Consider the following 72,089-nt stretch of genomic DNA (forward strand, 5'->3'; position numbering starts at 1 on the left):
TAGTGAATCTTCTGACCTACTGTGAGCAATACCACATGAGATACAATGGTACTTCCTTTCATAGAACAAAGTTATAGAATCTAAATCATAAGCATAGTACTAACTTGATTTTAAATAATAACAGTGATTGCTGCTTTTAGCTTATTAACCAAAGAACAGAATAACTAACAAAATAAAAATTGAAAGTCTAAGATAGTAATATTGCCTTAGCAAGAGAGTTTCAACAGCAAATGGGGTGAGGTAAGGGCAGAGGCAGGCAAAATTGCGAAGGTGGAAGTAGGAAGTCCTTGTGATGCAGAGGATATGGGATCAGAAACTAAGCTTGGGATCAAATAGGATTACAGAGATTGTGAACAGTTGGGTTCAGCCTGAAAGACTGGCAGGGAAGGGGGATGGATTCAATGGCAAGGGTATGGAGTTTGTGGCAGGGGTTGAAGATGATGGTTTCAGTCTTCCCAAAGTTTAGTTGGATGAAACTGCAGCTTATCCGAGATTGGATGTCGAACAAGCAGCTTGACGGCATAGAGGGAGTGGATTCTTTTTGGAACAGTGGCAGGGTGCCGGATGAGCTGCTTCCTGAAAGTTATGGTGGCTTAAATCTTTGTCCTCTGGGAAGGGAGGATGGGCGGAGACTGAAATGTGAAATTTTATGCATATAATGCTTCTGGTGAGCCCCATGGCAACGACCTAATGTATCCTGTGCTGTTTAAAATGAGATCATGTCAGCCTGCAGAGATATTTGCCCACTGAGGAATATCAGATCAAAATCTATATAAGCTGACCCCACACAAATACTTTGAAGGATCTATTCTGCAAAAAAACATTAAGCAGTAGCAACTGTTACTTCACTACAACTGCTTATTAATGCATCGGTAGAAGACTCCACTAATGCTGGAGGACGTGTTGATACGGCTGCCAGTAATGAGAGCCTTCGCATGTCTCTGCAGAGAAGGTGGCTTTTAGCAAAAGACAGGACATCACTACCAAAGGATTTGCTACTATCCAGGAAGCCTCCAAGTTTGGGAAAAGAGCTATAGAGTTACACCGATGGAACCTGAGAGGTGGCAGATGGTGAAGCAGATGGGCAAGTTCCCAGACAGCTCATAGTTCTCTTCCATCACTTCCTGCCAATCCAAGTAATTGTCAGTGTCAACTATAGTGGTGATATTTCTTGGATGATGAAAGTGCTGATATTTGTGGATAAATACACCTTGAGCTCATTCTGTATTTGCTTTTATGATTGATCTCCCATGTCTTCCCAGGAACAATGCAGAATGGAAAACTAGCACAAAATATAAAAACATAGCGAGAGTTTCTATAGGTATATAAAAAGGAAAAGAGTGGCAAAAGTAAATGTTGGTCCCTTAGAGGATGGCCCTATTTAAAAAAAGGAGGCAGACAAAAAGCAGGAAACTATAGACCAGTTAGCCTAACATCTGTGGTTGGGAAAATTTTGGAATCCATTATTAAAGAAGTAGTAGCAAGAAATTTGGAAAAGCATAATTAGGTCAGCATGGATTTATGAAGGGGAAGTCATGTTTGACACATTTGCTGGAATTCTTTGAGGATGTAACGAGCAGGGTGGATAAAGGGGAACCAGTGGATGTGGAGTATTTGGACTTCCAGAAGGCATTTGACAAGGTGCCACATAAAAGGTTACTGCACAAGATAAAAGTTCACGCGGTTGGGGATAATATATTGACATGGATAGAGGATTGCTAATGAACAGAAAACAGAGAGTTGAGATAAATGGTTAATTCTCGGGTTGGCAATCAGTAATTAGTGGAGTGCCATAGGGATCAGTGATGGGACCCCAACTATTTACAATCTATATTAACAACTTGGAAGAAGGGACCGAGTGTAACGTAGCCAAGTTTGCTGACGATACAAAGATGGGAGGAAAAGCAATGTGTGAGGAGGACACACAAAATCTGCAAAAGGACATAGACAGGCTAAGTGAATGGGCAAAAATTTGGCAGATGGAGTATGATGTTGGAAAGTGTGAGGTCATGCACTTTGGCAGAAAAACTCAAAGAGCAAGTTCAATTTAAATGGAGAAAGATTGCAAAGTGCTGCAGTACAGCGGTGTTGTGTATGAATAAAGAGCCTGACCAGATACTGTGAGCTCAAAGTAAAGTGTGACCTTAGTCTTTTATTGCAGGTCTCCAGAGTGCCTCTCCAGCCTGAGGCCTCCTTAAGTACAGGTGTTCCCAATGGATTGTGGGATCCCTTGGGACTCCAGGGGATGAGCCCTCTGGTGGTTACACAAGGTATTTACAGGTTTACATATATAACAACACTGCCGCCACCCGCCCGCCCCCCACCCCCACCCCCAAAGTCAATAGTGTAACTATTTACAAGGTGAATCGATCTGGGGACCTTCTTGCCCTGGTTGATCGTCTCGGTGCAAATGCTGGTTTTGTTGAGTCGTTTGTTGGGCCCTCGCTGGGTTGCTGTGCAGCTGGCCTTGCTGGGCTGCCTGGTGTGGTGAGTCCTGCTGGGCTGCTGCAGGTGATGGGTTCTGCTTCATGGTCAACCGCTGTGCCGGTTGCCACTGCTTTGTGTGTTGGGGGGTCAAAAAAGATAGGGTCTAATGTGGGTTGCTCTGGATAGTCCGTGAATCTGAGTTTGATTTGGTCCAAGTGTTTCCTGTAGATGAGTCCATCTGAAAGTTTGAACCGAAACACCCTGCTCCCCTCTTTGGTCACAACAGTGCTGGGAAGCCACTTGGGACTTTGTCCATAGTTCAACACAAATACAGGATCATTAATTTCAATTTTGCATGACACATTTGCGCTATCATGATATGTACTTTGTTGAAGCCACCTGCTCTCTACCTGTTAGATCAGGATGGACTAACAAGAGCCTTGTCTTAAGTGCACTTTTCATGAGCAGTTCAGCTGGTGGAATCCCAGTGAGCGAGTGGGGTCTCATGCGGTAACTAAGCAGGACTCGGGATAGGCGAGTCTGCAGTGAGCCTTCAGTTACCGCTTCAAGCTCTGCTTGATTGTTTGCACTGCTCGCTCTGCCTGACCATTGGATGCCGGTTTGAACGGGACAGATGTAACATGTTTGATCCCATTGCGAGTCATGAATTCTTTGAACTCGGCACTGGTGAAACACGGCCCGTTGTTGCTCACAAGGACATCAGGCAGGCCGTGTGTGGCAAACATGGCCCGCAGGCTTTCAGTGGTGGCAGCGGATGTGCTTGCCAACATTATCTCACGTTCAACCCATTTGGAGTACGCATCTACAACCACTAGGAACATTTTACCCAAGAACGGGCCTACATAGTCAACATGGACCCTAGAGCACGGTTTGGAGGGCCAAGACCATAAACTTAGTGGCGCCTCCCTGGGTGCATTGCTTAACTGTGACCATGTGTTACATTTGTGCACGCAGAACTCTTAAGTCCGCATCGATACCGGGCCACCACATGTGGGATCTGGCTATCGCTTTCATCATTACAGTGTCTGGGTGAGTACTGTGGAGATCACTGATGAAAGTGTCACTGCCCTTTTTGGGTACCACTACCTGATTACCCCACAAAAGTCAATCTGCCTGTATAGACATTTCATCTTTGTGCCGCTGGTACGGCTTTATCTCTTCCTGCATTTCTAATGGGATACTGGACCAGCTCCCGTGAAGCACACAGTTTTTTTACTACAGACAGTAAGGGGTCCTGGCTCATCCAGGTTCTAATCTGTCGCGCGGTAACGGGTGATTGCTCACTCTCGAATGCTTCCATTACCATAACTAAATATGCGGGCTGTGCCATTTCCACCCCTGAGGTGGGCAATGGCAGCCTACTGAGAGCATAGGCACAGTTTTCTGTGCCTGGCCTATGGCGGATGGCATAGTTGTGTGCGGACAACGTGAGCGCCCATCTCTGAATGCGGGCCGATGCATTCGTATTTATCCCCTTACTTTCAGAAAAGAGGGACATCAGTGGTTTATGGTCAGTTTCCAATTCAAATTTGAGCCCAAACAGATATTGATGCATTTTCTTTACCCCATAAACACACGCTAACGCTTCTTTTTCAATCATGCTGTAGGCTCTCTCAGCCTTAGACAGACTTCTGGATGCATAAGCAACCGGTTGCAATTTCCCAGATTCATTAGCTTGTTGCAATACACAGCTGACACCGTATGGCAACGCATCACATACGAGTATCAAACGCTTACATGGATCATACAACACAAGCAATTTGTTTGAGCATAACAGTTTTCTAGCTTTTACTGTAAAGTCCTTACTCTACAGCATGAAACCACACGAGGCATATTCCAGGGACAAGGCCACTCAGTGACCTTGACTCTTTATTACAGCACTCCAGAAATGATGACCCTGCGTGGGACCTCCCTTTATATACCTGAGTGATCAGGTAAGGAGTGTCTCCCACAAGTTCACCCCCTGTGGTCAAGGTGTGCATCTGTGTTGAGTGTGTACAGTAATACAGTGGTGTTACATTGTAGTTACAAACATGACATCACCTTCCCCCCCCCCCAAAAGTCTTATTGGGATCATAGGTTTAGTCTTTTAGGTGGTCTGCGCTCCCTCGTGGAGCGCCGCAGTAGGAGCTCTGGTTATTGGACACTGACGTGAGTGTCTCACCTGTGGTGATTGCGGCCTGTCCGGGCTGACCTCAGGAACTGTGCATTCCTCTGATTGCTTTTGTTGCACTGGCAATAGTGTGAGCTCCATCTCATGGTCTTCTTCAGGTTCCTCCGTGTCATTGCTGAACCTTTTTTTTTTACTTGGTCCAGATGCTTACGGCATATCTGACCATTGTTGAGTTTTACCACAATGACCCTATTACCTTCTTTGTCAATTACAGTACCCTCGAGCCATTTGGTCCCCATGGCGTGATTGAGGACGAATACAGGATCATTTATTTCTATACATTTCCCCCTCGAATTACGGTCATGGTATTTGTTTTGTGCCTTACACTTGCCCTCAACTATGTCGGTCAGGACCGGGTGGATGAGGGACAACTGAGTTTTCAGTGTCCGTTTCATGAGTAGCTCTGCGGGCGGGACCTATCGGCCAGCAGAAGGCGCGATAAGCGGCATTGTAGAGAAGGTCCTTGAATCCTGAGCATCCCTTGCTTAACGATTTGGACTGCACGTTCCGCCTGGCCATTGGAGGCTGGCTTGAACGGCGCAGTCCTGACGTGGTTGATGCCATTGCCCGACATAAACTTCTGGAATTCATAGTTCGTGAAACATGGGCCATTATCACTAACCAGGATGTCCGGCAAGCCATGGGTTGCGAAGATCGCACATAGGCTTTCCACGGTGGTGGATGACGTGCATGAATTCAGGGTGATGCACTTGATCCATTTCGAGTACACATCTACAATGATAAGGAACATCTTACCCATGAACGGGCCCGCATAGTCAACGTGAATGCGTGACCATGGCTTGGTGGGCCAGGGCCATGGGCTGAGCGGGGCCTCTCTGGGGGCATTGCCCAGCTGGACACATGTCGTGCACCTGCGAACACAGTGTTCCAGGTCTGAGTCAATTCCGGGCCACCAAACATGTGACTGGGCAATGACCTTCATCATCACAATGCCTGGGTGCTCGCTGTGGAGTTCCCTGATGAAGGCCTCCCTGCCCTTCTGGGGCATAACTACCCGGCTGCCCCATAGGTAGGCAGTCAGCTTGGATGGAGAGCTCATCCATCCGTCTGTGGAACAGTCTGACCTCCTCAGGGCATGCTCAGTGTGCGGGCGCCCAATCCCCGGTCAGGACACATTTCTTAATGAGGGATAGGAGGGGATCCCTGTTTGTCCAGATTTTGATCTGGCGGGCTGTGATAGGGGAGCCTGCACTGTCGAAGACATCGACAACCATGACCATCTCAGCGCTTTTCTCAGCTGCCCCCTCGGTGGTGGCCAGTGGGAGCCTGCTGAGCGCGTCAGCGCAATTTTCTGTGCCAGGCCGGTGCCGGATGGAGTAGTCATAGGCCGCTAGCGTGAGAGCCCATTGCTGTATGCGAGCTGATGCGTCGGCATTGACAGCCTTGCTGTCTGACAACAGGGATGTGAGTGAATTATGGTCCGTCTCTAATTCAAACCTCCTACCAAAGAGGTACTGATGCATTTTCTCAACACCATAGACACATGCAAGCGCTTCCTTTTCAACCATTCCATAGCCCCGTTCTGCTTGAGAGAGCGACCTGGAGGCATAAGCCACAGGTTGTAGTTGACCCTCAGCATTACCCTGCTGCAACACGCACCCAACCCCATAGGACGATGCATCACATGTCAGAACAAAACTTTTGCAAGGGTCGTACAGGGTCAACAGCTTGTTTGAACACAGTAGGTTTCACGCCCGATCAAAAGCCCGTTCCTGACAGACCCCCCAAAACCAATCGCAACCCTTACACAGGAGCACGTGTAGCGGCTCCAACAACGTGCTCAAGTTCGGCAGAAAGTTCCCGAAATATTTCAGCAGTCCCAAGAATGAACGCAGCTCCGATGTGTTGCAGGGCCTGGGTGCTCATCGAATCGCCTTTGTTTTGGATTTGGTGGGCCGAATCCCATCAGCAACCATTCTGCCCAGAAACTCAACCTCGGGAGCTAAGAACATGCATTTAGACTTTTTGAGTTGCAGGCCTACCCGGTCCAGCCGACGCAACACCTCCTCCAGGTTGTGGAGATGTTCCTCGATGTCTCGACCCGTGATGAGGATGTCGTCCTGGAATACGATCGTTCCAGGGATGAATTTAAGCAGGCTTTCCATGTTGTGTAGAAAAATCGCGGCCGCTGATCAAATGCTAAACGGGCACCTGTTATACGCAAACAGTCCCTTGTGCGTGGTGATGGTGGTCAGCAGTTTAGATTCGTCGCCAAGTTCCTGGGTCATATAGGCTGAAGTGAGATCCAACTTGGTGAGCAGCTTGCCACCTGCCAGCGTGGCGAAGAGGTCCTCCGCGCTTGGGAGTGTTGGAGCGGATTTTTGGACATATACTTGACTAGTATACGGGACCAAACATTTGTTTTTATTTTCCCCTTTAATGAATTTTGTAAGGGACAATACTGATGCATTATGCTTTATATAAAAAAACACAGTTAGACTTCAAGGTATGCTGGCCTTGAGTTATGGAGATAGGAAAGTGAGATAATGAACGACTGGCGAGATAAGTGCTGGGTATGTTTGTCTATACCGGTGCCAAAAGGCCTGCACTTGTTTATAATGCCCTGTCACAATGCGAGGATGGTTTATATCAAGAGCTCAGCCTTGGATGAAAAGCTTTGTAAACCTTGTAATGCGATGATTAGACTTAAGAACTAGTGCTAAAGCATGTGATGTAAAGTGATGTAATTTGTAAGATAAAAGAACCTCACTGGAGATACCAAATTGAGAAGTGGTTCAGAGACAGGGGTCTCTAACACTTCTCCCAAAGCTTTGTCTCCGATTTAATAAACCTCTCTTTATATATTATACAGTCTCGGAAATATTTTTCCACAACAAAATGGCGTCACGAACAGGATGCTGTCCGATCAGACGTGATCACTTAAGACAGTATCTGGAATCTGGTGTTAGAGACTGAAAAGAGAGGTGTACGGGCACGACGGGATAGTGTATAAGATACGAGTAAGTAGATAGCGGGAAGAGGCTGACTAACCAGTTTGAGTTGTCCCTTTAGTAAATAAGGTCGGTGCGGAAGAGAACTGATCACTCCAACCTAGAGCCGAAAACTCCGGTGGTAAGGAAACACGCTAGCTTTGTTGCGAAGACAAAGGGTCTCCACAGAGTAGTCGTGGCCGTGAGTATTACAGAAACAAAGGGAAACGTCCGAGACTGGCAAACATGGAAGGTAAGGAAGGGAATGTAAAACGCGTGCTGCCGGGGTCATTAATTAATTCCTATCATTAATTGTAACTTGCGTAATTACGTAATGCCATAAAAAAGCTGATAGTGACTATCTTAAGTGACATATGGATCCAGACATAAGCTTTGTTGAATGAAGAGAGACTTTTGTGAATGTCTATTTTGAATGAAGAGAGTACTTGAGTGATTTTGACTGCGATATGAATGAAAGCCTGTTTGGGAAGGTGTGGAGTTGCCTGCCTGTTTTAGCTCCACCCACTTTTTCCAAACCGAGTGAAAAAATTTTTTAACCCTTCGTAGTGTTGTCCTGTATGTGGGAAGTTTAAGAAACTGTGAACCTTATGGTATTACATTTTAAGTTAGAAACGAAGGTGTGGATATATTCGGATGATAAGTTACGGAGCTAGGAAATGCACAAAGGATAGGTTTGTTGAGTAAAAGATAAAAAAATACATGGTCCCGGTAGTAAAAAAAAGAATTTATTTGACACGCTCACTTGTCGAAAGAAAACTTGCAATTGGGTTGAAAGACATAAATTTAGTCTAGGAATGAGATAAAGAATGCCTTTTAAAACGCTCCCATTTTCCTTTGTGTAAAACCTTGACACGAAAGCTTCTAGCTCAGTAAAAAAAAAGAGTTTTAAATTTAGAAATACCTTCAGGGATCAGGTCAAACTCCTGGGCGAGTGGTGAGCTATCTGTGAAGGTGTAAAAGGGACTTTTGAAAAAGGCTAAAACAGTAAGCTTTAGCAGTTTAGAAAAGAAAAAGATAAAGCAGGAAAAGGTCTCTGCCACGGGAACAGGAGGAGGGCAGAAAAGGGGGACTTGCCATAATTGTGGAAAACCGGGCCATTTTGCCAGGGAATGTAAAGGGAAAGGCAGTGAAAAGCAATGTACGTATTGTGGTAAGAAAGGGCACCTGGAAGCGACATGCTATGGTAAAAATGGCTATCCTAATAAGGCAAGGGCCCTGTCAGAACAGGAATACCAGAAGTGGCAGGAGTACAAAGCCACCCGGTGATGTCCGGCGGCCCCTGTACAAAGTAAAAAGGAGGGAAGGATATATGTGTCTGCACTAGTAGGGGGCCGACAGTGTGAGATGCTAGTAGACACGGGAGCCTCAATATCCATTACCAATCCAGATGTATAGCCGCGCTAGATTGCGCAGCTTGGGCAGTAAAAATTAAGCGAGCTTGTGGTGATGACTGGAAACATCATTCGCCACACTAAACACACATATGAGACGGGCAAAGTGGGAAGCAGTCCTCTGAACACCCAACAAAGCGGTAACCATAATTAGGGATGTAGGAAACAACCCCGCAGAAGGTATGATGGGTGAAGGGGATCTGGAATTCGCTGCCTGGAAGAATGGTGGATGCAGAAACCCTCACCATTTTTAAGAGATGGTTGGATGGGCACTTAAAGTGCAGCAACCTGCAGGGTTACGGACCTAGAGCTGGTAATTAGGATTAGACTGGATGACCTTTTATTGGACGGTAATGGTAAGTACTGCAGGGAATAGAATATGGCCAGGGTGATCTGGACTAGTTTCGATTGCCTGGATGGGTCGGAGAGGAATTTTCCCAGATTACTTTCCTCTAAATTGGTGGGTTTTTGTCAGTTTTTTGCCTCTCCAGGAGATCACATGCTCTGGTTGGGGTGGAGTGTAGAATGTTTCAATATAAGGGGTGTCGCAGTTGTGTGAGGTGGGCTGGTTGGGCTAGGTGCTCTTTGCCTTTCCATCATTGTTCATAGGTTTATATGTAACCTTCAGGGCTGCTGACCAAGGGCTATGCGGCTTTTTGTCCACCGGCCGAAATAGCCTCCTTCTGCGCTGTAAATTTTTATGTTTCTGTAAGTCAACCCCCTCATCCCCGGACTCAAGTGAACCTTCTCTGAACTGCCTCCAAAGCAAGTATATCCTTTCAGAAATATGGAAACCAAAACTGCACAGTATTCCAGGTGTGGCATCAAAATTCTCTCTCTCCCTCCCCCTCTCTATCTATCACCCCTCTCACTCTCTCTCTCTCTCTCTCTCTCTCTCTCTCTCCCTCCCGCCCCCTCTCTATCTATCTCCCCTCCCTTCCTCTCTCTCTCCCTCTCCTGCTACAGTTATACAGGGTATTAGTGAGGCCACAGCTGGAATACTGCGTTGTTACCCTATTTACGAAAGGATATACTTGCTTTGGAAGCAATTCAGAGAAGGTTCCAAAGATTCCAAAGATGAGGGAGTTGACCTATGAGGAAAGGTTGAGTAGGTTGGGCCTCTACTAATTGGAATTCAGAAGATTGAGAGGTGATCTTATCAAAACGTATAAGATTATGAAGGAGCTTGACAAGGTGGATGCAGAGAAAATGTTTCCACTGATGGAGGAGACTAGAACAAGGGAGCATAATCTTAGAATAAGGGGCCACCCATTTAAAACTTAGACGAGGAGAAATTTATTTTCTTAGAAGGTTGTAATCTGTGGAATTCTCTGCCTCAAAGAGCAGTGGAAGCTGGGACACTGAATACATTTAAGACAGAGATAGTTTCTTAACCGATAAGGTAATAAGGGGTTATGGGGAGCGGGCAGGGAAGTGGACCTGAGTCCATGATTAGATCAGCCATGATCTTATTGAATGGCAGAGTAGGCTCAAGGGGCCAAATGGCCTACTCCCACTCTTATTTCTTATGTTCTTATGAGTTTGTGGTGGGGACTGGAAATTATGGTCAGAGGCTTCCCGCAGGTGAATGCCTCCGAACCACAAGTAACCTGCCAATGAATGTCCATTTCCTGCGGATTCATACGGTCTGTCAAGCTGAAACTTGACAGGTCGCAAGTTCCGGGTTTTCGTGCAGTGCATTGTATGCGGAAACCCGGATCCTGCGGGGCATTTACGACAGCGTACTCTGTTCGTACGTGCTCATAGACCCTGGAAGATGGTGTTGAATCTCCTCATCAAGTTCTGCTTTTGTTAAGAGGGTCCCGATTTATGGGAAATGGTCCACGTTGTCCAGGGCCACGCCGTAGATCTTGATGACTGGGGGGCAGTGCTGTGCGGCGAGGACAGGCTGGTGGAGGATCTTTGTCTTACGGATGTTTAGCGTAAGGCCCATGCTTTCGTATGCCCCAGTAAATACGTCGACTATGTCCTGGAATTCAGCCTCTGTATGTGTGCAGACGCAGGCGTCGGCTGCATACTGTAGCTTGCCGACAGAGATTGTGGTGGTCTTGGACCTGGCCTGGAGACGGCGAAGGTTGAAAAGCTTCCCACTGGTTCTGTAGTTTAGTTCCACTCCAGCGATAAGCTTGTTGACTGTAAGGTGGAGCATGGCAGTGAGGAAGATTGAGAAGAGGGTTGGAGCGATGACGCAGCCCTGTTTGACCCCGGTCCAGACGTGGATTGGGTCTGTAATGGATCCGTCGTCGTGGAGCAGGCGGAGGATGGTGACGAACTTTTGGGGGCATCCGAAACAGAGGAGGACGCTCCATAGACCCTCGCGATTGACAGTGTCAAAGGCCTTTGTAAAGTCGAAGAAGGCCATGTATAAGGGCTGGCGCTGCTCCCTGCATTTTTCCTGCAGCTGTCGCGCTGCAAAGATTCAGTGCGCCAGCACAGCCTTCGGCCGCCTGAGGAAAAGAGTGTTCGAAGACCAAGCCCTCAAATCTACCACCAAGCTCATAGTCTACAGGGCTGTATTAATACCCGCCCTCCTGTATAGATACATAGAAAATAGGTGCAGGAGTAGGCCATTCGGCCCTTCGAGCCTGCACCGCCATTCAATGAGTTCATGGCTGAACATGCAACTTCAGTACCCCATTCCTGCTTTCTCGCCATGCCCCTTGATCCCCCTAGTAGTAAGGACTACATCTAACTCCTTTTTGAATATATTTAGTGAATTGGCCTCAACAACTTTCTGTGGTAGAGAATTCCACAGGTTCACCACTCTCTGGGTGAAGAAGTTTCTCCTCATCTCGGTCCTAAATGGCTTACCCCTTATCCTTAGACTGTGACCCCTGGTTCTGGACTTCCCCAACATTAATAAGAACATAAGAACAGAAGAATTAGGAACAGGAGTAGGCCATCTAGACCCTCGAGCCTGCTCCGCCACCCAACAAGATCACGGCTGATCTGGCCGTGGACTCAGCTCCACTTACCAGCCCGCTCCCCATAACCCTTAATTCCCTTATTGGTTAAAAATCTATCCATCTGTGATTTGAATATATTCAATGAGCTAGCCTCAAATGCTTTCTTGGGCAGAGAATTCCACAGATTCACAACCCTCTGGGAGAAGAAATTCCTTCTCAACTCGGTTTTAAATTGGCTCCCTCGTATTTTGAGGCTGTGCCCCCTAGTTCTAGTCTCCCCAACCAGTGAAAACAACCTCTCTGCCTCTATCCTGTCTATCCACTTCATTATTTTAAATGTTTCTATAAGATCACCCCTCATCCTTCTGAACTCCAACGAGTAAAGACCCAGTCTACTCAATCTATCATCATAAGGAATCAGCCTAGTGAATCGTCTCTGTACCCCTTCCAAAGCTAGTATATCCTTCCTTAAGTAAGGTGACCAAAACTGCACGCAGTACTCCAGGTGCGGCCTCACCAATACCCTGTACAGTTGCAGCAGGACCTCCCTGCTTTTGTACTCCATCCCTCTCGCAATGAAGGCCAACATTCCATTCACCTTCCTGATTACCTGCTGCACCTGCAAACTAACTTTTTGGGATTCACGCACAAGGACCCCCAGGTCCCTCTGCACCGCAGCATGTTGTAATTTCTCCCCATTCAAATAATATTCCCTTTTACTGTTTTTTTTTCCCCAAGGTGGATGACCTCATATTTTCCGACATTGTATTCCATCTGCCAAACCTTAGCCCATTCGCTTAACCTATCTAAATCTCTTTGCAGCCTCTCTGTGTCCTCTGCACAACCTGCTTTCCCACTAATCTTTGTGTCATCTGAAAATTTTGTTACACTACACTCTGTCCCCTCTTCCAGGTCATTTATGTATATTGTAAACAGTTGTGGTCCCAGCACCGATCCCTGTGGCACACCACTAACCACCGATTTCCAACCCGAAAAGGACCCATTTATACCGACTCTCTGCTTTCTGTTAGCCAGCCAATTCTCGATCCATGCTAATACATTTCCTCTGACTCCACGTACCTTTATCTTCTGCAGTAACCTTTTGTGTGGCACCTTATCGAATGCCTTTTGGAAATCTAAATACACCACACCCATCGGTACACCTCTATCCACCATGCTCGTTATATCCTCAAAGAATTCCAGTAAATTAGTTACACATGATTTCCCCTTCATGAATCCATGTTGCGTCTGCTTGATTGCACTATTCCTATCTAGATGTCCCGCTATTTCTTCCTTAATGATAGCTTCAAGCATTTTCCCCACTACAGATGTTAAACTAACCGGCCTCTAGTTACCTGCCTTTTGTCTGCTCCCTTTTTTAAACTGAGGCATTACATTAGCTGCTTTCCAATCCGATGGCACCTCCCCAGAGTCCAGAGAATTTTGATAGATTATAACGAATGCATCTGCTATCTCCATCTCTTTTAATACCCTGGGATGTATTTCATCAGGACCAGGGGACTTGTCTACCTTGAGTCCCATTCGCCTGTCCAGCACTATCTCCCTAGTGATAGTGATTGTCTCAAGGTCTTCCCTTCCCACATTCCCGTGACCAGCAATTTTTGGCATGGTTTTTGTGTCTTCCACTGTGAAGACCGAAGCAAATAATTGTTTAAGATCTCAGCCATTTCCACATTTCCCATTATTAAATCCCCTTTCTCATCTTCTAAGGGACCAACATTTACTTTAGTCACTCTTTTCCGTTTTATATGTCTTTTCCGTATGTCTCAGAGACATGGACCATGTACAGCAGACACCTCAAGTCGCTGCAGAAATACCACCAATGATGCCTCCGCAAGATCCTACAAATCCCCTGGGAGGACAGATGCACCAACATTAGCGTCCTCGACCAGGCCAACATCCCCAACATTGAAGCACTGACCACACCTGATCAGCTCCACTGGGCAGGCCACGTTGTTCGCATGCCAGACACGAGACTTCCAAAGCAACCAAGGACTGTACGGCCACCAAAGGACTCATTCTAAGAATGGAAGCAAGTCTTGCTCGATTCCGAGGGACTGCCTATGATGATGATGAGATCCTGGCCAATGGCTTCAGTCTTGTCAAAATTTAGTTGGATTAACTTTCTGCTCATCCAATACCAGCTGTGGGACAAGCAGTCTGACAATTCAGAGACAGTGGAGAGAGGTAGGGTTTTTTTATTTCAAAATATACTTTATTCATTAAAAAAAATCTGTACAGTACATTCAAAGGCATTTCAATACTTTTAGCTGCGGTCAGCATTCCCATACACTATTATTTGGGTGCTGACGACACTTCCGTTGGGGAGAGCTGGGCGTCGGCGGCCAAATGTGGAAACTGACTGGGTAACTCAGGTGTTTTAAACCTAGGAAACCATCTGGGCCCGCGTGTATTAACCATTCAGCGACTATCGCCGGCAGAGTCTGTGCTCCTCGGTTGCCATGGTGTTGCCATCGACGTCACTTCCTGGATTTTAAACGGTGGCCAGCCTGCCTCGCGGCGTCTGATTGGTTCTTTGGTTGGCTGTTGGAACGTCACAATCGCCCGTCGCCATGGCCGAGTCCGGCCGTGACGCGAGCCTTGTGAACGGCGCTGGCAATGGAAGCATGGGCGCGAGCTCGGGCTCGAGCCGGCATGAGAAGAGCCTGGGGCTGCTCACCACCAGATTCGTGTCGCTGCTGCAGGAGGCGAAGGACGGGGTGTTGGACCTCAAACAGGTCAGCTCACTGACTGGGCGGCGCAGCGCTCCGAGCACCGCTACAGGGGCGGTGCGGAGCGGGGAGGCAGGGCAGGGCAGGGCAAGTGAAAGAATCCTGTGTCAGGGAGCTGAGCCAGCACATTTGCAAACCCCCCACCCCCCTCTGTGTGATCAGCCTGCGGCCAGGTGTTCGCCGCAGCTGCTTCTGCACTGTCACTGGTGAACACCACCCAGATGTCTCAGTTGTTCTTCCTCACAACTCAGTAACCGAAGCTTTTCTCGAATCGTCTCTTTTTTTTAAAGAAAGAAAGCCATGAGCTAACTGGCGGAGCAGGGTCAAGGGACACATGGCCTACTCCTGTTCCTAAGTCAAGGCCACATCCACCTGCTCAGGTGAAAGTTAAAACAAATCCCATAACACTATTTGCAGAAGAGCATAGGCGTACTCCTGAAAAGCAGATGAATGGTCATCAACCTGAAACGTTAACTCTATTTCTCTCTTCACAGATGCTGCCTAACCCACTGAGATTTCCAATAATAAATTATTGTATTTCTATAGCACCTTTCACAACCAATGGATGTCCCATAGTGCTTTGCAGCCAATGAAGTACTTTTTGAAGTGTTGTCACTGTTGTAATGTAGGAAACACAGCAGTTAATACGCCCACAGCAAGCTCCCACAAACAACAATGTGAAAATGACCAGATCATTTTTTTTTGTGATGTTTGAGGGATAAATATTGGTCAGGACACTGAGGATAATTCCCCTGTTCTTCTTTGAAATAGCGCCGTGGGATCTTTTACATCCACCTGAGAGATCAGATGGGGCCTCTGTTTAACTTCACCTCCAACAGTGCAGTGCTCCCTCAGTACTGCACTGGAGCGTCGGCCTAGATTCTTGTGCTCCAGTCTCTCGAGTGGACTTGAACCCACAACCTTCTAACTCAGAAGCAAGGTTGCTACCAACTGAGTCACGGCTGAAAGGGAAATCGTATTTGACAAAGCTGTCAGATTTTTCTGAGCTTGTAACTATTAGGGTTGATGAGGGGGAACCAATGGATGTAGTGTATTTGGCTTTTCAGAAAGCATTTGATGAGGTGCCACATGAGGTTATTACACAAAATTAGAGCTCACTGGATTGGGGATAATATATTAGCATGGAATGAGGATTGTTTTCTGTCTGTTAATCAGAGAGTAGGAATAAACAGGTCATTTTGGGTTGGCAGTCGTAACCCAAGATACCGCAAACATCAGTGCTTGAGCCTCAGCTATTTACAATCTGTATCAATGACTTAGAGGACCGAGTATAATGTATCCACGTTTGCTAGCTTTGACGATGCAAAACTAGGCAGGAAAATAAGTTGTCAAGAGGCTGCAAAGGGATATAGGCAGGTTAAGTGAGTAGACAGGAACATGGCAGATGGAATATAATGTGGAGAAATGTGAAATTATCTACTTTGGTAGGAAAAATAGAAATATTTTTTAATTTGTGAAAAACTGGAAAATGTTGGTATTCAGCAGGACCTGAGTGTCCTTGTACACAAATCACAGAAAGTTAACATGCAGGTACAGCAAGCAATTGGGAACACAAATGGTGTGTTAGCCTTTATTACAAAAGGATTGGAGTATAAGAATAAAGAAGCCTTTTTGCAATTATTGCCTTGGTGAGACCACAATACAGTGTACAGTTTTGGTCTCCTTGCCTAAGGAAAGATATACTTGCTTTAGAGAGAGTGCAACTAAGGTTCACCAGACTGATTCCTGGGATGGAGAGGAGTATCCAATGAGGAGAGATTGAGGAGACTAGGCCTATGTTCCCTAGAATTTAGAAGAATGAGAGGTGATTTCATTGAAACATAACATTCTTACAGGGTAGATACTGTGAGGATGTTTCCCTGGCTGCGGAGTCGAGAACTAGGGGTCTCAGAATAAGGGGTCGGCCATTTAGAACTGAGATGAGGAGAAAGTTCTTCACTCAAAGGGTTGTGAATCTTTCGAATTCTCTACCCTGAGGGCTGTGGATGCTTAGTCATTGAGTATATTCAAGACAGATCGATCGATTTTTGGATATTAAGAGAAACGAGGGATATGGGGATAGTGCAGGAAGTTGAAGTTAAGGTAGAAGATCACCCATGATCTGATTGAATGGCTGCACAGGTTCAAAAGGCCAAATGGCCAACTCCTGCTCCTATTTCTTATATTCTTATTGTTACAGTTCTACATAAGTCCCCTCCCTCACCTATTTCTGGTACATTGATGACTATATCATTGTCGCTTCCTGGTCTAGCCCCAAACTGGAAAATGTCATCAACTTTGCTTTCAATTTCCACCCCTCCCTCACCTACACATGGTCCACCTCTGACTCTTCCCTTCCTCGACTTCTCTATCTCCATTTCTGGGGATAGGTTGTGAACCAAAATCTACTCTAAGCCCACTTACTCCCACAGCTACCTTGAGTACACTCCCTCCCAACCTGCTTTCTGCAAGAACTCTATTCATGTCGCCCAGTTTCTCCGTCTCTGTCGCATCTGTTCCAACAATGCCACCTTCCACACCAGTGTTTCCAATATGTCTTCCATGTTCCTCAACCGAGGATTCCTCTCCACCGTGGTTAACCGGACGCTCGACCGTGTCCGTTCCATTTCCTGCACTTCTGCTCGAGCCCCTTCTCCCTCCCAGAACCACAGTGGGGTTGCCCTTGTCCTCATCTTTCACCGCACCAGTCTCCACGTTCAACGGATTATCCACTGATTTTTCCGCCACCACCAATCACATCTTCCCCTCCCCTTTCAGTATTCCGAAAGGACCATTCCCTCTATGACACCCTGGTCACTCTTCTATCACCCCTAATACCCGCTCCCCTTCCCACAGCATCTTCCCATGCAATTGCAGGAGATGCAACACCTGCCCTTTCACTTCCTCCCTTTCCACCGTCCAGGGCCCCAAACACTCCTTCCAGGTGAAACAGCAATTTACTTATACTTCTTTCAATTTAGTAGACTGTATTCACTGTTCACGATGCGGTCTCTTCTACATTGGGGAGACCAAACGCAGATTTGCAGAACACCTCAGTTCAATACACAAGCGTGACCATGAGCTTCCAGTCTCTTATCATTTTAATTCTCCGTCCCACTCCAACTCTGACCTCTCTGTCCTCAGTCAACAGGAACTTCAAAAACAGCAACTTGTATTTATATATACACATTTAAGGTATTAAAACGTCCCAGGTGCTTCACAGGAGCGTTCTAAAATAAAATTTAACAGTGAGTCACATAAGAAGAAATTATAGCAGATGACCAAAAGCTTGGTCAAAGAGGTAGGTTTTTGAGGAGCAAGATGAGGTGGAGAGGTTTAGGGAGGGATTTCCATTGCTTAAGGTCTTGACAGCTGAAGACACAGCCACCAATGGTTGAATGATTAAAATCAGGGATGCTCAAGAGGCCAGAATTAGAGGAGTGCAGATATCTTGGGGGGGGATTGTGGGATTAGAGATCGGGAGGGATGACACCATGGAGGGATTTGAAAACAAGGATGAGAATTTTTACATCGAAGCGTTGTTTTACCGGGAGCCATTGTAGATCAGTGAGCACAGGGGTGATGGGTGAACGGGACCTGGTGCAAGTTAGGAGACGGGCAGCCGAGTTTTGGATGACCTAAAGTTTACATAGGGTAGAACCTAGGAGGCCAGCCAGGAGTGCGTTGGAATAGTCAAGTCTAGAGGTAACAACAGCATGGATGAGGGTTTCAGAAGCGGATGAGCTGAAGCAAGGGCGGAGTCGGGCGATATTATGGGCAAATGCATGGCAGATGAAATATAATGTGGATAAATGTGAGGTTATCCACTTTGGTGGTAAAAACAGAGAGACAGACTATTATCTGAATGGTGACAGATTAGGAAAAGGGGTGGTGCAACGAGACCTGGGTGTCATTGTACATCAATCATTGAAGGTTGGCATGCAGGTACAGCAGGCGGTTAAGAAAGCAAATGGCATGTTGGCCTTCATAGCGAGGAGATTTGAGTACAGGGGCAGGGAGGTGTTACTACAGTTCTACAGGGCCTTGGTGAGGCCAACCTGGAGTATTGTGTACAGTTTGGGTCTCCTAACTTGAGGAAGGACATTCTTGCTATTAAGGAAGTGCAGCGAAGGTTCACCAGACTGATTCCCGGGATGGCGGGACTGACATATCAAGAAAGACTGGATCAACTGGGCTTATATTCACTGGAATTTAGAAGAATGAGAGGGGATCTCATAGAAACATTTAAAATTCTGACAGGTTTAGACAGGTTAGATGCAGGAAGAATGTTCCCAATGTTGGGGAAGTCCAGAACCAGGGGTCGCAGTCTAAGGATAAGGGGTGAGCCATTTCGGACTGAGATGAGGAGAAACTTCTTCACCCAGCGAGTGGTGAACCTGTGGATATCTGTAAAAGCTTTTACTGTCCATTTTTATGTTTTGCGCAAGTTTACCTTTGTAATCTATCTTTCCTTTCTTTATTGCTTTCTTAGTCATTCTTTGCTGTCATTTAAAATGTTCCCAATCTTCTATATTCCCACTAACCTTGGTCACCTTATACGCATTGGTTTTTAATTTGATACTCTCCTTTATTTCCTTGGTTATCCACGGCTGGTTATCGCTTCTCTTACCGCCCTTCTTTTTCACTGGAATTTTTTTTTGTTGAGCACTATGAAAGAGCTCCTTAAAAGTCCTCCACTGTTCCTCAATTGTGCCACCGTTTAGTCTGTGTTTCCAGTCTACTTTAGCCAACTCTGCCCTCATCCCACTGTAGTCCCCTTTGTTTAAGCATAGTACGCTCGTTTGAGACACTACTTCCTCACCCTCAATCTGTATTACAAATTCAACCATACTGCGGTTAGTCATTCCCTGCTCTGCCACAGGTTGCATTGCGGAACTCTCCATCACCGACATTTAATGAAATCATTGTACTGACACAAAAATCTTCCTTTTCTGCTCTAATATCGCTGTTAAAAACCCTATAAAACTTAAGCCGATGAGGTGTAACCAGGTTTTTAACCGTGTTCTGTGTAATAACTACAGCTGAACAATCGTTCTGGCCCTGAATGTCAAATTTCTCCATTATGATGATAATTACTAGATTGTTAAAATAAATATTTTTTTTACATTTTTTTTTAAGTTTATGATATTTCAGCTTCTGTGTTATAACTCCATGTGCATGTCCCAATCTTTATTTTGCTCTCTAAACATTTTAAAAGGTGAATGATAAAAGTTGCTTTTTATTTCCTGGTTTGTTGTCTGTGAGAATTCTTCAATGTGATTGGCTGCTCAGTCAGCTTGACGACATCACTGCTGTTGGACACTGGCGATCTCCTTTAGACATTCAAATTATCGTCGAGAAAGCTAACATTTTCGCCACAAATCGCAACATCTTTGTGGGCAGCTTTCTTTAAAGTCAGCGGCGATCGCTGTAGCTTCGTCACTGGCCCGGAATTTACGGTCAATGTGTTTAATGTTGTTTATTGATGAATGTGTTCCTGTTGAAATTACTTCAGTATTAAGTAAACTTTTAGTTTGAGCACGTTTTTATTAACTATATTTGTGTGCTTTTACTATTTATCAACAGGCTGCTGATATACTTGCAGTGAGGCAGAAAAGAAGAATCTATGACATCACCAATGTATTAGAAGGAATTGGCTTAATCGAGAAGAAATCAAAAAACAGCATCCAGTGGAAGTGGGTTAAAGTCACACAATATATTTTATATATACATATATATTATAGATGTCCTGGACTTGGGTATAGAGCTTGCAGATGGCACAAACTCGGAAATGTGGTAAACAGCGAGGAAGATAGGACCAAACTTCAGGAGAACATAGACAGATTAATGAAATGAGCAGACACAGCAGATTAAATTTAACCCAGATAAGTATGTTGATGCATTTTGAAAATGAGGAGCGGTAATATAAATTAAATGGTACAATTTTACAGGGAGTGCATGAACGGTGTGACCTGGGGAGTTCACATATACATATCTTTGAAGGTGGCAGGGCAAGTTAATACAGCTGTTTTAAAAAAAAAAAAATTATTAATAATAAAATGGAATCCTGGGCTTTATAAGTAGAGGCACAGAGTACAAAAGCAAGGAAGTTATGGTAAACCTTGATAAATCACATTAGGTCTCAGCTGGAGTATTGTGGCTAATTCTGGGCATCATGCTATGGGAAGGATATCAAGGACGTTTACTCGAATGGTACAAGGATGAGAGACTTCAGTTATGTGGAGAGACTAGAGATGCTGGAATTGTTCTTCGAACAGAGATGGTTAAAGGAAGATTTAATAGAGATGTTCAAAATTATGAAAGGTTTTGTTAGAGTAAATAAGGAGAAACTGTTTCCACCGGGAGGAGGGTTGGTAAGTGGAGGACAGAAATTTAAGATAATTGGCAAAAAAACCAGAGGGGAGATGCGTATTTTTTATGTAGCGAGTTATGATGTTCTGGAAGGTACTGCCTGAAAGGGTGGTGGAAGCAGAATCAATAATGGGGCTAAAATTCCGGTCGGAAGCTTCTTTCTGATGAACGCCTCCGACCTGAAATTTTTTAACGAAAATGCCTGGTGGGCCTGGAGGCGCCTTCGATTCCTGTCGGAGGCCTTCATTCGATGCGTAGCGTACGGGGAGAGGACATTCCCGTACGTATGAAAGAACTGGAGTCATGTGGGCCTGGACCACCAATCACTCTGCAGTATTAAACCCCGAAAACAAGAAACACAACACATATTTAAAATTTAAGTTAATTAAATGTTTTAGAACTTTTTAATGTGTTTTAATAGGGTTTAAAATAAACACCTTAATGGACAGGGGTTTTACTATAAAAATTAGTATTTAAATTAAATTTTTATGTTTTAATACTCTTACACTGGTAAATGTATGCTATGCACCTGCTTTTACCAAGTGTAAGAGTTTGAAGGACATTTGCTGGGCATGAGATGGGCATATAGCCCAATCTCTCCCGCGCGAATGTCCTTCTGGTGATGCGGAGGATCTGTCAAGAGAAATCTTGACAGATCAGAAAAGCCAGTTTTTGGCACATGCGCATCGCGCCCCGAAAACCGGCTTTTGCGAGGCCTCACCGGGTCCGTTCACACTTCGGTGAGGCCGGAATTTTAGCCCCATAAACTTTCAAAAGGGAATTGGAATAAATACTCAATGAAAAAAAATTGCAGGGCTATGGGGAAAGATCAGGGGAATGGAACTGATTGGATGACTCTTTCAAAGAGCTGGCACACGGCCCATTGTGCTATATGATTTTATTTATATATTAGTATGTAATAACATTAAATGTCTGAGTGCATCACTATTCATTTCCGTCACATCGTCTATCCTGCCTAAACTTTCCTATTCATTATACTTGCCTCTGGGTCCTTTCAACTCCATCTCCAAGGCATTGTGGCACTGTATTCCACAGCACCCACCTTCCCAAGGTCTGCAAAAATTGGATTTCTTGTCTGATGTTTCCTTCTGCTCCTCAGCCCCTGAGCGCTGGTCAATTTTTGTTTTCTTTCTGCTCTCTCTTGCTGCCTCCAACACAGAGTGCCCACGCTTTTATTCCTGCTGCCAACCAGCCTCTGCGAGAGAGATTGTATAGCCACTTTACTAAGTAAAGGAATAGTAAATGCTTTAAAAAGCTTAGTCAGCTCTTGGCCACAAATGTAGTTGTAGTGCTTTTCTCATGGTGGGAACTGTTGGCCTGTTACTGTCCCTTCCACAATACTCTGATCCCTCCATTCCTCCCATAATCACCAGTCACTCCCACCAACATTCCCGTGGCCGCGCAGCACTCTGCAGGCCCCATGCAGCCGGTTTGCCAGGAGACACACACGGACTTTTGAATGGGCCACGTGGCCCCCCAAAAAATTAAAGGGATCATTGACTCCCACTGCTCTCAGATTTCTGGACCACTCGCTCAGCACTACCAAATCACATGACCTCTTCTCCCACCACCATCTTCCTGCTACACACCACCTACCTTTTATGCAACCTGGGGCAACATGTTTTTCGTAAAAAAAAAAGGTAAGACGTAAAATTAAGGTAAATAAACACATTAAAGTCAAGGCCACTAATCTACAATTTCTACAAAAATAGATATCACATAATTTGAACCTGAAAATATCATTAACACTCCTATAATGCATTGAAATAAAAATGCAATTTCACTTGTTTAATCACAGAAATCAGTGGTCCTGATAAAACATTGTTACCTTACTGTTACTAATTCAGGTCAGCCGTAGATACCTTTTGAAGGTTCAATGGAATCAGTAACTTCCATAAGCGGTCAGCATCTTATTTTTTATAGGAGTTGGATCACATTCCTTTATATCAACTTGTACAATAGCGGAATCCAGAGGTGTAACTGAACATCCCTTGTGACCTGAATTGGTTATCCGTGTCTCTTGCTCATGTATTTCTTCAGTCTCTCTGAAGGTGTGCTGATGGTGCAGGCTCGAAGGGCTGAATGGCCTACTCCTGCACCTATTTTCTATGTTTCTAACACTAGTTGAAGCAAGACTTGATTCAATTCATCAAGCTGCTTTATTTCACAATAAGATGACTTCACAGAGCAACAGTTATGATCAGATGCTCTGAATTCAATTGGTAAAACTTACCTTCACGTAATATAGAACAAATGAACATGCTGTACTACTTCACTTCAGTGGGTTAGCTTACATAAATTAAACAGAATAACTTGTGCAATCTTTACAGTACAGGTAGAACATCCTTTCCCTGCAGTTCCTGCCTTTTCACTTCGTGGCATTTTGCTGCCTGACTCCCTCCACTTTTCGCCAGTCTCTCACTCTCTCTTTTTAAAAGCTTGACTCCAGTGTCAGCATTTAGTCTAACCTGACTACCCCCAGAGCAGAATCCACCAGCCTAACTTGGCAATGACTCCTGCTGAGATCAAATAAATACAATTATTGCAGCAGCAAGCATATGAGCATTTGCTGGAATGTAAAATTATCTTTCCTTGATTCAAAGATGCTAGTTCAGACATCCCCTCTGAAACTAATATATATATGGTCAACCCCAGCTGTCCCGTGAAACTGATTTATTGAGAACTAAGTTTAGCTTTTTTAATATCTATTATACCAAGATCCTGCTGTGCCAGCATAGTCTTTTTTTTATAGATGTGTGGTTGTGTGCATATATGTATGTGTATATCTACATCTGTATCTATAGATAAGCGTTTATGTGCATCTCTTATCTACTCTGTGTGATTAATAGGAGATTGTATTTTGATGCATTTTTATGGTTTATTAAACATGTTTATAAATGTGCACATTATGAAGTTTTTTATCTTAGTTGGGTAAATAGTATGTGTGTCGAATCCTGCATGTGAGGCTTTTTGTGTACAACTACCATTTTTCTTAATTTTAGATTATCAAAAAATTATTATAATTTGAAAATGTATTTTTGTTATCCAAGAAGAGTGTAGTGATTGATTCATATATTGACTATTTCATGGAAGTAGTAAAATCAATTACCCAGTTCACACTGGACCACGTATAACTTAAATTTTTTGTTCTTCTTTTTAATAGGGGTGTTGGTCCAGGATGCAACACTAAGGAAATCATAGATCGATTGAGATACCTAAAGGCAGAGATTGAAGAACTGGAATCAAAGGAAAAAGAACTTGATCAACAGAAAATGTGGCTACAGCAGAGTATTGAAAACATAACCGACAGCACACACAATAATAGATATCCTTTCTAGTTAACCAACACTTTGTACCTCTTATATAAACTCAATATTCTGTTTAGACTGAACAGTTAAGTGTTTTTGAATGGTACACTGTGGGGCCAAAATTGCCCCTCCCAATAAGGCCTCTGGCTGGCAGAAGGCAGCGGCCATGGGGCGGCGTGGAATCGCCGCTGACTCTCCATGGAGGGGCTACCATTTTAGAAATTGCCCTACCTCAGGCGCGGAGTGGTGTCCTAGACCGCTCCGCCCGTTTTTCTGCCGTGGCGTGCATGCGTCAACCCCTCGCCATCTGGTGAGGACCCCCTCATGAAATTGCCCTTATCCGAAATTGCCCTGCAGGAGAGGCCCCGCTGCTGGACGGTGCCCCCGACAGCTTTTGCTATCTGTGCACTCTGAAATGGCGGCATGGCTTCCCTTAAAGGGGAGGGTGGACTGCCGCGGCCGCCATGCTATTTACCCGACAATTATGCCCCCGGGTTCAGCCGGGCCACCAACAGACAGCCTGCTATTGGGTGCCAGGCCACTGGCCTGGCCGAAACCCTCCCTAGTGGTCCAGTGGACCTAACTAAAATATCTACAAAGTTCACAGCAGTCCTCCCCATTAACTGAAGGGGAGAGATGTTGTGACGCGCCACGCTGATGACTGACAACTGTGGACACTCCATCCCACCCCCACTTCCGACCCGCTAGTGATGGCAACTGCGCTCCACTCCCACTTCCGCCCCCATGGTGATCCACTTCCGCTCCGCTGGAAGAAAGACCCTGAGGAGCTGAATTTCGCTGGATAGGCCGCCGTATCCATCGTGGCGGCCAGAACAGTTCAGAAAGTGTAGGTGCACCCCGTCTCCGGCAGAGGGCAATTTCTACCCCTGTAACTTTTAATGCAGGATACTCGGATACTTTTAAATATCCCTCGCTGTTATCCAAGTGACACTGAACTGAGAGGCTTGTTCATGTGGAGCATATACTTTACATAAGCAATGGAGTTCAGATTGAATACTGATTAATATCTGTAACTATTTGGTTAAACTGTAAATTGTCCAAAACATTTGAGCTCTCAAACAAATTGGAAAGCTAATAACCTACAAAAAAATTATTGGAAAATAATGGGAAAAAATCCTGAGGGACAGGATAAATTTTCATTTGGAAAGACATGGATTCATCAAGGACAGCATGGATTTGGTAAGGGAAGGTGGTGTCTGACTAACTTGATTGAATTTTTCAAGGAGGTAACCAAAAGGGTTGATGAAGGCAGTGCATATGATGTAGTGTATATGGATTTTAGCAAAGCTTTTGATAAGGTCCCACATGGCAGACTGGTTACAAACGTAAAAACCCATGGGATCCAGAGCAAAGTGGTAAGTTGGATTTAAAATTGGCTGAGGCAGGAAGCCAAGGGTAATGGTTGATGGGTGTTTTTGTAACCAGTGGGTTTTGCAGGGCTCAATGCTGGGTCCCTTGCTTTTTGTGGTATGTATCAATGACTTGGACTTGAATGTTGGGGGTATGATTACGAAGTGTGCAGATGACACTAAAATAGGCTGTGTGGTTGATAATGAAGAAAGCTGCGGACTGCAGGAAGATATCAATGTACTGGTCAGGTGGGCAGAACAATGGCAAATGGAATTCAATCCGGATAAATGTGAGGTAATGCATTTGGGAAGGCCTAACAGGCAAGGAAATACACATTAAATCGTATGACACTGAAAAGTGTAGAGGAGCAAAGGGACCTTGGAGTGCAGGTCCACAGACCCCTGAAGTTAGCAGGCCAGGTAGATAAGGTGGTTAAGAAGGCATATGAATACTTGCCTTTATTAGTCGAGGCATGAAATACAAGGAGGTTATGCTTGAACTGTATAAAACACTGGTTAGGCCACAGCTGGAGTACTGTGTGCAGTTCTGGTCACCACATTACAGGAAAGATTGCACTGGAAAGGGTGCAGAGGAGATTTACAAGAATGTTGCCTGGACTGAAGAATTTTGGCTATGAGGAAAGATTGGAGATGCTGGGTCTGTTTTCTTTGGAACAGAGGAAGCTAAGGGGAGACCTGATTGGGGTGTATAAAATTATGAGGGGCCTGGATAGAATGGATAGGAAGGACCTGTTTCCCTTGGCAGATGGGTCAACAACCAGGGGGCATAGATTTAAAGTAATTGGGGAGAGGTATAGAGGAGATATGAGGGGAAATTTCTTCACCCAGAGGGTGGTGGGGATCTGGAACTCACTGCCTGAAAGGGTGGTAGAGGCAGGAACCCTCATCACATTTAAAAAATACTTGGATGTGCATTTAAAGCATCGTAACCTACAGGGCTACGGACCAAGAGCTGGGAAGTGAGATTAGGCTGGATAGCTCTTGGTCGGCTGGCGCAAACACGATGGGCCGAAATGGCCCCCTTCCATGCTCTAAATTTCTATGATTCTATACAAAAGTGCTGCTTAACTGTATTTATATCTTAAGCACTACTTTTCTCATTCTCCTTAACTGCTTTACATTGGCCTACACAACTCATGAAGATGTCTGCAAATGCTTTCAAGGTTTGTTAATATCCATCTTTACCATAATTGTTTATTCTGAGAATGCCAAATCTCTTACTTCTCTCTAAACTGTGCATCCACATATGTCCGACCTGCTCCCAGGCCTGTGCCAATGCCACTCTGAGGCAGCTGCTTTGAGATAGTGTTAGTGGTACAGGGGCAACCCTACTTTTCTTCTACACCCCTAGTGAGGAGATATATGTCCCTCCACTGAGCATCTCCCTATAGCTGTGTATCTGAGATGAGCAGCTCAATGGCACCAGATTGGAATTGAACCAGTGTGATGGTGAATACACTGAGTCACCAACATGCTGTGCTGCTTATTTCAGTAGCTGTTATCTCTTTAATAATAGCTTAATAGTTTGCTAGTACAGAGATGTCTTGATATTTGTGAGCCACAAAAGTTTATAATCTGGAGGCTTGCGAACCATATATAAAAAATTTAATCCATATTTCCATTAATTTGTATAAATCTCATTGATCCTGACATATCTTGGTGTTTTAAGTTAGTATTTAACCACAATGAGGCAATGGTTGGTTAGTACCTGTATTTCTATATTTTTCTCTTTTTTTCTAAACTTGGGCATTGGTTTAAATTAAGAGCCATATAAGTAGATAATTTGATATTTCAAAACTTGAAAACCTAATTAGTTAAATAAAATACAATAGAGATGGCAGGGCAGGCGATGTGTTGCAGCTGCAGCATGTGGGAGCTGGTGGACATCAGTGTGATCCACAGCGACCACATCCGCAGTAAGTGTTGGCGACTCGAGGAACTTCTGCTCAGAGTTGATGAGCTGGAGTCCAAGCTTTAGACACTGCAATACAAAAGGGAGGGGGAGAGTTACCTGGACACTGTGTTCCAGCAGGCAGTCAAACCCCTTAGATTAAATACTTCAAATTTGGTCTGTGGTCAGGGACAGGAGGGTGTGACTACGAGTGAGGCAGGTATGGGGATCCAGAAGGTAGCATTGGAGGAGCCTCAGCCCTTGCAATTGTCCAACAGGTATGAGGTTCTTACTCCCTGTGTAGATGAGAGCAGGGATGGCAGGGAATATGAGCCAACTGACCACAGCATTTTGGTACAAGGGGCTATTCAAGTTGGGGGAGTAAAAAGAAATGTTGTAGTGGTAGGGAACACTATAGTTAGGGGGATAAATACTGTTCTCTGCAGCTGAGAGCGTGCATCCCCAAGGCTGTGGTGCCAGGGTTAAGGACATTTCCTCTGGGCTGGAGAGGAACTCTGGGTGGGAGGGGAAAGATCCAGTTGTGGTTCACGTAGGTACCAATGACATAGGTAGGATAAAGAAAGAGGTTCTGCTGAGGGTGCATGAGCAGCTAGCGGCCGAATTAAAAAGCGGAACCACAAAGGTAATAATCTCTGGATTACTATCTGAGCCATGAGCAAATTTGCATAGAGTAAAGAAGATCAAAGAGATGAACGCATGGCTCAAAGATTGGTGTGGGAGAAATGGGTTTCGATTCATAGGGCACTGGCACCAGTACTGGGGTAAGAGGGAGCTGGTCCGTTGGGATGGGCTTCACTTGGAACCATGCTGGGACCAGTGTCCTGGCGAATCGAATAACTAGGTCTGTAGATAGGGCTTTAAACTAATTAGTGGGGTGGAGAGTTCAGGTAACCGGCAATTTAAAAAGTCAAAGAGAAAGGAGAAGGCAATAGTGCAGGGTAGCGATAGAGGTAATGATAACCAGAGTGTGGCGGGAAGGGGCAGAGCGTATTAACGTAAGAGTGCATCAGAAAGTGGGGTCAGAGTAGGGAAAAATGGGAAAAAAGACAAAATTAAAAACTCTTTATCTGAATGCACACAGCATTTGTAACACGATAGATGAGTTCTCAGCACAAATAGAAATAAATAGGTATGATCTGATTGCCATTACAGAGACCTGGTTGCAAAGTGACCAAGGCTAGGAACTATTTAGGGGTATTTGATATTTCGGTAGGATTGGCAGAAAGGAAAAGGAGGTGGGGTAGCTCTGTCAATATAGGATGAGATCCGTGCAGTAGTGAAAAATGATATTGGCTCAGAAGATCAAGATGTAGAATCAGTTTGGGTGGAGATAAGAAATAATAAGGGAAAGAAGTCACTGGTGGGAGTAGTCTATAGGCCCCCCAAACAGTAGCTACACTGTAGGACAGAGTATAAATCAAGAAATAATGGGGGCTGGTAAGAAAGGTACTGCAATATTTCTGGGCGATTTTAATCTTCATATAGATTGGACAAATCAAACTGGCAGCCTTGAGGAAGAGTTCATAGAATGTATATGGGACAGTTTCTTAGAACAATACGTTGTGGAACCAACCAGGGAGTAGGCTATTTTAGATCTGGTAATGTGTAATTAGATAGGATTAATTAATGATTTCATATTAAAGGATCCTCTAGGGATCATAGAAACATAGAAATCTACAGCGCAGAAGGAGGCCATTTCTGCCCATTTTGTCCACACGGCCCATCATAGCATGTTAGAATTTCAAATTTAGTTTGAGGCTGAGAAATTTGGGTCTCAAACTAGTGTCCTGAATTTAAATAAAGGCAATTACAAAGGTATGAAGACAGAGTTGGCTAAAGTGGACTGGGAAAATAGATTAAAGGGTAACACGATAGATAAGCAGTGGCAGACATTTAAGGAGATATTTCATAACTCTCAGCAAAGATATATTCCAGTGAGAAAGAAAGACTCTGAGAAGGATGAACCATCCGTGGCTAACTAAGGAAATTAACGATGTTACCAAATTGAAAACAGAAGCATACAATGTTGCGAAGATTAGTGGTAGGGCAGAGGATTGGGAAATGTTTAGAAACCAGCAAAAGATGACTAACAAAAATAATAGAGAGAAGATAGATTATGAGAGTAAACTAACAAGAAATATAAAACAGACAGCAAGAGTTTCTACAAATATATAAAAAGGTAGAGAGCAGCTAAAGTAAACGTTAGCCCCTTGGAGAATGAGACTGGGGAATTAATAATGGGCAACGGGGAAATGGCAGAGACTTTGAACAAATATTTTGTATCGGTCTTCACGGTCGAAGACACTAAAAGCATCCCAATAATAGATAATCGAGGGGCTATCTTATTAGAGGAAAAAGTATTAGGCAAACTAACGGGACTAAAGATGGACATGTCACCTGGACCTGATGGCCTGCATCCTAGGTTCTTACAAGAAGTGACTGCACAGATAGTGGATGCATTGGTTGTAATCTACCAAAATTCCTTGAGGTCCCAGCAAATTGGAAAACTACAAATGTAATACCCTTATTTAAGAAAGGAGGGAGACAGAAAGCAGGAAACTATAGACCAGTTAGCCTAACATCTGCCATTGGGAAAATGCTGGAGTCCATTATTAAGGAAGTAGTAGCAGGACATTTAGAAAATCGTAATACAGTCAAGCAGAGTCACCATGGTGTTATGAAAGGGTAATCATTTGCTAGAGTTCTGTGAGGATGTAACGAGCAGAGTGGATAAAGGGGAACCAATAGATGTAGTGTATTTTGATTTCCAGAAGGCATTCGATAAGGTGTCGTTTAAACAGTTACTGCACAAGATAAGAGCTCACGGAGTTGGGGGTAATATATTAGCATGGATAGAGGATTGGCTAACTAACAGAAAACAGAGTTGGGATAAATGGGTCATTTTCAGGTTGACAGACTATAACTAGTGGGGTGCCACAGGGATCAGTGTTGAGGCCTCAACTATTAGCAATCTATATTAATGATATGGATGAAGGGGCCGAGTGTAATGTAGGCAAATTTACTGATGATACAAAGATAGGTGGGAAAGCAAGTTGTGAAGAGAACACAAAGCATCTGCAAAGGAATATGGATAGACTAAGTGAGTGGACAAACATTTGGCAGATGGAGTATAATGTGGGAAAATGTGAGGTTATCCATTTGGCAGGAAGAATAAAAAAGCAAATTATTATTTACATGGAGAGAAATTACAAAATGTGATAGAGAGATCTGGGGGTCCTTGTACATGAAACACAAAAAGTTAGCATGCAGGTACATAAGTAATTAGGAAGGCAAATGGAATGTTGGCCTTTATTGCAAGGGGGATGGAGTATAAAAGTATGGAAGTTTTGCTACAACTATACAGAGCGTTAGTGAGACCATGCTGGAGTACTGCGTATAGCTTTGGTCTCCTTATTTAAGAAGGGATCTTCTTCATAGGCAGTCCCTCGAATCGAGGATGACTTGCTTCCACACTAAAAAGGGATGTGTTCAATGAGTTCACAGGTGTTTCAATGAAGGACCTAATATTGAAGGGTGGAAGATGCCTGTGCGTGGATTTTTTTTAATGTGTAGTGGCCGTTGTATACCAGCCACCACACGGGCTTGACAGAGCTTGGTCTTGGTCCAGTGGCAAGGGTTAACCAAGACGACTGGAGATCAGCTCTGCTGCACGGACCTAGTGCGCACACATATCGCAGAATGGGCTGGCCCACGCTGCCCCTGGGCCCACTCCTCTCCTGGGCCCTGATCACATTGCACTGCAATCTCTCGCCACTCCTACGCCCCGACTTCGCGCTCCTGCTGTACCTGCCCACGCTCCAATCACCGACCTGGGTTGTGGTGACATCCAAACCAGGCGCCCTTTTCACTGCCATCGCCCTCCTGCACCAGCTCGCGCTGTACGCTGAAGTGGTATACTGTCACGCTGTCCAGGGGCCGCTCACCTTTTATGGCCCCAACTTGACACTGGTGTTTCCTCGCAGGTCGCTGTCGCCACACTGTCCAGGGCCTGCTCACTTTTTATGGCCCCGACCTGCGAGGAGGGATATACTTGCATTTGAGGCAGTTCAGAGAAGGTTCACTAGGTTGATTCCTAAGATGAAGGGGTTGTCTTATGAAGAAAGGTTGAGCAGGTTGGGCCTACACTCATTGGAGTTTAAGAGAGATGATCTTATGAAACATATAAGATTATGAGGGAGCTTGACGGTAGATGCAGAGAGGATGATTCCCCTCATTGGGGAATCTAAAATTAGGGGCATAGTTTCAGAATAAGGGGTCGCCCATTTAAAATGAAGATGAGGAGGAATTTCTTCTCTCAGGGTTGTGACTCTTTGGAGTTATCTATCCCAGAGAGCTGTGGAGGCTGGATCATTGAATATATTTAAGGTGGAGATAGACAGAGTTTTGAATGATGAGAGTAAAGGATTATGGGGAGCGGGCAGATATGTGGACTTGAGTCCATGATCAGATCAGCCATGATTTGATTGAATGGCGGAGCAGGCTTGCGGTGCCAAATGGCCTACTCCTGCTCCTATTTCTTATGTTCTTTCACTGTTGAGAACAGCCCTTTCCAAATTTTTCAATCCCACAAAATTCAAGCAGGACAAATTAACAAGTAAAAATATGAGAACAAATAGAACTGAGTTACCTGGACTTTTAGAGCTGTATTGTCGAGCTGCAATTTGAACAGTCCTGCACTAGTATAAGAATGTGTTCAACTATGAAGTATTAGGACAGATTTAACCTGAGTTTTCTACTCTTATGGAGCAGCCTGAGGAAAGTGTGCCCAGTCATATGCTTTTGTTGTCCGATTGAAAGCACCTCTCAATCCTTTGTGAAGAATTAATATTTTGAAGTAACTTTTAAAAATGTACATATTCTTAATCCATTTATATAACTATGATAACAGTTTGATTGAGACTTAGAATGAATGAGAAACAAAGTTCTAATCCATTAGTGGTTCCATAACAGGTGATACACTTCTTGCCATCCAGGCCCCTTCTGGTACGCAACTGGAAGTTCCAATTCCTGAACTGGTATGTTGTTAAATACTTCCCTCTTGTTCCATTTTGAGTTGACATTTTGATGTGGAGTGAAGGCATATGTGCGTTCCAGGTTTTAGCAAATTTTTACATTACGAGGAGTACTTTGTAACACAATTTGTTACAAATGACCAGTAAAGTTAATTTTCCCATGCTTAGACCTAGTTGATCTTACCATTTCAAAACAGTCAGGCCCATAAAATAATCCTAAATATCTGTAATTTGTATAACTGTTTAATTATAAACTTGTCTTCAGTTTTAGAAAATACTATCCTTGGTTCAGTCTGTATCACTCCACTCTGGGTCAGAAGGTTGTAAATTCAAGCCCTGTACCAAGATTTAAACTCAAAATAGATCAACACTCCAGTGCATTATTGAGGGACTGCTGCATTGTTAGAGGTGCTATCCCATTGATGCGCCATTGAGCTGAGGTCTGTGAATGTTAGGATTCCATGAGACTATTTCAAGAAGGAATTTTCTTGGTCAACACTCTTCACTAAACTAGAAGAGTAACTAGCCATTTGTCATGTTACTGTTTGTAGGATGTTTCTACTGCAGAATGGCTGTTGCATTTGCTCACATAAGTCACTGCACCTCATGAAATTCATTATATCGCATACAACACTATAAATGTTGTTATGTGTTCTATGCTTGTGAAAGCAGATTGGTTATAAAGGAGTGCAATGCAGGTTGGTTGAATTCAGGAATAATTAGGTGAAATATTGCACAGCTCTAGGAATAAAATGGGTAATAAATCCTTAAGTCTTGCAAAATGCATCCTTAAAATAATTTTATATTAGCTATTGCATGCATGCAAACAACTGAAATGATCTAATTCCAGTCACTGCTAAAGTCACTGTTAAATGTACATTAAAACACTTCAAGCACTTTAAATTGTAGTGAAGCCTTGTGGAGATAGCCGTATCACTTGTATTGAGAATACAGAAGAATATATTTTGGGGTTTATACATTGCATTCTTATAATTTGAGGTCAGGCTTCAAAGAAACTGATGGCCATATTTCTGTAAACCCTCCCAGTGATTAGATTTCAGGAATAGTGTCGTTTAAGATTTTATAAATAGCTATAGTAAAGTCCAGTATCTACTGTTTTGAGGTATCTTTGAATACTTAAATACTGCACAGCAGCTCTAATGTTCTTGAATATTAAATGATTGTAGTTAGTTTGAAACATTCTGAAATGTGAAATAAAATCCCCCTATGCACATTTTTTTTTAAACTGAAATCGGATATAGAAACCGACACTGCTAAAAATATACAGCAGATCCAACAGCAATTGTAAAGAGAAAAACAGGTTAACGTTTCAGGTATATACCCATCTTCAGAACTGAACAAAGATAAGGAAGGCCCTTTGGAGGATGGAAGGATGGGGATGGGGGGAGTGGGGGTGGGGGTGGGGTGGGGAGAGATACAGTGGCCTGGGATTCATGCCCTGCACCTAAATACTTAAGCCCGAAGGCCCTTCAAGTATTGTGCCTTGGGCCTCATTCTAATGCTGCTAGTGAGGCCAAACAGCTGGTGAAGAGGAGTGCAAGATCTAGCCGCTGCTATCATTACAGCGACTCCCAGGTAAGTGGGTCAGGTCTGAGATCCTGGATTGAGTCAGATTTGGGGATCGAGGGGTTGGGGTGGAATGCATCGGGGTCGTTATCGAAGATCCAATTGGGGCTGGGGTCCAGGACCGAAGGCTGGGTCCAGGGAGGGGTCGGGAGAGGAGGCCAGTGGCAGGTTCAGAGACAGCGGTGAGCTTTCTTTAAATTTGGGGTCAGGAGGAGCACTTTTGTTCTTCCCGACTCCATGTTCAGGTAAGCAAGGTGTGATTTTAGTAGTGGAGTTGGCGGAGGTTGCCTCAGGGCAAGCCAACCTTGAAGTGGGGACCTTAAATAAGCGATAGGCCTCCTATTTCCATATGCAGCGGCTCACAGTCCCATGCACCCGCCCAGGCCCAGTCTTGATCTGCGATAAACAGCAGGGAAGCTATTCAGTGGGACCTACAAATGTCAACTGTGTGAGAGAGCGAGACACTGTTTTCTCATAGATAAATGGCACTGCAGCTGGACCTCACTGCTATTGAGGATGTGAATTTGAGGATGAAGTGTACATATGTGATAACGAGCTACTAACCATGCAGGGATCTGACTGCGCTGACCCATTTTGGAAGCTGTTGCCAAAAATGTTAATGGAGTTTTAAAGTACATTTTTTATATTTTCTTAAGAAGTTTGGAAACTACAATGCAAATTTGATTAATTAATAACTAAGGACTTCTGTAGTATAGCCCTGTGATTAGCTTACTTGACTAACTGTACCCATATGGTAATACCGAGGAGATACAAAATTTTGTTCTGCACTTTTTTTATTACTACTAGAACATGGCAGCACCCTTGAAATATGTGGCGTTTGCTTAAGGATAGTAAAAATTTAATATAATATCCAAGTTTTATTTGTGTATTAATCTGAGTATTTATGAATTAAACTCATTTCATTTTGGACCGTGCTACAAATGAATTTGTATGTGACGCTAAATATGGAGAAACCTATTCACTGTTAGGTGACCAATATGAAATAATCTTTGTCTAAGAGTAGGCACTAAAAATGGAATAACTCATTATCTGACAGAACTTAAGAACATAGGAAATAGGAGCAGGAGTAGGCCATTTGGCCCCTTGAACCTGCTCCGCCATTTAATAAGATCATGGCTGATCTGATTATGGGCTCAGCTCCACTTCCCTGCCTGCAACGCATAATCCTTTATTCCCTTATCGCTCAAAAATCTGTCCATCTTGGCCTTAAATATATTCAATGACCCAGCCTCCACATCAGTCTGGGGCAGAGAATTCCACAAATTTACAACCCACTGAGAAGAAATTCCTCCTGCCCTCAGTTTTAAATGGGCGGCCCCTTCATCTGAGATTATGCTCCTAGTTTTAGTTTCCCCTACGAGTGGAAATATCCTCTCTGCATCAACCTTGTCGAGCCCCTTCATTATATGTTTCGATAAGATCACACCTCATTCTTCTGAACTCCAATTAGTATAGGTCCAACCTACTCAACCTATCTTCATAAGTCAACCCCCTCATCTCCGGAATCAACCTAGTGAACCTTCTCTGAACAGCCTCCAATGCAAGTATATCCTTCCTTAAATAAGTAGACCAAAACTCCAGGTGTGGCCTCACCAATACCCTGTACAGTTGTAGCAGGACTTCTCTGCTTTTACACTTCATTCCCCATCAATAAAGGCCAACATTCCATTTGCCTTCCTGATTACTTGCTGTACCTGCATACTAACTTTTTGTGTTTCATGCACAAGGACCCCCAGGTCCATCTGCACTGCAGCACTTTGCAATTTTTCTCGATTTAAATTATAATTTGCTTTTCTATTTTTTCTGACAAAGTGGATGACCTCACATTTTCCCACATTATACTCCATCTGCCAAATTTTTACCCACTCACTTAGCCTGTCTATATCCATTTGCAGATTTTTTTGTGTCCTCACAATTTGCTTTTCCACCCATCTTTATATCATCAGCTAACTTGGCTACATTACACTCGGTCCCTTCATCTAAGTCATTAATATAGATTGTAAATAGTTGAGGCCCCAGCTCCGATCCCTGCAGCACCCCACTAGTCACTGTTTGCCAACTGGAAAATAGCCTATTTATCTGTTAGTTTCTGTTAGTGAGCCAAATCTCTATCAGTGCTAATATATTGCCCCCAACCCCATGAACTTTTATCTTATGCAATAACCTTTTATGTGGAACCTTATCGAGAAATCCAAATACACCACATCCATTAGTTCCCCCTTATCCACCCTATCCGTTACATCCTCAAAGAACTCCAGCAAATTTGTCAAACATGATTTCCCTTTCATAAAATCATATTGACTCTGCTTGATTGAATCATGCTTTTCCAAATGTCCTGCTACTACTTCCTTAATAATGGACTCCAGCATTTTCCTAACGACAGATGTTAGGCTAACTGGTCAATAGTTTCCTGCTTTCTGTCTGCCTCCCTTTTTTAAATAGGGACATTACATTTGCGATATTCCAATCCGCTGGGACCTCCCCAGAATCCAGGGAATTTTGGTTGATTACAACCAATGCATCCACTATCTCTGCAGCCACTTCTTTTAAGACCCCAGGATGCAAGCCATCAGGTCCAGGGGACTTGTCTGCCTTTAATCCCATTGTTTTACCGAGTACTACTACTTTAGTGATAGTGATTGTATTCAGTTTCTTCCTCCCTATAGCCCCTTGATTATCCACAATTGGGATGTTTCAAGTGTCTTCTACCGTGAAGACCGATACAAAATATTTGTTCAAAGTCTCTGCCATTTCCCTGTTGCCCATTATTAATTCCCCAGTCTCACCCTCTAAGGGACCAACATTTACTTTAGCCACTCTTTTCCTTTTTATGTACTTGTAGAAACTCTTACTATCTGTTTTTATATTTCGTGCTAGTTTGCTTTCATAATCTATCTTCTCGCTCTCTCTTTTTAGTCGTTCTTTGCTGGCTTTTAAAAGTTTCCCAATTCTCTGGACTCCCACCAGTCTTGGTCACTTTGTATGCCCTTGTTTTCAATATGATACCATCCTTTATTTCCTTAGTTAATCACTGATGGTTGGTTATCCCTTCTCTTTGTCTTTCCTTCTCATTGGAATATATTTTTGTAGAGACTTAGGAAATATCTCCATAAATGTCTGCCACTGATCATCAACTGTCCCACACTTTAATCTATTTTAGAAACAGAGAAAAATAGGTGCAGGAGTAGGCCATTCGTCCCTTCGAGCCTGCACCGCCATTCAATATGATCATGGCTGATCATTCCTTCAGTACCCCTTTCCTGCTTTCTCTCCATGATCCCCTTAACCGTAAGAGCCATATCTAACTCCCTCTTGAATATATCCAGTGAACTGGCATCAACAACTCTCTGCAGCAGGGAATTCCACAGGTTAACAACTCTGTGTGAAGAAGTTTCTCCTCATCTCAGTCCTAAATGGCCTATCCCTTATCCTAAGACTATGTCCCCTGGTTCTGGACTTCCCCAACATCGGCAACATTCTTCCCGCATCTAACCTGTCCAGTCCCATCAGAATCTTATGTTTCTATGAGATTCCCTCTCATCCTTCTAAACTCCAGTGAATAAAGGCCCAGTTGATCCAGTCTCTCCTCATATGACAGCCCAGCCATCCCTGGAATCAGTCTGGTGAACCTTCGCTGCACTCCCTCAATAGCAAGAACGTCCTTCCTCAGACTAGGAGACCAAAACTGAACACAATATTCCAGGTGAAGCCTCACTAAGGCCCTATACAACTGCAGTAAGACCTCCCTGCTTCTATATTCAAATCCCATAGCTATGAAGGCCAACATACCATTTGCCTTCTTCACCGCCTGCTGTACCTGCGTGCCCACTTTCAGTGACTGATGAATCATGACACCCAGGTCTTGTTGCCCCTCCCCTTTTCCTAGTCTGCCGCCATTCAGATAATATTCTGCCTTCGTGTTTTTGCCCCCAAAATGGATAACCTCACATTTACCCACATTATACTCCATCTGCCATGCATTTGCCCACTCGCCCAACCTGTCTAAGTCACCCTGCAGCCTCTTAGCGTCCTCCTCACAGCTCACACCGCCATCCAGTTTAGTGTCATCTGCAAACTTGGAGATATTACACTCTATTCCTTCATCCAAATCGTTAATGTATATTGTAAAGAGCTGGGGTCCCAGCACTGAGTCCTGCGGCACTCCACTAGTCACTGCCTGCCATTCTGAAAATAACCTGTTTATCCCGACTCTCTGCTTCCTGTCTGCCAACTAGTTCCCTATCCACATCAGTATATTACCCCCAATACCATGTGCTTTGACTTTGCACAACAATCTCTTGTGCGGTACCTTGTCAAAAGCCTTCTGAAAGTCCAAATACACCACATCCACTGGTTCTCCCTTGTCCATTCAGTTACATCCTCAAAAAATTCCAGAAGATGCGTCAAGCATGATTTTCCTTTCATAAATCCATGCTGACTTGATCCGATCCTGTCACCGCTTTCCAAATGCACTGCGATTTCGTCCTTCATGATCGATTCCAACATTTTCCCCACTACTGATGTCAAGCTAACCGGTCGATAATTACCCATTTTCTCTCTTCCTCCTTTTTTAAAAGTGGTGTTACATTAGCTACCCTCCAGTCCATGGGAACTGATCCAGAGTCGATAGACTGTTGGAAAATGATCACCAGTGCATCCACTATTTCTAGGGCCACCTCCTTGAGCACTCTGGGATGCAGACTATCAGGCCCCGGGGATTTATCGGCCTTCAATCTCATCAATTTCCCGCCTAATAAGGATATCCTTCAGTTCCTCCTTCTCACTAGATTGTCCCTTCGTACCTTCGGACGGTTATTTGCATCTTCCTTCGTGAAGACAGAACTGAAGTATTGGTTCAATTGGTCTGCCATTTCTTTGTTCCCCATTAAAAAATTTTCACCTGAATCCAACTGCAAGGGACCTACGTTTGTCTTTACTAATCTTTTTCTCTTTACATATTTATAGAAGCTTTTGCAGTCAGTTTTTATATTCCCTGCAAGCTTCCGCTCGTACTCTATTTTCCCCCTCTTAATTAAACCCTTACTCCTCCTCTGTTGAATTCTAAATTTCTCCCAGTCCTCAGGCTTGTTGCTTTTTCTAGCCAATTTATATGCTGCTTCCTTGGCTTTAACACTATCCTTAATTTCCTTTGTTAGCCATGGTTGTGCCATCTTCCCAGTTTTATTTTTACTCCAGACAGGGATGTACATTTGCTGAAGTTCATCCATGTGATCTTTAAATCTTTGCCATTGCTTATCCACCTTCAATCCTTTTAGTATCATTTGCCAGTCTATTCTAGCCAATTCACGCCTCATACCGTCGAAGTTACCTTTCCTTAAGTTCAGGACCCTAGTTTCCGAATTAACTTTGTCACTCTCCATCTTAATAAGGAATTCTACCATATTATGGTCACTTTTCCCCAAGGAGCCTCGCACAACAAGATTGCTAATTAGTTCCCTTCTCATGACACAATACCCAGTCCAGGATGGCCAGCTCCCTGGTTGGTTCCTCGACATATTGGTCTAGAAAACCATCCCTAATACACTCCAGGAAATCCTCCTCCACCGCATTGCTACCAGTTAGGTTAGCCCAATCAATGTGTAGATTAAAGTCGCCCATGATTACTGCTGTACCTTTATTGCACACATCCCTTATTTCTTGCTTGATACTGTCCCCAACCTCATTACTACTATTTGGTGATCTATACACAACACCCACTAGCGTTTTCAGCCCCTTGCTATTCCGCAGCTCCACCCATACCGATTCCACATCATCCAGGCTAATGTCCTTTCTTACAATTGCATTGATTTCATCTTTAACCAGCAACGCCACCTTGCCTCCTTTTCCTTTCTGTCTATCCTTCCTAAATGCTGAATACCCTTGGATGTTGAGTTCCCAGCCTTGGTCCCCCTGGAGCCATGTCTCCGTGATGCCAATCACATCGTATCCGTTAACTACTATCTGCGCAGTTAATTCATCCACCTTATTCCGAATACTCCTCGCCTTGAGGCACAGAGCCTTCAGGCTTGTTTTTTTTCAGGCTTGTTTTTTTTAAACACACTTTGCCCCTTTAGAATTTTGCTGTAATGTGGCCCTTTTTGTTTTTTGCTTTGGGTTTCTCTGCCCTCCACTTTTACTATTCTCCTTTCTATATTTTGCTTCTGCCTCCTTTTTATTTCCCTCTGTCTCCCTGCATAGGTTCCCATCCCCCTGCCATATTAGTTTAACTCCTCCCCAACAGCACTAGCAAACACTCCCCCAGGACATTGGTTCCAGTCCTGCCCAAGTGGAGACCATCCGATTTGTACTGGTCCCACCTCCCCCAGAACCGGTTCCAATGTCCCAGGAATTTGAATCGCTCCCTTCGGCACCACTCCTTAAGCCACGTATTCATCTGAGCTATCCTGCGATTCCTACTCTGACTAGCATGTGGCACTGGTAGCAATCCTGAGATTACTACTTTTGAGGTCCTACTTTTTAATTTAGCTCCTAGTTTCCTAAATTCACCTCGTAGGACCTCATCCTGTTTTTTTTAACCAATGTCATTGGTACCTATATGCACCACGACAACTGGCTGTTCACCCTCCCTTTTCAGAATGTCCTGCACCCGCCCCGAGATATCCTTGACCCTTGCACCAGGGAGGCAACATACCATCCTGGAGTCTCGGTTGCGGCCGCAGAAACGCCTATCTATTCCCCTTACAATTGAATCTCCTATCACTATCGCTCTCCCACTCTTTTTCCTGCCCTCCTGTGCAGCAGAGCCAACCACGGTGCCATGAACTTGGCTGCTGCTGCTCCCCCTTGATGAGTCATCCCCCTTAACAGTACTCAAAGCAGTGTATCTGTTTTGCAGGGGGATGACCGCAGGGGATCCCTGCACTACCTTCCTTGCACTGCTCTTCCTGTTGGTCTTCCATTCCCTGTCTGGCTGTGGACCCTTTACCTGCGGTAAGACCAACTCATTAAACGTGCTATTCACGTCATTCTCAGCATCGTGGATGCTCCAGAGTGAATCCACCTTCAGCTCCAATTCCGCAACGCGGTCCATCAGGAACTGGAGGCGGATACACTTCCCGCACACGTAGTCGTCAGGGACACCAGAGGCGTCCCTGATTTCCCACATCGTACAGGAGGAGCATAACACGTGTCCGAGCACTCCTGCCATGACTTAACCCTTAGATACACTTAAATTGGCAACAACAGTGCTAAAAGTTACTCACTGATATAGAAAAGAAAAACTACTTGCCAATCACCAGCCAATCACTTACCCTCTTGGCTGTGACGTCACCTTTCTATTTCTTTCTGCTTTTTTGCCTTCTCCCTGTAGCTGCACCGGCTGGTCTTTGTAGGCCTCCGCCGATGCCTGGACTCGCGCCTCAGCGACCACGAACTCCCGCTGCCCCTCGCGGCCTTTATTGGCCTCCGCTGATCTCCGGACTCACGTCTCAGCGATCACGAACTCTCGGGGCCTTCATAGGGCTTTGCCGATCCCCGGACTCACGCCTCCCAGTCCACTTTAGCCAACTCTGCCTTCATACCTTTGTAGTCTCCTTTGTTTAAGCTTAGGACACTGGTTTGAGATCCAACTTTCTCACCCTCCAACTGAATTTGAAATTCAACCATGCCATGGTCACTCATTCATAAGAACATAAGACCAGAAGAATTAGGAACAGGAGTCGGCCATCTCGCCCCTCAAACCTGTTCCGCCATTCAACAAGATCATGGCTGATCTGGCCGTGGACTCAGCTCCACTTACCCGCCCGCTCCCCGTAAGCCTTAATTCCATTATTGGTTAAAAATCTATCTGTGACTTGAATACATTCAATGAGCTAGCCTCAACTGCTTCCTTGAGCAGAGAATTCCACAGATTCACAACCCTCTGCGAGAAGAAATTCCTTCTCAACTCGGTTTTAAATTGGCTCCCCGGTATTTTGAGGATTTGCCCCCTAGTTCTAGTCTCCCCGACCAGTGGAAACAACCTCTCTGCCTCTATCTTGTCTATCCCTTTCATGATTTTAAATGTTTCTATAAGATCACCCCTCATCCTTCTGAACTCCAACGAGTAAAGACCCAGTCCACTCAATCTATCATCATAAGGTAGCCCCCTCATCTGCGGAATCAGCCTAGTGAATCGTCTCCAAAGCTAGTATATCCTTCCTTAAGTAAGGTGACCAAAACTGCACGCAGTACTACAGGTGCGGCCTCACCAATACCCTATGCAGTTGCAGCACGACCTCCCTGCTTTTGTACTCCATCCCTCTCGCAATTAAGGCCAACATTCCATTTGCCTTCCTGATTACCTGCTGCACCTGCAAACTAACTTTTTGGGTTTCATGCACAAGGATCCCCAGGTCCCTCTGTACCACAGCATGTTGTAATTTCTCCCCATTCAAATAATATTCCCTTTCACTTTTTTTCCCCAAGGTGGATGACCTCACACTTTCCGACATTGTATTCCATCTGCCAAACCTTAGCCCATTCGCTTAACCTATCTAAATCTCTTTGCAACCTCTCTGTGTCCTCTACACAACCCGCTTTCCCACTAATCTTTGTGTCATCTGCAAATTTTGTTACACTACACTCTGTCCCCTCTTCCAGGTCATCTATGTATATTGTAAACAGTTGTGGTCCCAGCACCGATCCCTGTGGCACACCACTAACCACCGATTTCCAACCCGAAAAGGACCCATTTATCCCGACTCTCTGCTTTCTGTTAGCCAGCCAATTCTTTATCCATGCTAATACATTTCCTCTGACTCCGCGTACCTTTATCTTCTGCAGTAACCTTTTGTGTGGCACCTCATCGAATGCCTTTTGGAAATCTAAATACACCACATTCATCGGTACACCCCTATCCACCATGCTCGTTATATCCTCAAAAAATTCCAGTAAATTAGTTAAACATGATTCCCCCTTCATGAATCCATGTTGCGTCTGCTTGATTGCACTATTCCTATCTAGATGTCCCGCTATTTCTTCCTTAATGATAGTTTCAAGCATTTTCCCCACTACAGATGTTAAACTAACCGGCTTATAGTTACCTGCCTTTTGTCTGCCCCCTTTTTTAAACAGAGGCGTTACATTAGCTGCATTCCAATCCGCTGGTACCTCCCCAGAGTCCAGAGAATTTTGGTAGATTATAACGAATGCATCTGCTATAACTTCCGCCATCTCTTTTAATACCCTGGGATGCATTTCATCAGGACCAGGGGACTTGTCTACCTTGAGTCCCATTAGCCTGTCCAACACTACCCCCCTAGTGATAGTGATTGTCTCAAGGTCCTCCCTTCCCACATTCTTGTGATCAGCAATTTTTGGCATGGTTTTTGTGTCTTCCACTGTGAAGACTGAAGCACAATAATTGTTTAAGGTCTCGGCCATTTCCACATTTCCCATTATTAAATCCCCCTTCTGATCTTCTAAGGGACCAACATTTACTTTAGTCACTCTTTTCCGTTTTATATATCGGTAAAAGCTTTTACTATCTGTTTTTATGTTTTGCGCAAGTTTATTTTCGTAATCTATCTTTCCTTTCTTTCTTGCTTTCTTAGTCATTCTTTGCTGTCGTTTAAAATTTTCCCAATCTTCTAGTTTCCCACTAATCTTGGCCACCTTATACGCATTGGTTTTTAATTTGATACTCTCCTTTATTTCCTTGGTTATCCACGGCTGGTTATCCCTTCTCTTACCGCCCTTTTTCACTGGAATATATTTTTGTTGCGCACTATGAAAGAGCTCTTAAAAGTCCTCCACTGTTCCTCAATTGTGCCACCGTTTAGTCTGTGTTTCCAGTCTACTTTAGCTAACTCTGCCCTCATCCCACTGTAGTCCCCTTTGTTTAAGCATAGTACGCTCGTTTGAGACACTACTTCCTCACCCTCAATCTGTATTACAAATTCAATCATACTGTGATCACTCATTCTGAGACGATCTTTTACTAGGAGATCGTTTATTATTCCTGTCTCATTACACAGGACCAGATCTAAGATAGCTTGCTCCCTTGTAGATTCTGTAACATACTGTTCTAAGAAACAATCCCGTATGCATTCTATGAATTCCTCCTCCAGGCTACCCCGTGCAATTTGATTTGACCAATCGATATGTAGGTTAAAATCATCCATGATTACTGCCGTTCCTTTTTCACGTGCCTCCATTATTCCCTTGATTATTGCGTGCCACACCGTGAAGTTATTATTTGGGGGCCTATAAACTATGCCCACCAGTGACTTTTTCCCCTTACTATCTCTAATCTCCACCCACAATGATTCAACATTTTGTTCATTAGAGCCAATATCGTCTCTCAACTGCCCTGATATCATCCTTTATTAACAGAGCTACCCCACCTCCTTTCCCTTCTTGTCTATCTTTCTGAACTGTCAGATACCCCTGTATGTTTAATTCCAGTCTTGGCCACCCTGCAACCACGTTTCTGTAATGGCCACCAAATCATACCCATTTGTAATGATTTGTGCCGTCAACTCATTTACTTTATTTTGAATGCTGCGTGCGTTTAGGTAGAATGTTTTAATACTAGTTTTTAAACCATGATTTTTAGTTTTGACCCCTCCTGCAGCCCTTTTATATTCAGTGGCCCTTTTTGTTTTTTGCCTTGGGTTTCTCTGCCCTCCACTTTTACTCATCTCCTTTCCTGGAGGATCCTTTACTAGGAGATCGTTTATTAATCCTGTCTCATTACACAGTACCAGATCTAAGATAGCCTGCTCCTTGGTTGGTTCCGCAACGTACTGTTCAAGGAAGCTATCCTGGATACGCTCTATGAACTCTTTCGCAAGGCTACCCTGGCCAATTTGCTTTGTCCAATCAATATGAAGTTTAAAATCGCCTATGATTATTGCCGTTCCTTTTTTACAAGCCTCCATTATTTCTTGGTTTATACTCCGTACAACAGTGTAGCTAGGTTAAGGGGCCTATAGACTATGCCCACCAGCGACCTTTTCCCCTTATTATTCCTTATCTCCACCCAAATTGATTCAACATCTTGATCTTCTGAGCCAATATCGTTTCTCACTAACGCACTGATCTCATTCTTTATTAAGAGAGCTACACAACCTCCTTTTCTTTTCTGTCTGTCCTTCTGAATTGTCAAATACCCCTGAATATTTAGTTCCCAGCCTTGGTCACCTTGCAACCATGTCTCTGTAATGGCTATCAGATCATACCCATTTGTATCTATTTGTGCTGTCAACTCATCGATTTTGTTACGAATGCTGCGTGTATTCAGTTAAAGAGCTTTTTAAAAAAAAAAAGTCACTTTTTTCCTGCTTTGCCCCCACTTTCTGATACACTTTTATGTTTATACATTCTGTCACGCTTTGGTTTTCATATCCTGCTGTGCTACCCTGCTCTATTGCCTTCTCCTAATTCTTTGACATTTAAAATTTCCGCTCACCTGAACCCTTCACCCCACTAATTAGTTTAAAGCCCTCTCTGCAGCCCTAGTTATTCGATTTGCCAGGATCCTCGTCCTAGCCCGGTCTAAGTGGAGCCCGTCCCAACTTAATAGCTCCCTCTTACCCCAGTACTGGTGCCAGTGTCCCCCGAACCAAAACTCATTTCTCCCCGCACCAGTTTTTGAGCCGCGTGTTTAACTATCTGATCTTATTTACCCTATGCAAATTTGCTCGTGGCTCAGCTAGTAATCCAGAGATTATTACCTTTTGTGGTTCTGCTTTTTAATTTGGCCCCGAGCTGCTCATAATCATTAAGCAGAACCTCTTTGTTTGTCCTACCTATGTCGTTGGTACCAATATGGACCACGACAACTGGATCATCTCCCTCCCATTCCAAGTTCCTCTCCAGCTCAGAGATGATGTCCTTAACCCTGGCACTGGGTATGCTGGACTGGAGTCACATAAAGGATAGACTGGGCAAGTACGGTATTTCTTCCCTGAAGGACTTTAGTGAACCAGTTGGGTTTTTACGACAGAAAGCTTTATGGTCACTTTTATTAATACTAGATTTTTATTATTTAAAAATAATAAAGATAATTAAAATTATCAAACTGCCATGATGGAATTTGCATTCTCTGGATTATTCCAGGCCTCTAGATTACTAATCCAGTAACAATAATCACACTACCATTTTCTTTATCATTTTTATGTCTACGGCCTTTCTCCTCTTTCTATTTCTAGGTTCTCTTTCCCCTGTCTTTCACTCTTTATGTATGCCTCATGTTCTGTCAGCAGGGACTTAGGATGTAGTAATGGAGGAGCTTCGGGACTCTCATGCTGGGCTGCAGCGAACAGTATCTATCCCCCTAATGATACTGTCCCCTACCACTACAACGTTTCTTTTTATTTCCCCCCCCCCCCCCCCCCCCCCACTTGAATGGCCCCCTGCACCACGGTGCTGTGGTCAGTTTGCTCATCCTTCCTGCAGTCCCTGTTCTCGTCCAGACAGGGAGTAAGAGCCTCGAACCTGTTGGACAAGAGCAAGGGCCGAGGCTCCTCCATTACTACATCCTAAGTCCCTGCTGACAGAACATGAGGCATACATAAAGAGTGAAAGACAGGGGAAAGAGAACCTAGAAATAGAAAGAGGAGAAAGGCCGTAGACATAAAAATGATAAAGAAAATGGTAGTGTGATTATTGTTACTGGATTAGTAATCTAGAGGCCTGGAATAATCCAGAGAATGCAAATTCCATCATGGCAGTTTGATAATTTTAATTATCTTTATTATTTTTAAATAATAAAAATCTAGTATTAATAAAAGTGACCATAAAGCTTTCTGTCGTAAAAACCCAACTGGTTCACTAAAGTCCTTCAGGGAAGAAATACCGTACTTGCCCAGTCTATCCTTTATGTGACTCCAGTCCAGCATCAATGTGGTTGACTCTTTACTGCCCTTTTGAAGTTGCCTAGCATGCTACTTAATTGTATCAGATTGCTACAACTTCACCACACAGACTGCAACAGTTCAAGAAAAAGGCCCATTATTATCTTCATAGGTCAACTAGATGTGCAGTAACTTCCAGCCTTGCCAGTGAAGCCCACGTTTAGAGAATTATTTATTTTTTAATTGGGAGAGCCATGGAGTAAGAGAATTAGTGTGGTACAAGCAGCAGCAATTGCATCAACAGTCTGTGAGCAGATACACCAGAGATCAACTTGTATCTTGTTTTTAAAAATGTGTATAAAATTGAATTATATATTTAAATATGTGTATTAACGATAGCAATTTAAAAGAATGTATTTTCTCCTCCCAATAAAAGGGACCAAATGGACAAAAGAAATACCAGATTAATTTGAAGAGTCAATTGGGACCTATTCATGTTCTACTTATTAATAAGGAGTCCAACTCCGCGAAGCCTGTAGTGTTTCCAGTTCCTCCACCAGACGATCTAATGCAACCACAACAAGATCTTGCAATACCACCATCCCCGCAAAAATTCCCTTCAACTCCACTTCCGTCAGACCGTGTTGCCTCCTTAAAGGAGCCATACCTTGTTCAGGTTCCAATACCCAGACAATCTCCTGGTGAGTGGTGGAAAATGAGTGACTTGCATTAACACAGGTTATGAACAAAAGATGCTCAGGCGTGGGTATATGTCATTGTATGTCACTAAATAAAACTGAATTTATTTTTAAGGTCGTAAACCTATAATATATAAATAACGCTAATGGAGCAACAATAATTGTAACTATTTCTCACTGCATACAAGTAATATTCTTCCAAAAGTCTTTGTACTTAACATTTGCAACATTAGTTTTCTTGGGTCATGATTTGCCTTGCAGTTATCGTACTTGTGTTTTCTTCAGTTGCCTTTTTTTTGTAAGGAAAAATAAGGCGATGTCTCTTCCCATGCGCTGATTTAAATGTTTTGACTATTTTTAAATCAGATTGTGGCCTGCAGCTGCCTGGTATTGCACCAGGTGCCCCTTACTCAAACATGGCAGATACATCAGAAATTTACAGAGGGATGACAACTGAATCACTGCAGAACATTCGGGAACAGAACGGATTACAATCACTGCTTCCAATAGAGGTTGGGAGCATTCTCAAACATTCACCAATGGTATATGAGCAAACAAAGACAGAAGAATCAAGTGGTAAGAAAAAATCTAGGGCAATCATTGTGGAGTTTGTGTAACACAAATAGCATTTATAACTGGGTTGGGCTTTTGTCTGTCATTTTTATTCTTGCTTATCTGGTTTGTCTCCACTTAACTCAGGCAAAAATTATATGTAATTTTAAATTGTAACTGCTTCATTTTCTTGGGCTGCAAAAATATAAACAGCTTCACAATATTAATCTATACAGGCTTGGAATGAGCACGTCCGTGTTCAGCTGTTAAAAAATAATCATGACTGTCTATTTTGCATTGTATGTTAGCTTTAGAGGTGGTGCTGTATCTGGAGGCACGGGCTAACGCAGTATCTTTTGTTAGTGTTCCTCGCCTCTGATTAGTGGAGTCTTGTTTACTTTGGTCGCACCTGTTTCGGCAAGATACCAGAGAATTGGCAGCACCTGTGGAATACCCAGTTTGAGTTGCTGCCTTCGAGAGAGATGGGCATATGTTGAAAAAACAAAATCATAAAGTATTGACCAACATTAATAATTTGGTGATGGTGTTCCTATGACATTGCTGCTCTTGCCCTCCTTAGGTTAGAGGTCACGGCTGGGTGCTGCTGTCAAAGTTAGCTTGGTAAGTTACAGTACTACATAGTGTAGCCACAGTGGGAGGGGGTGAATATTGAATCCAGTGAGCTGTGCATTGATCAAGTAGCCTGCTCTATTCTGGATAATATTAAACGACTTGAGTGTCGGTGTGGCTGCACCAATCCAAGCAAGTATTCCATTACACTCGTGACTTGAGCCTATTAAATATTGGAGAGGGTTTGAGGAATCAGAAAGTGAGCCACTTGTCACACTTAATGGTGGAAATACTTGTGCTACACAAAACTGTCTGCAAACTTGCTGGATTATCTTAATAGTGGGACTATCGCTTTAAGAGCCTTTTGCCAATATGTAGCCTGTAGCTAAACAAATGGCTAATGTGTGCTATTTTGCAGAGGAGGTGGGCAGAATACAGGATTTGAGTACAATGCAACACTTGTGTTCATTTTTTTTTAACTATTAAAAGCTTGTGCAATCCACTGCATGCAAAGTACAACTAATTAATCCTTAGTTGAAATTTTTTCATAGCTTTGTTTCATTTTCTGCTGCTTTTATTCTCAATTTACTAAGTGCCAGCCTGCCCTCGGAGGTTAAGGTAATGTCCTGCAACCAATTGAATAGAAATGTAAAAAGCCACTTTGGTCCATCTGGCTGGCTTCAGGAGTTCTTTTAAATTTGGTCACCTGAGCACAAGAAGTGCTCTTCACCTATCCTGCTCCTTATTGCCACGAGAAGAAAGGTTACATTCAATTATATCCAATGGTTTATGGTGTGGGATCCAAATTAAACTATAATTTATAGTACTAAATATCTGTAACCTAATTATTTGTGCCCTTTGAACAAATATCAGCTGGTCAAATGATTCTCCTATTAATGCTACCTGTTGGCAAGATGCAAATCAGCCGAAGGAATTTGAATGCTAGTACAGTAACAACAAGCCTCGAGCAAGTGACAGGCTGATATATCAACATAGATGCTTGAAGTAATGTGTGTCTTCGCCAACTATTGCCTGGACAAAAGTGCTCAACCCTAAATCCTGGCGAGGTAATATTATGAGTGTGTTACCTGTGATACGTTGACTGAAGAGGAGCAGGTGAACTGTAATCTGATATTCTTGCCCTTGCAGAATTTCCCCTGACCCTGATTGCAAGCTTTTGAGAGAATGAACCCTTTGATAAAGACAATGTGCTCAATGATTCTGTGACCTTTTGGAGATCTCTGGTTACATGCATTTGACTTTTTTTCTAGCTAAACCTGTAAAACATTTGTTTTTATTTCAGGAGCTATTGATGCAGATATTATGGATGAATTCATGTCATCAGATGGTATGTTTTATTCTACTGTGTGAATCTTAGATTTGTTTTATTTCTTAAAGAACCAATGTATCTCCTGCAAGTATAACAAATGTTTGACAAATTTGCTGGAGTTCTTTGAGGATGTAACGAGCAGGGTGGATAAGGGGGAACCGGTGGATGTGGTGTATTTGGATTTCCAGAATGCATTCGATAAGTGGCCACATAAAAGGTTACTGCACGTGATAAAAGTTCATAGGGTTGGGGGTAATATATTAGTATGGATAGCGGATTGGCTAACTAACAGAAAACAGAGAGTTGCGATAAATGGGTAATTTTCCGGTTGGCAATCAGTAACTAGTGGGGTGTCACAGGGATCGGTGCTGGGGCTTCAACTATTTATAATCTATATTAATGACTTGGATGTAGGGACCGAGTGTAATGTAACCAAGTTTGCTGATGATACAAAGATGGGTGGGAAAGCAAATTGTGAGGAGGACACAAAACATCTGCAAAGAGATATAGAAAGTGAGTGGACAAAAATTTGGCAGATGGCGTTTAATATGGGAAAATGTGAGGTTATCCACTTTGTCAGAAAAAATAGAAAAGAAATTATTATTTAAATGGAGAAAAATTGTAAAGTGCCGCCCCGTACAGAGGGACCTGGGGGTCCTTGTGCATGAAACACAAAAAGTTAGTATGCAGATACAGCAAATAATCAGGAAGGCAAATGGAATGCTGGCCTTTATTGCAAGGGGAATGGAGTATAAAAGTAGAGAAGTCCTGCTACAACTGTACAAGGTATTGGTGAGGTCACCTGGAGTACTGTGTACAGTTTTGATCTCCGTATTTAAGGAAGCATTATACAGTTGAGTGTCCCGAATCCAACAACCTCGAGTCCGAGCTGGTTTTCCTGTGTTTCCGGACATCGGAACGTGTTTCTGACGTCCGAAATCCGGAAACACCCGAGCCCAGGTTCAAAAGGTGGGGTGGGGGGGGAGTTGCCCTCGGAGGAGCTGTTCGGGTCGTCATCCCCATCCAGGAGGTGTTCGGGCGGGGCCCCGCCGAGTAGGAGGTCGTCGTCGGGCCGGCGAGGCAAGGCCCCGAGGTCGGCTGGGTCGACGGTCCGGATTCCGGAACATTTTACGCATTCCGGACGACCCTGCCACGGATCGTCCCGGATTCAGGAACTCTGGATTTTGGATGCTCGACCTGTACTTGCATTGGAGGCTGTTCAGAGAAGGTTTACTATGTTGATTCCGTAGATGAGGGGGTTGACTTACAAAGATAGGCTGAGTAGGTTGGGCCTATACTCATTGGAGTTCAGAAGAATGAGAGGTGATCTTATCGCAACATATAAGATAATGCGGGGGCTCGACAAGGTGGATGCAGAGAGGATATTTCCACTCATAGGGGAAACTAAAACTAGGGGACATAGTTTTAAATGGGCGGCCCCTTATTTTGAGACTGAGATGAGGAGGAATTTCTTCTCTGAAGGTTGTAAATCTATGGAATTCTCTACCCCAGAGAGCTGTGGAGGCTGGGTCATTGAATATATTTAAAGCGGAGATGGACAGATTTTTGAGTGATAAGGGAATAAAGGGTTATGGGGAGTGGACAGGGAAGTGGAGCTGAGTCCATGATCAGATCAGCCATGATCTTGTTAAATGACGGAGCAGGCTCGAGGGGCCAAATGGCCTACTCCTGCTCCCTATTTCTTATGTTCTTATAACCTTCTCATTCTTTGAAAGAAATTTAGCCTCCACATAAATACAAGATTTTGTGTTGATCCACGGGGTAAAATACCTAAAAATACTGTAACTATTAACACAAAAGAACATAAAAATTAGGAACAGGATTAGGCCATCTAGCCCCTCGAGCCTGCTCCGCCATTCAACAAGATCATGGCTGATCTGGCCGTGGACTCAGGTCCACTTACCCGCCCGCTCCCTGTAACCTTTAATTCCCTTATTGATTAAAAATCTATCTATCTGTGATTTGAATATATTCAATGAGCTAGCCTCAACTGCTTCCTTGGGCAGAGAATTCCACACATTCACAACCCTCTGGGAAAAGAAATTCCTTCTCAACTCAGTTTTAAATTGGCTCCCCTGTATTTTGAGGCTGTGCCCCCTAGTTCTAGTCTCACCGACCAGTGGAAACAACCTCTCTGCCTCCATCTTGTCTATCCCTTTCATTATTTTAAATGTTTCTATAAGATCACCCCTCATCCTTCTGAACTCCCAACGAGTAAAGACCCAGTCTACTCAATCTATCATCATAAGGTAACCCTCTCATCTCCGGAATCAGCCTAGTGAATCGTCTCTGTACCCCCTCCAAAGCTAGTATATCCTTCCTTAAGTAAGGTGACCAAAACTGCACGCAGTACTCCAGGTGTGGCCTCACCAATACGCTATACAGTTACAGAAGGACCTCCCTGCTTTTGTACTCCATCTCTCTCGCAATGAAGGCCAACATTCCATTCGCCTTCTTGATTATCTGCTGCACCTGCAAACTAACTTTTTGGGATTCATGCACAAGGACCCCCAGGTCCCTCTGCACCGCAGCATGTTGTAATTTCTCCCCATTCAAATAATATTCCCTTTTACTGTTTTTATTCCCCCCCCCAAGGTGGATGACCTCACACTTTCCGACATTGTATTCCATCTGCCAAACCTTAGCCCATTCGCTTAACCTATCTAAATCTCTTTGCAGCCTCTCTCCCACTAATCTTTGTGTCATCTGCAAATTTTGTTACACTACACTCTGTCTCCTCTTCCAGGTCATCTATGTATATTGTAAACAGTTGTGGTCCCAGCACCGATCCCTGTGGCACATCACTAACCACCGATTTCCAACCCGAAAAAGGACCCATTTATCCCGACTCTCTGCTTTCTGTTAGCCAGCCAATTCTATATCCATGCTAATACATTGCCTCTGACTCCGCGTACCTTTATCCTCTGCAGTAACCTTTTGTGTGGCACCTTATCGAATGTCTTTTGAAAATCTAAATACACCACATCCATCGGTACACCTCTATCCACCATGCTCGTTATATCCTCAAAGAATTCCAGTAAAATAGTTAAACATGATTTCCCCTTCATGAATCCATGCTGCGTCTGCTTGATTGCACTATTCCTATCTAGATGTCCCGCTATTTCTTCCTTAATGATAGCTTCAAGCATTTTCCCCACTACAGATGTTAAACTAACCGGCCTATAGTTACCTGGCTTTTGTCTGCCCCCTTTTTTAAACAGAGGTGTTACATTTGAGAGAGTTAACTTGAATCTCACTCTTCTTCCTCTGGTGCCTTACATACAACAATGTTGAGACCCAATCAATAAAAGCACCAGAGCACTAAATTATAAAGCAGCTTCCAGCTATGCAAGGTCAGAGGAAAAGATGATAAGGAACTTTTTATGTAATGGTTGAATTTCTTTTAAAAGGCCAAAGCTACAGTAAGGAAACAAACATTTTCTCTCATTTGTTCAACCACTACAAAAAATATACCAAAATAGTACAGAACTTGAATGAGAAAAAAAATACTTGAAGGAGAAAAAATTGCAGGGCTGTGGGGAAAGATTGAGGGATTGGGACTAACTAGAATGCTCTTCGACAGAGCCGGTGCAGACTCGATGGGCCAAATTGCCTCATTTTGTGCTGTACTATTCTATGATTCTATGAACTGGAAAGTAGGTCTTCAGACCAGCTTGAAACACAACAGCACTAAATTGCTTTCTTCACTTGCTAGCTTACGATAAACTGTAATGTTTGTTATTAAAGGCATGCATGCTGCTTCAGTCCACCATCTTGCAGGCAGCCTCCCCAGAAATTGGGGTGATTCCATGATCCACTGCAACAGTAGGGAACAGCGCTCACAGTACATCTCAGAAAATTTTGCATATGCAGCCCCTGATTTTCAACTATTAATTTTATCGCATGATTTCAGAAGAGACATTCCTTGCACGTGCTGCTCCCTGCTGGAAGTGCCAGATCATGAATTACCTCTAATCCCTGTATACTTGCTCTCAAAATAGCCACAGTTAAGTGTCCGCTCAGATTAAAGTCTAGTCTGGATCTTGCATAATATTTACAGCACGGAAACAGGCCATTCAGCCGAATAGCTCCATGGCGGTATTTATGCTCCAGATGACCCTCCACCTATTCTATTTCATCTAACCTCATCAACGTATCCTTTCTCTCTCGTGTTTATCTAGCTTTCCCTTAAATGCATCTATGCTAGTCGCCTCAACTACTCCTTGTGGTAGCGAGTTCCATGTTCTAACCTCTCTCTGGGTAAAGAATTCCCGATTGGATTTATTAGTGACTGTCTTATATTTATGGTCCCTACTTCTGGTTTCCCCATAAATGGAAACATCTTCTCTACGTCTACCCTATCAAACTCTTTCAGAATCTTAAAGACCTCAGAATCTTAAAAAATCAGGTCACCCCTCCCTCAGCCTTCTCTTTTCTAGAGAAAAGGGCCCCAGCTTGTTCAGCCTTTCCTGATAAGTTTCCTCTCAGTTCTGATATCATTCTTGTGACTCTTTTTTGCACCTTCTCCAGTGCTTCTATGTCCTTTTTATAATATGGGGACTATAACTGTTCACAGTACTCCATCTAATCAAGGTTCTGTACAAGTTAAACATAACTTCTCTGCTATTCAGTTCTAAGAACCCACAAACTTCTGATGGAAGCAAAAGTGCACCCAACTGAGCCAAATACCAAAGGAAGAACCTCTGCTCAGTGTGATGAATGCATGTAATAATCTGCCAGATAGGTTAGTAGAGGCAAATAGGTATGTGCAAAATGAAACTGGATACTGTAATTGTAGAGTCAGGATATTAGTGGGATGAGCTTTGATGGGTCAAATGAAATTTTTGTTCTTAAACTGGTGCTCAGCGAGTTCATCCAGTGAGTACCTTGATCATACAGACTAGGAAAAACACGAGTGTTTCTCCTGCTCAACCCCTATAACTTTGGCGGAAGAGCCCCAGATGTTTGTGGCACTCAATGGACAATTGGAAGAATTCCCTTGAAAATCTACCCATCCCTGGATTTTATCCCCAATCGATGCTGCATCTGCTGATCTCTACCAGGGGTGGATGGTAAGAGTGCTACAATTGGCCTCAGTGCCCTCGGTTAGGGAGGAAAAATCGGAGAGTCGCTGATGGTAGAGCACGTGTATGGACTCTGTGAGGACAGAATCGGCCTCAGCTGTGATACTCCTACAACTGCACAACCTGCCAATATTCATTAAGGCTCACGAATGAATAATAGCCACTTAGACAATCCATTGTATGGAATCTGCAACGGAGAAAATATATCCCAGCGAGGAGCAACCACCTTCAGTAGATGGGAGAAAATTGTGGACAAGGAAAACAAAAAAGTCACTGTTTACAGCAGGTGACTGAAAATGTGTTTTGATTTTAAGTGGTTTTCCTCAGTAACATGCTCTGTTTATCCTACAGTGTTTCCTCTTCTTCGGCTTTCCCCTCCGCCAGTTGATGAATACAGTTTCAACCTGGATGAAAATGAAGGAGTCTGTGATCTTTTTGATGTACAGATATTGAATTGCCGGTTTTAACCAGTGTGATCATCTTACCGAGATATCATATCTACCTCTGGACCACCAGTTCAGCCTTCAGAAACTACTTTGTTCCTATTTGTGAAGTTCTGTACAGCATTATGGTCAAGTCAAAAGTTTAAGGTTTCTGAACTTGTGTCCTTTTACATGTTTAAGTCCGACAAGGACATTTTTTATATAATGGTTCAGTTTGTTTCATAACACTGCCATGTAGCACATGATAGAATATTTTTTTTTCTTCCAATTGAAGGTGATACTGCCATGGAATAATCTCATTAATGTTGCAACAAAAAAGTATTTACTTCACTAATGACTTTTCTACTGCCTTTTTTAATAGGGTGGCAGAGAAAATTGATTATTTTTATATTCTGCACACTTTTTAAGTGCCTTTTGGTTCTTGCACTTTAGGAGACATTATTGTCTTGTAATTTACAGGAAAACCTGTCTCAGTTTAGAACTGATTTAAGTAGTCTCCTAATGTGCTGTTAGTTGATCACAAAAGCTGTTTGTTTCTATAAACAAATGGTCTTTTTAGACCAATTTCACTGTACTTTTACTATTCCAGCATACTTTTAGATTGGAGAGGTGGGGGTGAAGGATATCCAATAACATTAAATGGCCAAAAGACCTAACTTAATCCAGCTGTAATGTCTTTCATATCTACAGTATATACTAAAATCTACCGGTGAGTGACTAATCACTGCAGATTACAACAAATAGACAGTAAATGGATTGTTTAGTTTTTGGTAGCTTATTGGTAATTATGCAAATAACTTTAAATATACCCTGTCTCCTCTAACTGTTCAGCTGTTCAAATAGATTTGTGACATAACTTGGATAACTCCAATTGGTCTAAATGTTTGCTTGAGCCAGACTATCTTGTACATCTCATGAAATGTTTACAGTATGTATTTTATATAAGAGGATAAAATTGTCCCTTGGAGTGCCTCTAGTGTAGAATTACAAACAAGAAAGTTCTTTGTACTATTCAGTTTTTATATGGACCAAAGTTTTTTTTTTAAGTCACAAAAGATTAAACTGTCATGTCTCTGCTTTTGCAGTCCTTTCTTAACACAAGTCTCTAAAGTAAACTAAGGGTTGTCAGCTTATCTGGTTTCTTGCATTGCTATACTTAACAGCCGTAGAGCAGGATTCTGGAATTTCAGCCCTATGGGTATAGTAATATTTTATTAGGTCGTGAAAAAATGCAGATCATTTGTCACAGCTGATAGTCACATATCTCAACCTGCCATTTTGCTTTTAATGTCTTCACAGGAATAACACTAATTCCTTTAAGGTGATGGGTAGATCACCTGTCCTTGTTTTCTGCCAAACCCTGTTAATCTAACCAAACAGAACTGCAAGAGCAGTCCACAGTGACTTCCCCTCTAAAATGTTCCTTGCCTATGGGGCTACTTTTTGCTTCTCCTAGCCAGCTTCAAGTACCAAACTACACTGTGCAGGCTACCTACTACATTGCTCAATGGTGGAGCCCTGGGAATTTGCAATGTGGATATTACTATTTCCAGTTTCTAAATCAAGATTACTGCAAAGATTGGTTGTAATGGCAGGCAAAAGGAAAAATTAACTCCCTTTATAAGAGAGCTGATCTCAAATTGTACCAGCATTCCATTTTCTTATTTGTTCTGGATACACCTGTGGGTCCCTGCTTGCACTTCTCAATTAGCCAATATCTTGTTGATATCCACGTCACTGGCTGCTCAAGAGGTGAAAGCTTCAGGAAATCCAGTATGTGATACCAGTCCTACCTCCTTTTTTGCATCAGGCCATCTATAGGACAGATGGAACTTCCATCTTCTCCAGTAGGAATTTCCCTCTTTGGGGACGGAATGTGATCAGGATGTTCCCAAGTGGAATCCCCGTGTATTCGAGGTTTCCTTCAATCTTCTGCCAAAGTTACGCGAATGAGGGAACCCCCAAAATTCCTTTGGCATTGGTGTTTGCTTTATCCCAGCATTACACCCTAGGCCTAAGGTAATTTGGGGCGATTTTCTTTGTAGGTTTGTCATCTTTGACCTATTGCTCATAACTATGAGAGTTTAAAGAATGTTACAAATAGGCTAGACTTTCCCTAAAGTCCCTCACTGCCCGATTGCTGCCCAGAAACACCACTAAGGTTCTGCAACTAATGCTGGCGAAAATTTCCATAATAAAGGTAAGAAATACCGCCCAGCGAGAAAATGGATCTTGCACCAAGATTCTCGGCAGTTAAAGCTGAAACTGGGGAAAACGGGCATTTCTTACCGGAATGGACAGTAAGTATTTAAAATTTAGTACAAGACTGCAGTTGGGGGGGGGGGGGGGGGGGATCTTTAAAAGTATTTTTTCACTTTTTAAAAAAAAGTTATAAAATATTCTCAACAGTTTTTAAGATAATCGGCGTTTTAGAATTTTAATAATAAAAAATCTCTTAACTTACCTTTCTTTGCGGGGTACTCATCTACCGCCGTGCTTCAAGCAGTTTTCGTGGGCAGTTTCCTCAGCAGTATGTAAGAGCCCTGGTTGAAGCCAAACAAATCCTGGCAGTTTTCTCGGCGATACATGTGGGCGGTTGCTCCCCAGTGGTCTTTCGAAATGTGGCTAAAAACCTTTAAAAATTAAAGGGGAAACTTTTGCCGGAGGGTTTCTCAAAAAAAACCCCAGCTAAACCACCGAAAATGAAGGCAAAAGTCTACCCCTATATTATAAATTGGGGGAGGGGGTCTTGGGTTGTCCCATGATGGTGAATTCTCAGTCTAAGAGTACTTGGAAAATAACAAGTGCATAAAAGTAAAATTATCTGCCTTTTTGATTTGGATTTAAAAAGAAAACAATTTACCCTTGAACTCTTTCAAAGACTGTATCTGAAATAGATTTTAATGCAATATACGCAAGTGTATATCTGAGAAGTTGTATGTTAGAGAAGCAACTTCAAACTTAACACCATATCAATTCTGGAACCAAAATTGTAAATGTAATAGTTGAAGTACCTCAATAACAGGAAACAACAACATGTAGCACCTTTAACATGGAAAATGTCCCAGAGCTTCATAGAGGTGGAAATTTAAAATTGGGTGCTTAACCAAAGGAGTATTGGCCAAATAGGTGGATAAAGCGGTGGCTTTCAAGGAGAAGGTGGTGGCAAGGCAGAGGGGTTTAGAGATGAAAGTCCAGAGTGTCTTCTTAGGCAGTCCCTCGGAATCGAGGATGACTTGCTTCCACACAAAAAATGAGTTCTTATGTGACTAATGAGTTCTATGCGGGATCTACAGTCTCTGTTACAGGTGGAGCAGACGGTGGTTGAAGGAATGGATGGGTAGGAGGCCGTGTGCTCCATCCGCTGTTTATGTTTGGTTTCAGCTTGATCGAGGTGTAGAGACTTGGTGTTTTGCGCCTTCCCGGATGTTTTTCCTACACTTTATGCGGTCTTGGGCCAGGGATTCCCAGGTGTCGGTGGGGATGTTGCACTTTTTCAAGGAGGCATTGAGGGTGTCCTTGAAGCGTTTCCTCTGCCCAGCTGGGGCTCGTTTGCCGTGTCGGAGCTCCGAGTAGAGCACTTGTTTTGGATGTCTCATATCGGGCATGTGGATGGCATGGTCTATCCAACAGAGCTGATAGAGCGTGGTCAGTGCTTCGATGTTGGCCTGAGCGAGAACACTGACGTTGGAGCGCCTATCCTGCCAATGGACTTGCAGGATCTTGCGGAGGCAGCATTGGTGGTACTTCTCCAGTGCTTTGAGGTGCCTGCTACACATAGTCCATGTCTCTGAGGCATATAGGAAGGCGGGAATCACTACTGCTCTGTAGATCATGAGCTTGGTGCCAGGTTTGAGGTCTTGGTCTTCAAACACTCTCTTCCTCAGGCGACCGAAGGCTGCACTGGCACACTGAAGGCGGTGTTGGACTTCGTCATCGATGTTCGTCCTTGTTAACAGTAGGCTCCCAAAGTATGGAAAATGGTCCATGTTGTCCAAGGCCTCGTCATGGATTTTGATAATCCGGGAGCAGTGCTGCATGGTGGGTGCAGGTTGGTAGAGCACCTTTGACAGATGTTTAGTGTAAGGCCCATGCTCTCGTATGCTTCGGTGAAGGTGTTGATGACAGCTTGGAGTTTGGCCTCCGAGTTTGCGCAGACGCAGATGTCGTCTGCGTACTGTAATTCAATGACCGAGGATGGGATGACCTTGGATCCGGCCTGGAGGCAGCGGAGGTTGAACAATTTCCCATTTGTTCTGTCGATTAGCTCCACTCTAGCGGGGAGCTTACTGAGCGTGAGATGGAGCATTGCAGCAAGGAAGATCGAGAAGAGTGTTGATTCAATGACGGCTTTGCTTGACCCCGATCCGAACGTGAATTGGGTCTGTGGTGGATCCATTGGTCAGGATCATGGCTTGCATGTCGTCGTGAAACAGGTGAAGGATGGTGACAAACTTTTGGGGGCATCTGAATTTGAGGACGCTCCATAATCCCTAATGGTTGACCGTGTCAACGCTCTTTGTGAGTCAAAGAAGGCCATGTACAGGGACTGGTGCTGTTTGCTGCATTTCTCTCGGATTTGCCACGTGGTGAAGATCTGTCCATTGTGTCCCCTAGTGGACGGAATCTGCATTGCGACTCGGAGGAGTTCTTCAGCCACAGGGAGAAGGCGATTGAGGAGGATTTTTACGATGACTTTCCCTGTGGCAGACAGCAGAGAAACTCCTGTAGATACCACAATAAGACTTGTCGCCTTTCTTGAAGATGGTCACGATTACAGCATCTCTGAGATCCCCTGGCATGCTCGCCTCCTTCCAGATGAGCAAAATAAGATTGTGTATTCGTGCCACAAGTGTTTCTCCGCCATGTTTTAGTGCTTCGGTGGGGATTCCATCTGCTCCTGAGGCCTTGTTTTTCAGTTGTCAGATGGCCTTTTCTACCTCATGCCGGGTTGGGGTTGTCGTCATCATATCATAGGCACTCCTTCAAAATCGAGACTTGCTTCCATTCTAAAAGTGAGTTCTTAGGTGACTGAACAGTCCAATGCAGGAATTACAGTCTCTGTTACAGGTGTGACAGACAGTCGTTGAAGGAAAGGGTGGGTGGGAAGACTGGTTTGCTGCACACTCTTTCCACTGCCTGCGCTTGCTTTCTGCATGCTCTCGGCGATGAGACTCGAGGTGCTCAGCGCCCTCCCGGATGCTCTTCTTCCACTTAGGGCGATCTTTGGCTAGGGACGCACAAGTGTCGGTGGGGATGTTGCATTTTATCAAGGAGGCTTTGAGGGTGTCCTTGAAACGTTTCCTCTGGTTGTGCTGAGATGGTGGCAGGTAGCATGCTGCGGGATGGAGTCGAGGACATTCACGTCGAAGACAGAGTCTCGGTTGAGGTCTTCGAAGTGCTCCTTCCAGCAAGCATTGACTGCCTTTCTGTCCTTGATGAGTACACCTCCATTCTTGGCCAGCAGAGGGATAGGGCCTTGGGTGCTTGGGCCGAAGGTGGTCTTGACTGCGCTGAAGAATCCATGCATGTCTTGGTTGTCGGCTAGTTGCTGGATCTCCTGCGCTTTCTCCATCTGTTCTTTAGGTTGTAAGTTTTTTGTTGGAACTCCGCCTTCAGACGTCTGTAGAGCTGCTTTCTTGCTCTTGAGTTATGTTTTTTTCCAGTCCAAGAATGCCTTGCGCTTGCAGCTTATTAGGTCCTTGATCTCGTCGAAGCAGCCTTGATGTTTCCTGGTCGAGTGACCAAGCATCTCTTCACAGGTGCTGATTATGGAGGCCTTGAGGGCAGGCCAAGCGCTGTGGACATTCTGCATTTCTGGGTCACTGGAAGTCGCCAGGTTAGCAGTGAGGCGCTGGCTGAATAGTGCTTTCTTAGCCGAGTCTTGGAGTGCCCCAGCGTTGATTTTTCTGTGGCATTGTTTCTGTTGCCATCGCTGTTTTGGGGCTACGTTGACGGTGATGACGGAGTAGATTAGGCGGTGGTCTGTCCAGCAGTGGGGCCTTGGTGACTGAAGGCATGGCCACCAATGACTTCAGGAGAGGAAGAGATGGGAGAAAATTGAATAAAGATATATTATAGAAATAGTACATCATAGTTCATATTGTCTAGTGGATTAACAGAACAAAAAAGATAGTTAGTGCATTCAAATTACTTGCCCCGAATTTTCGGTTGGCAGCATAATTAAGGATGACACCTCTGACAATTGGACCGAATGCACACTTACTGGTTACAAGGTTGTCAGAAGTTGCAGAGTCCCATCGATTCCTAGGGACATACCGTGTGCGTAACTGTACCTGGGATCACCGGATTGGGGTGGAGGAGAGGGCGTGTGTGCAACTGTACCTGGGATCACACGGAGGGGGGGGGGAACTGTACATGGGATCACGGGGGGGAGGGGGGTGTAACTGTACCTGGGATCACCGGGGTGGGGCGCGTGTGTAAGTGTACCTGGGATCACTGGGAGGTGGGTGGGGCTGTAACTGTACCTGGGATCGCTGGGGGGGGGAGGGGTGTAACCGTACCTGGGATCATTGGGGGGGGGGGGGGGTGCACGTGTGTAACTGTACCTGGGATCACTTGGGGGGAGCGGGGGGGGGGGGGTGTAACTGTACCTGGGATCACTGGGGGGAGGCACGTGTGTAACTGTACCTGGGATCACTGGGGGTGTGTAACTGTACCTGGGATCACTGGGGGTGTGTAACTGTACCTGGGATCACTGGGGGGGTGTAACTGTACCTGGGATCACCGTGGGGGCGGCTCTAATCAGAAAACACAAAGTCTCTCATTCTCCCCCAGTAGATACTGTGTTATTTGAGAATATTTGGGCATTTGGTGGCAACTAGTGCAACTCTCTGCCAACAAATGTCAGAGCGAATGATCTTCAAGTCGGAACTTGACAGGTCGCAAGTTCGGGATTTAGCTCATGCGGAAATCCCGAACTTTCTATCCATTTCAAAGGCGGTATGATGAAGTACTCTGAGAATATGCCGTCACTCCGACCACAAATTCTGTTCCATCAAAGTTGCGAGACATCTGCCCCATTTATTTTTGTCCTGTTTATGGAGGCAAGTTAACCCTTTCAATGCAAAATAAAACTATCAATAATATATCATTCTTCTATTAAAAAAATAATGAGCAACATGTTCAACCACCTCATTTACACTCCCCAACATTGCTGCCGATGTATAGTTCTCTGCCAGTTCATTTTTGACAAGCTGTTTGTCTTTCTCATCTGTTTCAAATTCACACTCTTCCCATCTGCATTCCTCTGGTTCTCACTCCTCATCTATATTGCTCCTACTCTAGCTAACATTTTATTTTGCGTTTTCTTCTGCAGCCAATCAAGCTAATTCAAGTCCTGTCATATGGCAGGGGGATGGGAACCAATGCAGGGAGACAGAGGGAAACAAAAAGGAGGCAAAAGCAAAAGACAGAAAGGAGATGAGGAAAAGTGGAGGGCGGAGAAACCCAAGGCAAAGAACAAAAAGGGCCACTGTACAGCAAATTCTAAAAGGACAAAGGGTGTTAAAAAAACAAGCCTGAAGGCTTTGTGTCTTAATGCAAGGAGTATCCGCAATAAGGGGATGAATTAATTGTGCAAATAGATGTTAATAAATATGATGTGATTGGGATTACGGAGACGTGGCTCCAGGATGATCAGGGCTGGGAACTCAACATTCAGGGGTATTCAACATTCAGGAAGGATAGAATAAAAGGAAAAGGAGGTGGGGTAGCATTGTTGGTTAAAGAGGAGATTAATGCAATAGTTAGGAAAGACATTAGCTTGGATGATGTGGAATCTATATGGGTAGAGCTGCAGAACACCAAAGGGCAAAAAACGTTAGTAGGAGTTGTGTACAGACCTCCAAACAGTAATAGGGATGTTGGGGAGGGCATCAAACAGGAAATTAGGGGTGCATGCAATAAAGGTGCAGCAGTTATAATGGGTGACTTTAATATGCACATAGATTGGGCTAGCCAAACTGGAAGCAATACGGTGGAGGAGGATTTCCTGGAGTGCATAAGGGATGGTTTTCTAGACCAATATGTTGAGGAACCAACTAGGGGAGAGGCCATCTTAGACTGGGTGTTGTGTAATGAGAGAGGATTAATTAGCAATCTCATTGTGCGAGGTCCCTTGGGGAAGAGTGACCATAATATGGTGGAATTCTGCATTAGGATGGAGAATGAAACAGTAAATTCAGAGACCATGGTCCAGAACTTAAAGAAGGGTAACTTTGAAGGTATGAGGCGTGAATTGGCTAGGATAGATTGGCGAATGATACTTAGGGGGTTGACTGTGGATGGGCAATGGCAGACATTTAGAGACCACATGGATGAATTACAACAATTGTACATTCCTGTCTGGCGTAAAAATAAAAAAGGGAAGGTGGCTCAACCGTGGCTATCTAGGGAAATCAGGGATAGTATTAAAGCCAAGGAAGTGGCATACAAATTGGCCAGAAATAGCAGCGAACCTGGGGACTGGGAGAAATTTAGAACTCAGCAGAGGAGGACAAAGGGTTTGATTAGGGCAGGGAAAATGGAGTACGAGAAGAAGCTTGCAGGGAACATTAAGGTGGATTGCAAAAGTTTCTATAGGTATGTAAAGAGAAAAAGGTTAGTAAAGACAAACGTATGTCCCCTGCAGTCAGAATCAGGGGAAGTCATAACGGGGAACAAAGAAATGGCAGACCAATTGAACAAGTACTTTGGTTCGGTATTCACTAAGGAGGATACAAACAACCTTCCGGATATAAAAGGGGTCAGAGGGTCTAGTAAGGAGGGGGAACTGAGGGAAATCTTTATTAGTCGGGAAATTGTGTTGGGGAAATTGATGGGATTGAAGGCCGATAAATCCCCAGGGCCTGATGGACTGCATCCCAGAGTACTTAAGGAGGTGGCCTTGGAAATAGCGGATGCATTGACAGTCATTTTCCAACATTCCATTGACTCTGGATCAGTTCCTATGGAGTGGAGGGTAGCCAATGTAACCCCACTTTTTAAAAAAGGAGGGAGAGAGAAAACAGGGAATTATAGACCGGTCAGTCTGACCTCAGTAGTGGGTAAAATGATGGAATCAATTATTAAGGATGTCATAGCAGTGCATCTGGAAAATGGTGACATGATAGGTCCAAGTCAGCATGGATTTGTGAAAGGGAAATCATGCTTGACAAATCTTCTGGAATTTTTTGAGGATGTTTCCAGTAAAGTGGACAAAGGAGAACCAGTTGATGTGGTATATTTGGACTTTCAGAAGGCTTTCGACAAGGTCCCACACAAGAGATTAATGTGCAAAGTTAAAGCACATGGGATTGGGGGTAGTGTGCTGACGTGGATTGAGAACTGGTTGTCAGACAGGAAGCAAAGAGTAGGAGTAAACGGGTACTTTTCAGAATGGCAGGCAGTGAGTATCACGTGTAGTGAGTTGGTCTTACCACAGGAGAAGGGTCCACAGCCAGATAGGGAATGGAAGACCAGCAGGAAGAGCAGTGCAAGAAAGATAGTGCAGGGGTCCCCTGTGGTCATCCCCCTGCAAAACAGATACACTGCTTTGAGTACTGTTGGGGAGGATGACTCATCAGGGGAGGGCAGCAGCAGCCAAGTTCATGGCACCGTAGGTGGCTCTGCTGCAAAGGAGGGCAGGAAAAAGAGTGGGAGCGCGATAGTGATAGGGGATTCGATGGTGAGGGGAATAGATAGGCGTTTCTGCGGACACAACCGAGACTCCAGGATGGTATGTTGCCTCCCTGGTGCAAGGGTCAAGGATGTCTCGGAGCGGGTGCAGGACATTCTGAAATGGGAGGGAGAACAGCCAGTTGTCGTGGTGCACATTGGTACCAACGACATAGGTAAAAAAAGGGATGAGGTCCTACGAAAAGAATTTAAGGAGCTAGGAGCTAAATTAAAAAGTAGGACCTCAAAAGTAGTAATCTCAGGATTGCTACCAGTGCCACGTGCTAGTCAGAGTAGGAATCGCAGGATAGCGCAGATGAATACATGGCTTGAGCAGTGGTGCAGCAGGGAGGGATTCAAATTCTTGGGGCATTGGAACCGGTTCTGGGGGAGGTGGGACCAGTACAAACCGGACGGTCTGCACCTGGGCAGGTCCGGAACCAATGTCCTAGGGGGAGTGTTTGCTAGTGCTGTTGGGGAGGAGTTAAACTAATATTGCAGGGGGATGGGAACCTATGCAGGGAGACAGAGGGAGACAAAAAGGAGGCAAAAGCAAAAGACAGAAAGGAGATGAGGAAAAGTGGAGGGCAGAGAAACCCAAGGCAAAGAACAAAAAGGGCCACTGTACAGCAAAATTCTAAAAGGACAAAGGGTGTTAAAAAAGCAAGCCTGAAGGCTTTGTGTCTTAATGCAAGGAGTATCCGCAATAAGGTGGATGAATTAATTGTGCAAATAGATGTTAACAAATATGATGTGATTGGGATTACGGAGACGTGGCTCCAGGATGATCAGGGCTGGGAACTCAACATCCAGGGGTATTCAACATTCAGGAAGGATAGAATAAAAGGAAAAGGAGGTGGGGTAGCATTGCTGGTTAAAGAGGAGATTAATGCAATAGTTAGGAAAGACATTAGCTTGGATGATGTGGAATCTATATGGGTAGAGCTGCAGAACACTAAAGGGCAAAAATCGTTAGTGGGAGTTGTGTACAGACCTCCAAACAGTAGTAGTGATGTTGGGGAGGGCATCAAACAGGAAATTAGGAGTGCATGCAATAAAGGTGCAGCAGTTATAATGGGTGACTTTAATATGCACATAGATTGGGCTAGCCAAACTGGAAGCAATACGGTGGAGGAGGATTTCCTGGAATGCATAAGGGATGGTTTTCTAGACCAATATGTCGAGGAACCAACTAGGGGGGAGGCCATCTTAGACTGGGTGTTGTGTAATGAGAGAGGATTAATTAGCAATCTCATTGTGCGAGGCCCCCTGGGGAAGAGTGACCATAATATGGTGGAATTCTGCATTAGGATGGAGAATGAAACAGTTAATTCAGAGACCATGGTCCAGAACTTAAAGAAGGGTAACTTTGAAGGTATGAAGCATGAATTGGCTAAGATAGATTGGCTAATGATACTTAAGGGGTTGACTGTGGATGGGCAATGGCAGACATTTAGAGAACGCATGGATGAATTACAACAATTGTACATTCCTGTCTGGCGTAAAAATAAAAAAGGGAAGGTGGCTCAACCGTGGCTATCTAGGGAAATCAGGGATAGTATTAAAGCCAAGGAAGTGGCATACAAATTGGCCAGAAATAGCAGCGAACCTGGGGACTGGGAGAAATTTAGAACTCAGCAGAGGAGGACAAAGGGTTTGATTAGGGCAGGGAAAATGGAGTACGAGAAGAAGCTTGCAGGGAACATTAAGGCGGATTGCAAAAGTTTCTATAGGTATGTAAAGAGAAAGAGGTTAGTAAAGACAAACGTAGGTCCCCTGCAGTCAGAATCAGGGGAAGTCATAACGGGGAACAAAGAAATGGCAGACCAATTGAACAAGTACTTTGGTTCAGTATTCACTAAGGAGGACACAAACAACCTTCCGGATATAAAAGTGGTCAGAGGGTCTATTAAGGAGGAAGAACTGAGGGAAATCTTTATTAGTCGGGAAATTGTGTTGGGGAAATTGATGGGATTGAAGGCCGATAAATCCCCAGGGCCTGATGGACTGCATCCCAGAGTACTTAAGGAGGTGGCCTTGGAAATAGCGGATGCATTGACAGTCATTTTCCAACATTCCATTGACTCTGGATCAGTTCCTATCGAGTGGAGGGTAGCCAATGTAACCCCACTTTTTAAAAAAGCAGGGAGAGAGAAAGCAGGGAATTATAGACCGGTCAGCCTGACCTCAGTAGTGGGTAAAATGATGGAATCAATTATTAAGGATGTCATAGCAGCGCATTTGGAAAATGGTGACATGATAGGTCCAAGTCAGCATGGATTTGTGAAAGGGAGATCATGCTTGACAAATCTTCTGGAATTTTTTGAGGATGTTTCCAATAAAGTGGACAAAGGAGTACCAGTTGATGTGGTATATTTGGACTTTCAGAAGGCTTTCGACAAGGTCCCACACAGGAGATTAATGTGCAAAGTTAAAGCACATGGGATTGGGGGTAGTGTGCTGATGTGGATTGAGAACTGGTTGTCAGACAGGAAGCAAAGAGTAGGAGTAAATGGGTACTTTTCGGAATGGCAGCCAGTGACTAGTGGGGTACCGCAGGGTTCTGTGCTGGGGCCCCAGCTGTTTACATTGTACATTAATGATTTAGACGAGGGGATTAAATGTAGTATCTCCAAATTTGCGGATGACACTAAGTTGGGTGGCAGTGTGAGCTGCGAGGAGGATGCTATGAGGCTACAGAGTGACTTGGATAGGTTAGGTAAGTGGGCAAATGCGTGGCAGATGAAGTATAATGTGGATAAATGTGAGGTTATCCACTTTGGTGATAAAAACAGAGAGATAGACTATTATCTGAATGGTGACAGATTAGGAAAAGGGAAGGTGCAACGAGACCTGGGTGTCATGGTACATCAGTCATTGAAGGTTAGCATGCAGGTACAGCAGGCGGTTAAGAAAGCAAATGGCATGTTGGCCTTCATAGCGAGGGGATTTGAATACGGGCAGGGAGGTGTTGCTACAGTTGTACAGGGCCTTGGTGAGGCCACACCTGGAGTATTGTGTACAGTTTTGGTCTCCTAACTTGAGGAAGGACATTCTTGCTATTGAGGGAGTGCAGCGAAGATTCACCAGACTGATTCCCGGGATGGCGGGACTGACCTATCAAGAAAGACTGGATCAACTGGGCTTGTATTCACTGGAGTTCAGAAGAATGAGAGGGGACCTCATAGAAACGTTTAAAATTCTGACGGGTTCAGACAGGTTAGATGCAGGAAGAATGTTCCCAATGTTGGAGAAGTCCAGAACCAGGGGTCACAGTCTGAGGATAAGGGGTAAGCCATTTAGGACCGAGATGAGGAGAAATTTCTTCACCCAGAGAGTGGTGAACCTGTGGAATTCTCTACCACAGAAAGTAGTTGAGGCCAATTCACTAAATATATTCAAAAGGGAGTTAGATGAAGTCCTTACTACTTGGGGGATCAAGGGTTATGGCGAGAAAGTAGGAAGGGGGTACTGAAGTTTCATGTTCAGCCATGAACTCATTGAATGGCGGTGCAGGCTAGAAGGGCTGAATGGCCTGCTCCTGCACCTATTTTCTATGTTTCTATGTCTCTTTTTTTTTCTTTGGATACTTTTAAATAACATTTTCTGTTAACTTTTAAATTCTTAATGTTTTAAATTGCCGCCTTCTCACCAGTGTAAATGAGATATCACCGGTAGCTGCAAGCAATTGTCACAAATTTTGAGTCTTCATTGAATATCCAACATCACCAATCCCTCTCTCATAGGCAGATCCCGTGTCCCTTATGATTAGAAGTTTACCTTTACTGGTAATATTTAGTCATCCGATTGTGTGACCCAATACTGATACCTAGATACCGTAACCTTGCATATGTCAACGCTTGCCATTCTCTCAAAAGGCAGATAATTTTTTGGAAGAACAGGCCAATTATAAACCAACAGGGTAATTTATTTTGCAAATAATATGTGAACAGAGTAACAATTACAGAGAATTCCAATTTATTTTGGAATGATCTTCCTAGCAAGCCACTTAACAAATCACTACAAAAAACAATAAAAAAAACTGGACGGACATCCGGCTTCGGCTTCACATGACAACCACATAGCCAGTCCAGTCGACCCTGAGAAGTCTTCCTCACTAACATCTGGAACTTGTGCTAAAATTGGAAGAGTTGTTCCACAGACTTGTCAAGCAACTGCCTGACATAGTCGTATTCACTCAATCATACCTTTCAGCCAATGTCCCAGATTCCTCCAACAGCATCCATGGGCATGTCCTGTTCCATGGGCAGCACAGATACACCAAAGGTTGTGCCACAGTGGTATATAGTTGGGAGGGAATGGCCTTGGGAGTCCTCAACATTGACTCTGGACTCCATGAAGTCTCGTGGCTTCAGGTCAAGCATGGGCAAGGAAACCTGCTAATTGCCACCTACAGCCTCCCTCAGCTGATGAATCAGTACTCCTCCATGTTGAACACTACTTGGAAGAAGCACTGAGGGCAGCAAAGGCACAGAATGTATTCTGGGTGGGGGGCTTCAATGGGTTGGGAAACTAGATTAAAAGGTATGACAGTAGACAAGCAATGGCAAACAGTTAAAGAATTAATTCATAATTCGCAAGGAATATACATTCCCTTAAGGAATAAAAACACCATGGGAAAAATGGTGAAATTAAAGATAGTATTAGATTAAAGGAAGAGGCTCATAATTTTGCCAAAACGAGTAGTAAGCCTGAGAATTGGGAGGATTTTAGAATTCAGCTAAAGAGGACCAAGGAATTGACGATGAAAGGGAAAATAGAATGAGTGTAAAGTAGCAAGAGACATAAAAACAGACTCAAAGCTTCTATAGGTATGCAAAAAGGAAAAGATTAGCAAAAAATAAATGTGGATCATTCCAGGCTGAACCAGGAGAAATTATAATGGGAAATAAGGAAATGGCTCTGTGTCTGTTTTCACCGAAAAATTCACAAAAAACCTCCTGGAAATACTGGCGAACCAAGGATCCAGTGAGAATGAGAAACTGAAAGAAATTAGTATTAATTAAAAAAAAGTACTGGAGAAATTAATAGGATGGAAAGCCAATACATCCCCTGGACCTGATGGCCTAGATCCTAGGGTTTTAAAAGAGGTGGCTATTGAGATAGTGGATGCATTGGTTGTCATCTTCCAAAATTCCATAGATTCTCGAACAGTTCCCACGGATTGGAAGGTAGAAAATGTAACCCTACTATTTAAGAAAGGAGGGAGAGAGAAAATGGGAAACAGCCGAACATCAGTAGTAGGGAAAATGTGAGAATCTATTATTAAGGACGTGGTAACAGGGCACTTCGAAAATAACAGGATTGGGCAGAGTCAACACAGATTTATGAAAAGGAAATCATGTTTGATGAATCTGTTAGAGTTTTTGAGTTGTAACTAGCATAGATAAGGGAGAACCAGTGGATGTAGTGTATTTGGATTTTCAGAAGGCATTCGATAAGGTGCCGCACAAGAGGTTATTAAACAAAATTAGAGCTCATGGGATTGAGGGTAATATATTAGCATAGATTGAGTATTGGTTAACGGACAGAAAACCGAGTAGGAATAAATGGGTCATTGTCGGGTTGGTAGCCTGTAACTAGTGGGGTTCCGCCAGGATCAGTTCTTGGCTCTCAGCTATTCACAATCTATATCAATGAGTTGGATGAGGGGACCAAATAAGAACATAAGAAATAGGAGCAGGAGTAGGCCATATGGCCTGTCAAGCCTGTTCCGCCATTTAATATGATCATAGCTGATCTGATCATGGACTCGTATCCACTTCCCTGCCCACTCCCCATAACCCCTTATTTGCTTATCAGTTAAGAAATTGTCTATCCCTGTCTTAAATTTATTCAATGACACAGCTTCCACAGCTCTCTGAGGCACGGAATTCCACAGATTTAAAAACCTTTGTGAAGAAATTCCTCCTCATCTCAGTTTTAAATGGGCGGCCCCTTATTCTAAGATTAGGCCCCCTAGTTGTAGTCTACCCTATCTGTGGAAACATCCTCTCTGCATCCACCTTGTCAAGCCACCTCATAATCTTATACGTTTCGATAAGATCACCTCTCATTCTTCTGAATTCCTCATAAGTCAACTCCCTCATCTCCAGAATCAACCTAGTGAATCTTCTCTGAACTGCCTCCAAAGCAAGTATATCCTTTCTTAAATATGGAAACCAAAATTGTACGCAGTATTCTAGATGTGGTCTCACCAATACCCTGCATAACTGCAGCAAGACTTCCCTGCTTTTATGCTCCATCCCCTTTGCACTAAAAGCCAAGATTCCACTGATCACTTGCCGTACCTGCACACTAACCTTTTGTGTTTCATGCACCAGGACTGCCAGGCCCCGCTGTACTGCAGCACTCTGCAATGTTTCTCTATTTAAATAATAACTTGCTCTTTGATTTTCTTTCTGCCAAAGTGCATAACCTCACACTTTCCAACATTATATTCCATCTGCCAAATTTTTTCCCACTCACTTAGCCTGTCTATGTCCTTTTGCAGGTGTTTTGTGTCCTCCTTACACATTGCTTTTCCTCCCATCTTTGTATTGTCAGCAAACTTGGCTACGTTACACTCGGTCCCTTCCTCCAA

General features: G+C 43.9%; 1 protein-coding gene across 1 annotated transcript; it reads left to right on the forward strand.

Moving 5' to 3' along the window:
* Nucleotides 1-14,459: 14,459 nt before the first annotated feature.
* LOC139276058 (transcription factor E2F5-like) lies at nucleotides 14,460-56,468 on the forward strand. Its single transcript, XM_070893480.1, has 9 exons — nucleotides 14,460-14,670; nucleotides 20,251-20,360; nucleotides 24,221-24,382; nucleotides 26,876-26,919; nucleotides 32,640-32,704; nucleotides 47,546-47,810; nucleotides 48,174-48,383; nucleotides 50,233-50,277; nucleotides 55,716-56,468. Exons 1-9 carry the CDS (start codon nucleotides 14,506-14,508, stop codon nucleotides 55,829-55,831), a joined length of 1,182 nt encoding a protein of 393 aa, XP_070749581.1. The 5' UTR covers nucleotides 14,460-14,505; the 3' UTR covers nucleotides 55,832-56,468.
* Nucleotides 56,469-72,089: the final 15,621 nt, after the last annotated feature.

Source organism: Pristiophorus japonicus, chromosome 1 (assembly GCF_044704955.1).
Source record: "Pristiophorus japonicus isolate sPriJap1 chromosome 1, sPriJap1.hap1, whole genome shotgun sequence".
NCBI classification, from domain to species: Eukaryota; Metazoa; Chordata; class Chondrichthyes; family Pristiophoridae; genus Pristiophorus; species Pristiophorus japonicus.

Bases quoted from the DNA above. Each gene is read 5' to 3' on its own strand.
- LOC139276058 (XM_070893480.1), top strand. From the start codon at position 14,506: ATGGCCGAGTCCGGCCGTGACGCGAGCCTTGTGAACGGCGCTGGCAAT. The intron at 32,705-47,545 runs GTATGTTGTTAA...TCCCAATAAAAG, and splicing joins AAGTTCCAATTCCTGAACTG to GGACCAAATGGACAAAAGAA. The intron at 50,278-55,715 runs GTATGTTTTATT...TTTATCCTACAG, and splicing joins TGAATTCATGTCATCAGATG to TGTTTCCTCTTCTTCGGCTT.